This window comes from Tenebrio molitor, chromosome 4 (assembly GCF_963966145.1).
Source record: "Tenebrio molitor chromosome 4, icTenMoli1.1, whole genome shotgun sequence".
Classification (NCBI taxonomy): Eukaryota; Metazoa; Arthropoda; class Insecta; order Coleoptera; family Tenebrionidae; genus Tenebrio; species Tenebrio molitor.
In genome coordinates, this window is record NC_091049.1 from 18041305 (window position 1) to 18094308 (window position 53004).

Here is a 53004-nt window from a genome sequence, read left to right on the forward strand (position 1 = left end):
TTGATAAATTTTGAAGGTATTTGAGCAGTCATCTTTTGAAATAATTGATGGGCAACATTTTGTACACTCCTTAAAATATGTAAAAAGTGGGCGCGCTTTATTAAAAAAGTAAAATTGTATAAATTTATTGAAAATACTTTAAAAATAGAAAATAATAGCAGAAATTTCAATATCGTTGAAAAAGGAAACAAACTTTGCAATAAATAAATAACAATAAAACGTAACAATAAACGTCAAAAAATGTCACTTGCGTTTGTGCGACGAGGGGTGACCAAAATTCGACGATAGTGCGTATTTGTTTCATACGCGTCTACCATTTTGCATTCTGCAGTCACGTTTAACTCAGTTTTTTCTTTTTTTATGCAAACCAGACGATTTTTCAAGGACGAGTTTCTCCTCATAGCACTTTTTATTGACGATCAATTTTTTGATATAAATCTTAAGTGATTTAACATTTTAAAAAGGCATGTAAAAATTACGTTTTTAAGACTTGGGTTATCGCATTAATGGGATTTTACTCTTCGCCGTCTAAAATATCTGCATTTTAAATTTCATAAAAGTCCGTTGGCAAATAACCAAGATATTAGGCTCGAAAGTCGACACTTGTACCGGGATATCAAAAATTATCTTGGTCAGATGTGGTCATGGATTTTCAAATAATTGTCGAAGCATTTGTGTCAATCATTTTTTGAATGTCAAGATCTGTCATAGTTTTATTTTTTCCCATACTTTGCAGTAATGTCGAAGGATTTTTACAAATTGTGTTGGTGTGTTTCGCGAAACTGACTGTGACTCATAAAAAAGGAAGAAATCGTCACACTAAATAAATTGAGACGGACGTTTTCCAATCCATGACCACCTTTGACCAAGATAATTTTTAATATCCCGGTATAATGCTGATTCAAAAAGGGTAAATATCTTAATACACTAAAACTATAAAATTATAATAAATTATGAGCGCAAAACATTATGAATTAAGTATACAATTCGAAAATAAAAATAAATTGTTAACACAGAAGACATCATTAACAAAACAAAAAAAAAAGTTTTATATGTAGATCGTCAGCAGCAAACAACTAAGTTATACAGTTTTACAGTGTGCATTACCCTTGTAAAAATACGATCTGCCGTTCTACAAAAAAAAAGTAGGCTGTACCCCAACCTCAAAATATACCTACATCAAAATTCCAAATTTCTGAATTGCACACAACACAGAGCCATTTGTTTTGTTGCCGTTTCATTAACATTTTGGACAACTTGCCAGGCAGCATCAGAGAAAAGGTTACTGAAATATTAAGTAATAATTGTTATCATTAAATTGTCTTAGAAATTAATTAGGTATTTATTGTTACCGAACCGCATGAGGAATGATTTCCGATCTAGTTTCGACAATTACGTGAAAAAAAGCACTGCGTCTCCAGCCGAAATACCGGTCGTCGATGACGTCACTTGCATAAAACCGGGATTCGTATGAATACCGGAGCCGGGAGGCTAGTCATAGCCAAAAAAAATACACTATCTGGTGAACGGGAATCGATAGGATAATTTTGACGGGTATTGAATTTCTGCGCCATCTATTTTCACCTCCAATCATTAACGAAAAATGTTGGTATGAGCATAATAAAACCAAATAAAACGGACCAAATAGGCGAAAGTGCTATTTACGGACACCGATAATTACGAATAATGTTTGTGTCTGAGTCATAAAATTCAGAATAACAAGTAACCGCAAAAAAGAATCAAATGTCTAAGGTTCACCAACTTTAGGGCGGTGAGTAATATGGGATGATCTAGGACTGTTTGAGTTGGTAATACCTACTGAATTTGATTTTTAAATTGTACAACTGGAGTAACTTCTGGTTGTTGACGGCTTGGCAGCGACGGCGGCATCATTGATAATGATAACTAACACTTGACCTTTCAAATTAAAGCGATGGATATTTCAAACTAATTTATTAAAAATTAAAAAAAATTAAAAGGAAGCGTTAGTTTATGTTTAAATCAAAATGGAGGCACTTCGAGTATTTCCTTTGGTTAATTTTTAGATAATGTTTTCTATTTTAAGTTTAATTCATAACTCATAGTAATAACTCATACATTTTCATCGCCTCCATGGATCATTTATATTTACTTAAAAAAAAATTAAACATAATGGGTCGTATGATTTTCCTTTCGTTATGAATTTATGGCATTCATTATCTAAAATTTTGATTAGATTGAGTGAGAAAATACGATAAAAGCATGTATCAGACAAAGAGAAAAAATTTAAATATTAATTAAAGAAAAATCATACGGGCCACTTGGTTTTAGTTTTTTTTTTTTAATTTGACATGAAGTTGACATCTAAATTAACATCAATTTTTTAGGTTATTTTGCGTCGGGATGTTGTTAGGCCCATTAGTACTCGTGAATACCCCTGTATAAATAGGAATTTATAGACCTTTTGTTCCAAGAGTAATATGATAATTGCGTTTATAAGACTTTTTTTCTAATTGTTGCTAATTTTTAATACTTATTTTATTCCACGAATGGGAATTTTGAAATATGACAATATCCAGTAAGCTGCTGTGGTTTGTGGATGATAAGCGATTAAAGTTTCTAATTAATTGTGTGAAGGACATTCGATAATCTTATCGCGATTTGTACTAGGAAATTATGTCATTTACGTTTTTCGGAATTTTAACGGTTACATCTTTACTCGTGCAAGTAATAAAAAATTGCATTATGACATGAAACAAGATGTTATTGTTAAAAGAGTATTGCATTGACATTAAAAATAAAACGGGTTTTTGTCAGTGATGTAACAAGCATGAAATTATTCCCAATATTATATGTAGTCCATCAGGGAGACTAACGTAAGAACTTCTTTGGGGTCAATGTCTTACATATTTCCCCAGAAATTTCAAAATTACAGTACGAAGTAAAAACATATATTTTTTATGTTAACATAATTCTCCACAATAAGTAGAAGTTTATCAAGCGTCACTAGATGATATTGTGTTATTAATAGTGGAGTAACGTTAGGTTTTTATTTCGGAACCGGTAGCAAGAGTTCGGATTTGAACGAATTTTTTTTTAATGTATTATAAATAAAACATATTAAAACCTTTATAGGTTAAAAAAATTGCCGCTCATTATTTGTTTTATTAATTTATTGGTTATTTATAAGAACTGAAATTTTCCAGTTAGAAATCGTTATTTTCGCAAGAAAAATACTAGAGAACAATATAGAATGACTTTGGGAAGAGTATATTGTTATATTGAAACTTGTTTGGAATTGTATGTGGAAAAAGAAGAATAATAGGCAGATGTTTGGTAGCCCGGTGTTGACCGGACTCAGATAGAAACACGTTCAGTTTGTCTTCTAGAGTCGCATAGTTAGCATTTTTTGAAGAAAATATATAATTATTTTTAATGCTTTTTGACAAAAAAGTGTTTAGTAATACCATGCGATCGAAAATTAAAAAAATCCAGAGGTCCGTGAGTAATACGCTTCAGTTGGCAACACGTAAAAATGTAATTCAAATGTCACCAGATATCATTACAATGGAGAACTGTCATTATTAATTATTGACTATTAAAATTGCTAGCAATATGTTCACTTCAGAGCAAAAAATTTTCATTGTGCAGTGTTACTTCAGAAACGGCGAATCGTCCTATTCAACACCTCTAGTTTTCGATGAATTTCAACAAAAGTTTCCGGACTTTCAGGCACTTACACACTTACAGTGGAGAGTAAAAAAACAGACATAATTTTTGACATAACAGTCATAAGTGTGAAACCGCCCTTCCTACATTTAAACTTATTTAGACTGATTGTGACAGTTTACATACTCGTAGTTAATAACTGTGCTACAATCGTGTCAAAAATAAATTACTCTCTAGGATTTTGGGATATTCGATACTAGGTTGCCATAAATTTGGTTAGGTTGGGGGCTATGTGGTTTCTGGTGGCAGACAAAAGATATCTCAAAAATGTAAGGCTGTGGCTAATTCCTTGTCACAGTTGCAAATTAATGGCTAATGCCTCGCTAAGTGATAGATGATTTTTCGTTTCACAATCAATTTTGGTTTCTGTCGGCATATTTAATTGAACTTAATCCCTCAATTCGTAGTAACCAACCTTAGGCATTCAAAATTACATACTTCTGAAAATTCTAGTTAAGTACACAACATGAAAAACGTTATTTCTCTAAAAGTTCGAAATATAGGGAGTAATTTATTTTTGACAAGGTAGTAGGTACTGTCGCGAGCAATAAATTTTGGTCGTCAATGTCATCTCAAAATTTGATTAAATTGTCACAGATTTAAAAAATTTCCCTGCTTAATTATGCCCACGTCAACAAAGTGTCAAACAAAATGAGGAAAAAATGACAATCAGTGTCACACAACATGATGATAGGTTATGATATTTACGACTGTTTTACAATGGAGCATTTTCGATTGCGTCAAAGAATGACCTTGACGACCAAAATTTATTGCTCGCGACTGTACGTCTGATCAATTCTTCAAATGTTCCAGTTGTCATAAACTGTCACATTCACAATAAAGAATGGGTTATACTGAATTTTTGAAATTGTCACAATTTTGATGTCCGTTTTTTTTTACTCCCAACTGTACCAACAACTTGCCTTGATTATTTTGATTTTCCATTCCTGAAAAACAACGTGTTCAAAAATAGGCCACTGTAATTGCCCACCATCAACAATTTTAGATGAAAATGACATAGAAGAGGATGAAACCGGGGAAAATATTTAATTTTTATAATACACTCTTAATAAATTTTTACTTTCAGCATCTCTTGTATATTTTTTACCAATACCCGTCACAATGATCGTTTGAAGAGTTCTAGTCACTTTGAATTTTAAGTAGGTACTTCATTGTCTTCATTTTTTTTGGTATCATGTTGTATTGGTAGGTGCTATTTAAGTTATTCTTTGCCAAAGAATATCCGACAAACAAAACATTAAACACAGGAAATAAGATTTTAATGAAAAATGAGAAGTCATTTTTTAGAAAAAAATTTTATGTTATAAAAAATTGTCAAATTTTGAACAGTATTTTGAATTAGTATCTCGTATTGTCAAATTAAAAATTTTAACACGTAAAACAACCGACAAAAACACAACATGGAAGTAGTGCAAACTTTTTTCAATAATTTATTTAAACAAAACAATTCGGTTGCCATGGTGACCATAGCACTCACGATCTTTGAAAATATCCCAATTTAACTATTATAAAAAAAATAAGCACAAATATAATTTCAAGATTATTTATTAAAGAAATCATAATGAGTCGCTTTTTGTGCCGGTGAGTGTATTTCCCACTATGAGCGTCAATTTTTAACCTATAAAGGTTTTAGTATTTTGTATTCATGACATAAAAAAAATAAATTATTACAATCGGAACTCTTGCTACCGGTTCCGAAATAACGCCGTATTTTTGTCTATCGTTACTCCACTATAAGTTTTATTTGAATAATCACTCGGCTACGCCAGCGTGCCTGAAATTAGTAGTTGTCGTGCCGGAAAATTCACCTCCCGTACTCTAATGTAAATAACTATTATATACAACGTGTCTCAGAAATAAGTACCTACATTAATTTTTACTGGTAATAGAACTCGTTAATAGCAACGATATTATTTAACTATATTTTGTTCTTAAACCTTGAAGTTATCCAATTAAAATTATTGAAAAATATGGCACAAATTTCGTTACCCGCCTATGGGGATTACTTGCTTCGCCGATGCCGATAAGCGAAGAACAAAAAAAAAATTGCGAACTTAAGTACAGCGGCTAATTGAAAGTGACCGCCGTTTTTGTCAATATAATAATGAAGGCGCCGACGAAATGATTCTTCCACTCTTTCAAGCATTCCTCTGTTATTGCGAATTGTAATGGCAGCATTTTCCACCCGTTTTCTTAAAACTTCAATTGTGTCAATTGGGATCGAATATACCAAGTCCCACAAGAAGTAGCACGGAAATTCTTTAGACTCGAAGAGCACTCCCGACACTTCACCATACACCAACACAACAACTATTTATTCACTACTCGAAAATAAACTCTCCATTTTCACAAAATCACAGAATCAACACGTAAACACCTGCCTTGTGGAGTCGGACAAAACTAACTAAAAACTACACCTCGGCTGCAGAGCGGAAAAACTGTATTCTAAAAACACAATGTTTTGCGTTACTCTATTCCACTAACCAATAGGAAGGTCTCATTTCGTTGCAGGATTTCATAAATGGCGCGCGCAACCGCCTACCAGGAAAAAATATACTTTAGTCTTTTACTAAATTTGATACTGTATCCTCATGATATAACAGTACGTTTTCATTAATACCAATCATCTTGTTAATCTAAAAAGAAGTAGCTTTGTGAATTAATAAAGAGTTTTTGTCATTTATAAATAATTTAAATCCCGGTAACACTACCTTTCTACAATTATCAAAAATAAGTTAACCAGTGAAAATGTTTTAGTAGCGATTTTCAAATTTCTAATACTAATTAATAATTACATATAGGGTTGCGATTTATGTATGGAACCGGGCTAGAACCATAAAATCTTAAATGCACTTAAGACTCATTTAAAGCTACTTATAATCAATTACATATTTTAGAATTTTTTTATCCATACATTTTCAAAATACAAAGCCAACTTGTTTTTTTTTAATGGGAACATAGGTTAAATGGGGCATCAATAAAACAGATAATTAAAATAAAACGAAAACACAGCATTTGCAAATCCGTCAAAAATTAAAAGAAAACCAAACCTATTGCAGTAGAGAATGTCGCATGTCCAAGGACATGCACCAACGAAAAAAATTCTTTCAATACCTTATTAGATATCGTGAAGAACCCAAAACGTCTGTGCCACAAGTGGCCTTGAATCCTGAATGTTTAGAAAATCCGTTCAAAATATTTTAAAACCACCAAAATACCACCCATACAAAATTCATCTAGGTAGTACACGAATTCAATGAAGATGATGTTGACAGAAGATTGAGACTGAAATAAGAAATATTCCTCAATATTAGTTGAGCAATACAATTGAAGGTTTTATTCACAGACTTCATTATTGTCAGGAAGTTTGAACATATTTTATAATCTACGAGCAGATTAAACTTAGGTTATGTACCCGGGAACAAAAACAAATAAACAATGTGTTTTAAATTACTCTCGAGCAAATATTGAAAATGATTGCCTTGAGCGCCGATGCACATTGTAATACGCCTCTTCCTGTTCTCAAAAACACGCACCAATGTCTCAGTCAGCCAGAGATCAACCTATCGTCAAAAAATTGCCACAAATAACGAAGAGTCTCCCGTGCCCGTGCTGTAGCCCCGTCTTTCAATCTCTCATGGGTTGAGTCATATCTGCGCAAACGACGAACATCGGTTTCAAGTACGCGCTACAAACCGACTGGAAAACATCGTCATTCGTAGAACCTTTATTATATCTGAAGTGGCAAATCTGCAGCATTTTCATTTTTCACAGCTAGCTTGATCATTAACGAACCATTGTCTTGTGTCATTAGGAAATTGTAATTTTGAAATTTAAGGCGTGGCTAAAATAGTCGACGTTTTCAGTTTTCATTTACCAATTCTTCACTGGTTTATCGCTCCTCCTACGCGCAAATATTTCCAAGGTCAAAACCCATGAGAGATTGAAAGACCTCTAGAGGTAATTTAAATAGAGAAGAACCTGTCACGTGACCTTTGCTGCGCGTTGAAGTGGAAGGGACACTGAGTGCAGTGGCGTAGCAAATTGTTTCTTCCCAGCTGTTTGACGTTCGACATAGTTTGATTTATATGATAATATTAATATTTATTGATACTAAAAATTGTTGAATACATTTTAATAGTTTGCACTTTAACAGACATTATTAGACATAACAATACCTATTTCAGAACCTGTTAGCTGAAATTAAATGACGCCATACCTGCGCAAGTGCGCTCCTCACTCGCCACCTCCCCCTTCAGAAAGAAATGAACTAGTCCGCCCGAATCCAACCAAATTTCGTCTCTTACGCATATCATGTGACAGGTTCTTCTCTATTCAAATTACCTCTACCTAGTAATTTATTTATTGATTATGAAGGTATTAAATTCACCTTAATGCAGCCGGCGCGCTGATATAGGTCTGTTTTAATTTCCTGTAATTTAATAGATATTTGTGTATAAAGGCCAAAAAGTTCATCTTTTTCTAAAATTAATTTATGAAAATTACGTTTCAGGAAAATATAAAAGAAAAAAAAATAAGTAATTAAATTTAATAAATGTCAGCAAACAAGAGCGATGTTGATTTTAAAATTTTAATGTTTAAGTGTTGCCAACACAAAAAAGTCCCTAATGCCAAATTTAAAACTACTGTTTTAACTTTTATTTAACAAAAATCCACAGAAGTCGGCACAAAAATGTTTGTGTATCTCACGTCTAGAAACGGTTTTGTGAGTACTCGCATTTGCAAGCCTCGCCTATCGCCTCGACTATCACGTCGACCCCCAAACATATCATTTATAAAAATAACTATTAAGGCTGGAAATTATTTGAAATAAAATTAACATCCCCAAACCTTCTCTGCTCTGCCGTAAAAATTTTAGGCGCCAGTTACGACCACCTGTATGTTGATAACCTCAATTCTAATAAGATTTTGTACTAACCAAAATTTATCTTTTTAGTGATAAACCAAAGGAACATAAGGTGGATCCAGTTTCTTACCTGTGCTTTGGTTAAATTACTGAATTTGGTTCAATCGTTACGATTAAGCTAATTATTTCTCGTTGAATAGTCTTATGATTTTGTTTGCTTGTGTTAAGTATGAAAAATATTTTACATTAATTAATATTATTTTTTGTTTCAGTAATGGCTCTAAATTGTCATCTCACTGTTTATTAGACTGCTGCCCATCATTTTTTTAATTGATTTTTCAATCATGGCTAGTAAGGTAAAAAAGATCACCTTATTAATTTTATTTTAATTTAGATATTTAGATATCTAGTGTGTATTGCTGCTTGATTCTGTTTGTGATTTCTACAATTTTGTGAACATGCGAATCATGGCAAATACTGGTTTCACAGAGGATTGTAATTATATTTTAAATCACTGAAAATTCTTACATTTTCATTTATAAGTGCTTAGAATATAATTATCATCAAAAACATCAATGAATAAAATCTCCTTAATTTTCATCACAACTATAATACAAGAGGCAATTAAAATTAATAAAATCGAGGCATGGCTCTAACTATTATTGCATTAAACTGTTTAATACCTTACCTCATTTTCTGAAAAAAGAGACATCCTTACAATTATTAGGTAAAATAAAAAAATATCGCATATTTAAATCGATCTACTGGATTGGAGAATTTCTAAATAATGATTTTTATTATTTTGAAACAGTTTGTATTGAAAGTTAGTTTTGTTTGTTTTTTCTTTTTCTCTTTTTTGGATATAAAATTTTAAATTTGAAATTAAATCGTAAATGCTGGTGCTCCTAAATTTAAGGAATATTTAGTATATTGATTTAAAAAAATCTTGCTTGTAGAACACGCCTGGTCTTGGGGGTGAATACGAAATTCTCGTTCCTGCATATCTCGCATTAAAGCTCAACAATGAAGATATTCAAGACTATACAATTCAAAGCAACGTAAAGAATTTTGGGAAAATGGATGACGTCGTAATCGATATATCGATGAAAGACGAAAGAAAATTTGGCTATGCCATGCAACTGAAGCAGAAGGACAATGACAGCAAAAAATTATCACCTGAAAGTTTCGAGACCGCAAATGGCCCTTTTAGTCTGAAGAGATATTGTCAAGCTTTTAAAAATTTAAATCAACGAAACAGACAGTATCAATTTATTCTGTATACAAATGCTGAATTTGATCCACAAAAAGCAACGAAAGTAACCAATTTTAACATGATCAAAGACGACCGTTGCAATGGAGATATGTTTTTTAATACTAGTTCTGAAAAAGAAAATGTATACAGATTTGAGGTCAACGATAAAACGCCAAGTGATAAAGAAATAACGAAATCGGACTACAAAGAGTTTTTCTCACGATTTACGATTTTCGTTTGTCAAAAGAATTTTAAAGATCTCGAACGAGCAGTAATTAAGATTTTGGAAAACGAAACCGCAGCCATGAATTACACGAACCTTTTCAGAAAATGGCATCAGGGCAGATTCACAAATAAAACTATTAATAAAGCAACTGTGAATGTTCATCTTATTGATATTTTTCTGTCCCCATTCGTTAATTCTAATAGTTATCTTCTCACCGCAGAGTACGAGAAGTGGAACTTATTTCAAAGAGTTGTTGAAGAATTTGATGTAGTTCTGATAAATGATTCATTCGAAAATGTTGCTATGACTATGACAGAAATTTCTGAAGAAGAAGTTACGGAGAAGTATAAAACTTACAGAAAAATGTTCAAAATGCATGCCAACGTTGCAACCGACGAAAGCATCATGCGTATAGCTAAAGAAAATAAAATAATTGAAAAAAGCGTTACAAGTTTGGAACTTGAAGTGAAATTGAAAGTATTGCAGTATTTTTACGCAAAACAACTCGTTATCAATTTCAACACCATTTCAGAAAAAATTATTTATAAAATAATGGAACTCCATCAACTAAGAAGTAAAATAAAATTTATTTTGATCGGTCACGGAATTCAGCCTGGAAAATTGTCTAGATTTAAAATTTTTGAAAATTTGAAGAACTTATCAATTAATGAAACATTGTACAGAGATGTTATCCAAGAATGTCTTTTATCTCTACAGGGCAGAAAAGAAATAACGCTAAAAAAATTGATCGATTCGATTGAAAATATTTGTGAATTTGTTGGAGCAAAAGAACTACTTCAAATGTTGAAGGGCAATTTTTTAGTTGGGCAAGAGACTGAATTTCTTCCATCACATTACATAGACAGAAAAGTTTCATTTGAAGTTTTAGAAACAGACCAAATTTTTGATCACAGATTTTTAAAGGAAAATCTAGTTGTTATTAATTTCGACGGAAAATTGGAACTGGTTCAAAATAAGCTATGTAAACGTAATATCAACGTCATGAGTATCGAACATTACTTAAAATTGCCAAAGGTTACCAAGGAATCAGTAATTATATCAACAAATGAACAATGTTTCGTTAAACTACTTGGAGATATTTCCAAGAAAAACCGCAACAGTCCAATATTGTGTTTAAGATTGTTCGACGAGGACAGTTTGTCAGTGGTGATGAGTACACGTAGCTTACCTGAAAATCTTTCTTGGAGGAGAATATCTATTAAAGAAAACCAAATCTATGACCATTTAACTAGACCCATCAATATTTTATGCGCCGATCCTGGAATGGGCAAGTCGACGATGTTGAAGAAATTAAGAAAGGACTGTGATTCAAAATTTTGGATAATCGCAATAGATCTCAAAACACATAACAAATTCTTGAAAACAAAACATGACATTAACGACCTTTTAAACTATTTATTAGAAGGAAACCAAGATAACTTTTCGGATCAGATCAGAAATATTTTTAGGTCCAAGAAAAAGATGGTTTTCTTCTTTGACGGCCTCGATGAAATTGAAACCCAATATACTGACAATGTTTTAAATTACGTTAAAGAATTATCCTCGAAAGGGTATCACATTTGGCTTTCTTCCAGAAGAAATTTAAAAGATAAACTAAAGGCATCTTTCGGTGAATTTATCATGGACATGGAGGAAGTTAAGGAAGGACAACAAAAATCCTACATAGGGAATCGTTTGGAGAAAACATATGAATATGGAGAAATAAAAAATTTGATCAACAAAATTTTCAATAGCACTGATATCATCAACAATTGCCAAGTTTTGGGCATACCTCTACAGCTCTACATTATAACACAAACATTCCTTGACGACAGAGAACTGTACGATAATATCACAGAAAATATTTTCGTTTTAACAAAGATGTACAATTTATTTTTCCGGGGAAAATTCAAACACCATCGTGATAAGCAACAGTCGAACAATCCACATTTAGACTTAACAGACATGGAAGACTGTCTAGAAAAATATGAACTCCTTGCTGTCCATTCTATGTTCGACGACAATGTCTTTCAAAAGCTGAATTTGGACATGAGACGCACACGTCGCTTTTTACACGAATTCAAAACAAATAAGGATCTTTTGGGAATTGTCACGAAAGTAAACACTGAAGGAAAAGCCGAGTTTGAACACTACACATACGGGGAGTACTTTGCTGCGAACTTTTTCGCAAATAACTTTGATAAAGCTCGAATTATCCAAAAGGAACTGTTTTCCAGTAGATACAAAAATTTGATGATGATTTTTAATATTATTCTTGCTGAAGAAAGTCCTTTACACTTGGCCTTGATCTACGAAAATATGGATCAATTTGCAAAACATGTTAAAAACAAAACTACTGGTATGTACGACAAAGGAGGGCGGAATCCTCTACATATTGTGGCATGTAGTGGGCCACGGTTCGATGGATTCTCTCTTCTGTATATAGTTCGAAATAGCTATTTGAAATATATCAATATTTTAGAAAAATTATCCGATTCCAGCAATAATGAATCTGACACATTATTCCAATGGACCCCTCTAGAGTATGCTCTCGAAAATAATTATCTTGGTGCTGCAGAGGTGATCTTAAATATATGCGGATGTTCAAAGGAGTTATTTAAATATACTAAGAATTATCAGAATAATTTAGATTTTATCCATTTCTGCTTGACGCATGGCTGTCAAATTTTATTGTCTTCAGTTATCAACGATAGCTTAAAAACCAGGAAAATTATTGAAGAACACTATCGACATTTTATTGAACACACCATCCAACACTGTTATTTTGAAGAAAGTGAACTTTTACGTTATTTGATAGACACTTTTGGTGCTTCACACTGGTTTATCAAAGGTACCAGAAAAGGTTTGACCTCTTTGCATTTGGCTGTACTTTGCAAAAAGACGAATGCCGTGAAATTATTGATCGAGAAAGGCGCCTCTGTTAATGCCGTTACAGTCGGTAATCATACTCCGTTACATGTAGCTGTTAGAAATAGAAACATGGAGATAACTGAATTGCTGATTCAGAATGGAGCATCTATTAACGCTACATCTATTGACATTTTTACAGAAACTCCATTACGTTTGGCTATAGAAAATAACGATGCGATAACAGCAAAATTATTAATCGAGAGAGGTGCATTTATTAATGCCGTTGCAAATGGTAATGTAACTCCGCTACATTTAGCTGTTGCAAATGGGAATGTACAAATAGCAGAATTATTGATCAATAAAGGGGCTTCAGTTAATGCAGTTACAACATATAATAGAACTCCATTACATTGGGCTGCTTTCAATAAAAAAATAGAAACAGCAGAGTTTTTAATAAAAAAAGGGGCATCTGTTAATGCCACTACTAAGGATAATGAAACTCCGTTACATTTTGCTGTCATGGATAACAGTGTGCTTGTAGACTCCGACGGAAGTTTTTTTGAGTACGTTCCAAATAAGAATAAAAGTCCGTTACATTTTGCTGCCGTGGTTGAGAATGTGGATATGGTCAAAAAAGGATATTTTTCTACGATTGTTACAAATGACGATGACAGTCCGTCTCATTTGGCTGTCAGCAATAGAAATACGGAAATAGTACAATTATTAATTGGAAAGGGAGCTTGTATTAATGCGGTTACACATAGGACTGAAACTGCATTACATTTTGCTGCTTTCAATGGAAATGTGGATGTGGTAGAATTATTAATCGAGAATGGAGCATGGGTTGATGCTAGTACGAAGAATAAAGAGACTCCGTTACATTTGGCAGCTTTCAAAGGAAATATGGAAACGGCTAAATTATTAATCAAAAAAGGAGCTTCTGTTAATGCTGTTACAAGTGATAATAAAACTCCCTTACATTTCGCTATTGACAATAGAAAGGTGGAAGCAGCCACACTATTGATTGAGAGAGGAGCATCTGTTGATGCAGAGACGGATGTCGCTCTTACAAAAATCAAAATAAATTGTGAAGATGTGTGGTCACGGTGAGCACATAACAGGTAAGCCAACAACTACGTCATGAAAAATGACAGTATGATTAGGGAAACTTGTTTGAAGAATTTTCGAATAATTTTGGTTGAAATGTTCAATAGAAAAACTGATGATTCTCTTTTAGTTTTTCAGAACATTATTACACGAACACCTACAGTGAATAAAAATGAAAATTTAGATACTCCTGTGCAGAAGGAAAAATGTACTGTTACCTATGTTTACATCGTTACATTCAATCTTGGGTGTCTATTGTTTCATCAGTTTGCTTTACAAATCAGTGTTGCACAATGTAACGGGCAAAATGTTATGGACTGGGACTTGGATATGCAAACATCAATATATTGCCAAGGTGGGTAACTTTTATTTGTACTTCCTGATGTAGGTAACGTTTTTATTTGAGACCAGTCTTGTTATCTAGGCACATTTATGATTTTTTTTCATTTCATATTCTTATTTCAACTTAATATTCTTTTTATTTAATTCCGTGGGATAATAACTATTAACAAACCTACACAAACATTTTTATTTCAAGATTTCAAATTTGGCTCTCTCACTTCGCACATTAAATTTACTTATTTACTCTCGTAGGACAACCCTGGTCAACGAGATCGTCATTCCTGCAAATCTGCCATTAAAGCAAAGCAACCCAACAAGTTTGTTGGTGATGGAAATGTCAACGGGAATTATCAATTTTCATCCCATAACAAAAGGACAAATTAAGAGACTCTTATTAAAAACATGGAGATATGACGACTTTTCTGTTAAAGAATTCCACAAGATTTTTAAACTGTTTAAGTGAAAAAAACTAAGAATATCAGTCAATTTCCTAGAAGAACTTAATGTAAATAATAAAAATTATTCATCGCTTTACGGTTAGCTCTCTAAGCTCGTATATTTTACTTATCGATTACCTATATTATTTTCTGTTATTTGTTATGTCTTTGTTTTACTTTTTCTCGTTTCTCTTTTATAAAACTTTTGTTCGTTTTATATCCACTACACTTTCTCTTTTGTTAAAAATTACAGAATTACTGCAAGATACCTATGTATTTCTATCTTGAGAATGCAAGAAAATTAAAAAAATCAAAAAAACTTTAGTTTATAATTTATTGCGATTCCATTCATTGTTTGAAGTAAAAATTCTGAAAGAAATAATTTTTCACACAGAAAGGTTAATTAAATTAAATTTAAGAAAAAAGTTAATTTTAACTGGACAACTGAAGGGCACCATTTTATTGTAAAATGCTTACTTTATACAGGGTGTTAGGGAATGGTCTCAGGGTGAGTTCTGAGGGAAAATATGGTCGAAAACCTTAATACCATTTTTTCCCAACATAAATGGTTTTCTCAAAGATAAAAATTTAAAATGGTGCCCTACTGTTTGGGAGCTTTTGTACCATTTTATTGTTGTAATAATTAAATAAATAATTAAAGTTCTGAAATGAAAGTTAATTGCTTAGCAACTTAAAGACAACAATGCCTTTGTCAGATTTTATCGAGTACCTATTGTCACAATGACGTTTCGGTTTTGAATACTTCCCTTGGATAATATCTCATCAAAAACTACCAGGATTGCATTTTTTTACGGTCAAAATCAATAATTCATTCGAAATATTTATCTAGATTCACCGCAACCTTGAAATAAGTCATTTTTTATTGCTGCAATAAACTGAAATTATTTCTGCAGCTTTATTTGTGATACCACATCTCGATCAACCTCTAAAGGGATTTGAAATCGAGCACTAACCACCTGACACTACTAAAAAGATTCGTTAATTTTGGTGTAACAGCAGCAGTAGCCTTTCCGCTATATTCCCATACACAAAATACATATCTGCATACTCCTCGATAGAAATTCGGGCATTGTAAACGATTGTAGTCTTCGCAGGCGACGGATAAAAGATAGATCAAATTAAAATATAAACTTTAACAGTAGTAAATTTGGAATCGTTACCAAGCAATCATTTTTAAGTCGAAACATATAAGATTTTATATACACCACGGTAGAGAAGACAATTTTACGCCTCGCTTCTTTATTCCCCGAAAAGCGGCTTAAAAAAATGTCTTCTCTACCTTGGTGTATAATTACTATTTGCGTGCAATATTTCAGCAGTCCCAAAACAGCAGGGAACAATTTTATTTTCAGAAAACGGTTTAATTGATCCAAAAACCGTATGTATACAGGGTCGCTAAAAAGTATGGATACAGCTAAACATCTTCAAAACGGTTTAGCAGAGCTCGTTGAAATTTGGTGCACAGTTAGAACTGTTTAAATTCTATAATCTGAGATTCTTTTCAATTTTCTAACATCATTTGTTTTGAAGATACAAGGCAACCAGATTTTTTTTTAAATGGCATGGGGGTCAAATTTAATATTTTTGAAGAGTATTTTTTTGTTAATTCAGTGATGTAACACGTACATATCTTATTTTAATCGAAATTTTATAAAAAATTGTCAAATTAATAAAATTTGAAAAATATTAAATTTTGTTAGCCTTGGAAATGTTGTTTTTATCTATCGTTAGTTTTTTGCCGCCTCTATTTTGACCAAAAAATAAATAAAAGTTAATAATAAGTGTAAAAATTAAACATTTAACTGAAACAGAATACATTTCATTAAAAAATAAATAAAAAAGTTTAAATGCAAAATACATAATTTTTACGCTATAAAAGCTGTTCAAATTGATTTCCATTTATTCCTGGCAATAATGAATATATTGAACAAGAATTAATCAAAATTACAACTGTTTTTATTTTTTTTTTACAATTGAATAAAAATAAAGATGGGCATGTGTTACAACAAAAAAGTTAAATTTGACCCCCCGTGCCATTTAAAAAAATCAAGTTAGCCTTGTAAAATCAAGAGCACTGAATTTTCCTATTTTTAACGCATGTAAATCAGTCTTGTCTGACTTTTAATGGCATCATTATGTCTGACGTAAGAAGTGAAAAGTTTTGAGTCTAGGACAGCTTTTACAAATCTATGAGAGGCATGATGACCAACTCAATAGACCGGGACCAATGGCTTAACGTGACTTCCGAATCACGAGATAGAATTCCGAATCACGAGATAGAATATAGCCTTTTTTTTTAATTTTGTCCTAGGTCGGAATCGAACCCGCGACCCTCGCGTCCCTAAGCCGAAACGGCCTCCCTTAGGCTATATTCTGCCTTAAAATATTAAAATTAAATGTATATATTTATCCATACTTTTTAGCGACCCTGTTTGTATTACTGTTCAAGTTGTGGCATATGAAAACATCAGGTAGATTTTATGCCAAACTGTTCAATCTAAAAGGTGATTTCTAATTTAATTTAACTTGTGTTGCATACTCATAATATAATTGACTGAATACAGTCAAATTTAATTAGTTCTTAAAAGAAGTGTTTTCTTAAGTCGATAGCCGATAATAAAAAGGCACCTGTGACAAACATGGTCAGTACCATTGCCATCTCGAACTCCAGGCCTTAAGCCAGACAGCGTGTGACGTCACGAGGAAGGCCAAACGTTAAAATTTGACATTTGTTTACATTTTCAGAAAGTATCAAATACGGTGTTTTAATCATTCTTATGGAAAATTGTGAGATAAGCAAAAGCTTGGTGGCAAGTGTATATAATAGTTTCAGTTGATACCAGGGTATTTACTGTTCATAGGACGTCGCAAGAGACGTTGAAACCTGGGAAGTATTTTTATACCCTATCAATATTTTCGTGATTACAAGTCGTTGTAAGGGCAATTTAGTTGAAACTATATTTGCTACACATATAATTAAGACGTAAGAAGCATTTGTTGTGATTTGGTGTTATTTAAATGATTCACAAAGTAAAAATTACGCAAAAACAATAAATACACAAACTTAACCTCACTTGTAAATGACAATTTTCACGTTATTAATGGCATTTCACTCCACGACGCAGTACTTGTAAAGCCTAAACACATCGTTCTACTAAAAAAAAAGAGTGCTAACCAAAAATTTTACTGTTTTTATTAAATTCTGGAGGTTTAATGCGTTTTTCGATGAAGCCTTTACTGTGACGTCACGATCAAAAACAATTGCTGCCTTAAGGCTTTGTGTTCTAGATGGCAATGTCAGTACATTCATTGAAAATTCGTTACGTAAGAAATGAAAAAAAAAATAGAGTTGGCTGTGACCAAAAATTTCAGTTAGCAATTCGTTAAGATTTCAATTATCAGATGTCAGTCTTAAAAGTTAGGTTAGTGATTTTGAGAACGTTGAAATATTCATTTTCATAAAGGTTTGACCTGTCGGTTGTAAAGAATTTCCTCAGCCAGTGAAATGAAACAATGAGATTTAAAACTCCCGCGCCTTTATTCAACGGTAATAACGCCGCTTGTTTATAAATCGATGATCCAACGACCAATATTCAGAGAGGTTATGTTGTGGGGGCTCTTATTGTCAAGAAAGAGGTAATTTCAAGCACAAGAGACACACGATAAGGAAAAAGGTGCAAATCTTTTCTAAGGATAAGCTGAATTGGACCATTCGCCGTTCTCAAGTCTTTCTCGATTTCTGAAGTAACATTGCACAATGAACATTTTTGCTCTAAAGTGAATATATTGTAATAGCAAATTTTAATAGTCAATAATTATTAATGATGACAATTACCATTGTAATGACATTTGAATTAAACTTTTACGTGTTGCCAACTGAAGCGTATTAATCACGGCCTTCTCGATTTTTTTTTATTTTCGATCTCACGGTACTTACAGTTGGTGCCGTTTGCAAATGTCCTGTAGGGAACGCGTTATATTGGCTAACCTGAATAATTTTTGTTGTGACTAGTTGGTGCAACTGCTTGTCATTTAATTAGTATCAAATTTGACCGTTTCAACAAAAAATTTGTTTTCTTGTTTTGAATATGAACAGAACAAAGTCAAGTTTGAGCAAAGAAATGAAAAACCCCTTGTAAAGGTTTTCGATTAACTGAATCGCATATCCAGACGTCTCCAATATCCAATTTAGAAAATAAAATTAAAAAATTTTTTCGGCAAATTTGATTCATTATTATTGGCCAGGGACTGCATTATAAAACTAGGTGTAGTGAAAAAATTGGCTGTTTAATGAATGAGATAACCTACTCTATAGTTGACTTAAGTTGAAAAAAACCACTTATCATTTGCATCAGCATTTTTTCAATATTTTTGAACTAAATAAATGTACAAAGGGACCAGAAAATCATAGTTTGGATTGAATATTTTCCATATAAGTACAGTTTTAAAGTAAGTTCAAATGACTAATGCCGTAAAAGTGCTGTTGCAAAGGCAAACTGGTTGTTTGCAACTTGAGTCAACTATAATGCAATTTATAAAAAATTGAATGTAATAAATGTACTGTGAGGTTATTAATTACTCTCCCGAACTGGGCAACCCTGTTACCGGTAACAAATCCGGAATGTTCAGGGGTATAACGAACAGGTCGTGGGCTTCGAGTCGGTTAACAATACGAACCACGAGTATCGTCGACTGATCCTGAAAAAATGGTGAGAACTGCCCGGAGTATGGGAAATGATACACAACAAATTCGTGGAGAATGTTTTTTTTATTCACAGACTGCCACGTGAAATGGTTGGTACAAGACAAGATGATAATAAATGAAACCTGGAAGTTCACAATTCTAATCTAATATAACTTAACAAAATGATACAATATGCGAAGCTCCACGAAATGATAAACCTAAACAATTCAGTAAAATATCTGCTATTTTGACCCAGACAAGACGCAACTATACAGTGAGTTTTTTTTAAGACTGGCCATAGGGTTTTACATGCTAATTTTCAACCCCCTGGTAACTTTTGTTCTGATGAAAATATTTAAACCATTTTTGGAACATAGTTGGGAGATTTTTCAAACTATCGGATAGATTACAATTCAATATCCCAAACTGTCGAAAAAGTTGTGAAAAAAATATTTTTTAGCGCGCCGAAAGCGTCCAAAATTGGAGATCGTCAGGTGCTGGTTGCGCCGACAATGGCGCTACTCTGGCGGCCGCTCGACGTACTATTATTTCGGCGCCCTAAATAATTTTTTTCACAACTTTTTTGACAGTTTGGGATATTGAATTGTAATCTATCCGATAGTTTAAAAAATCTTTAAATTTTATTCCAAAAATGGTTTGAATATTTTCATCGGTACAAAAGTTAACAGGGTGTTGAAGAATTAGCATGTAAATGGCCTGTCTTAAAAAAAACTCACTGTAAGTATAACCCACGAGCTTTCCTGTATTAACGCGAACCCAACGAGCAAATATTTTGACAGCGGTTGACAACAAGTCGCGAAAATATAAGAGGGTGAAAGGCCGACCTCTTTTCGGAGATAAACGATTACACCGCCCTCCAGTGAGGGTTAGGACGTCGAGTTCTTCCTCCCTTCCTTCAGCGAGTTCCGGATTTACTGCTGGTCGACACTGGAGTCGTTGATCCTTATCACCGCAGAATTGTTTACCCGGTAAAGAACCGTCGCAAGAAACTGTGGTGCTCGCCGATAACTCGATGGCTGACGAAGTCACTCTCAGCTGACACGGTGAAGCCGTGAATAAAAGGTTATGCCCTCGACCTAATTTAAAAATTGATTCCCAAAACTGGATTAAGTACAAACTGCCAATTTAGACAGTGACGAAATGATTATAAACTATTTCAATGAGTCTGTCATTGAATAAAAGTGAAATGAAATAAAAAATGAGATGAGATAGATAACGTGGAAATTGAATTTATATGTAAAGTATGAATAAGGTGTGGAAGCCACGGCCTAGAGGAAAAAAAGTGTCACCAATGCTCCGTACTTGGCTGGTGGGTAAATCCGGGACCTTCCGGTGAGTCCGGGGACGACCTGGCGGGACTTGACGAGATCTTGATCCGCAAAAGCGTTCGGTCTGGAACCTGTCGTAGTGAAGTCCTTGATACGCTTGGCGATTTGGGGCGGTGGTACTATCGCTGCTATCCAAAAGTGAACGTTTCTTTTTATAATTTGATTTTTACTTTAAATCATAGGCGTCCTAAAATGTCAGTTTGACACTAGCGTTAAAAATGCCATATCTCACTCCGATCCAGACAGCTGGGGCTATTGCAAAGCTGGAAGAAAATTGGTCGTTGGCTGCTGTGGCGAGAGAATTACATTGCAGTAAGACTTGCATCTTCAATATAAAGAGGCGTTGGCAAGAAAACAGGCTTGAGAGGCCAATACGAATAGGTTGTTGGAAAGGTTTCTTTACTAAAGTTTACTTTCACATAAACTGGCACTTTATTTTTTAAGAAAAGCATGCATGCTACCTACAACAATGTTGTTTTTTACTGAATTCAGTAATTCACCTCCTCTTATTGTCCTTTATCATCCCTAATTTATTTTTCAATTCCATTTTCCTTTCATTTTCCGTAGTGCTCAGTTGACTAAATAAAACGAATTAAACCTACCTTCATGAAACTCAATCACTTGTTGACTTCTAGGTAATTGTTACTTAGTTTTTGTCATTATAAACTGATGTCTTTGCATTATCAACTTCGGTTTCTCATCAGTTTGATAGGTTAAAATGCCAAGTCTTCTTAACCTCACTTTAAAAATTCACTAAAAATTTTACTAAATCAAAATTCCACCGGAGAGCACGAGGTTGCAAAGCCACGTTACAATGACAAATTACTTCAAGGTCACTGCCCAACTGGACATTGCAACTGGCACCAACTTTATACAGGGTTATTCTAAATGATTGTAGTCGAAGTCACTGTCATTTTTTAGGTGAAAAGTGCGGTGATGAGAAATTTATTTATTTTTGTTAAATTAACGATTGAATCCAGAAATATTGAGTTGTTTTGCAATCAATTTAACTCCCGTATGTGAACTTATTCGCATCATTTTGATGTTTTTTTATGTGGAGCGGCAACCATAAATTTTACATTCAGTTTTCACGCCTACTTCGACTACAATCATTTAGAATAAGCCTGTATTAGAAAAGTTACCCATAATCGTGTCAAAAATAAATTACTCCCTAGGATTTAGGGATATTCGTTACTAGGTTGGAAATAAATTTGGTTAGGTTGGAGGTTTCAGGTGACAAATAAAAGATATCGTAACCGTAAGGCAGCGAATTCCTTGTAACAGTTGCATATGGCTGATAGATGTTTTTTCGTTACTAAATCAATTCTGGTTTCTGGCGGCATATATAAAGGACTCAAGTTGCAAAAAACCACTTGTCATTTGCAACAGCACTTTTATGGCATTAGTCATTTGAAATTACTTTAAAACTGTGCTTATATGGAAAATATTCAATCCAAACTATGAATTTGTGGCCCCTTTGTGCCTTCATTTGGTTCAATAATATTGAAAAAATGCTGTTGCAAATGACAAGTGTTTTTTTGCAACTTGAGTCAGCTATAGTTGGACTTAGGCTCTCAATTCATAGTAACCAACCGTAGGCATTCAAAATTACTCTTGAAAATTCTAGTTACACACAACATGAAAAACGTTATTTCCCTAAAAGTTTGAATTCTAGGGAGTAACTTATAATTGTTCTCTATTTTAAGTTTAATTCATTACTCTTTTTAATTCTCATAAGCATAACTCATAAGTCATCATAACTCATAACCTACCATTTTGACGCTGTTAATGTTACGTCAGATATCTGTCAAATAAACCAACAAAATCTTAATCGTACTTATTGCCAACTCCAATAGTCCTTCTTGTATTTACGCCTCTACGGCGTCATGTATATTCACCTCCTCGATTAAACTATTTTCCCAAGGTCATGTACCCTTGTATATTTCGGTTTGCGAAAGTCTTGTGATTATGGCGTTTTTAAGCTTTGTGTATGGAGTTTCATCGCTTGGTTTCGTATCAATGATTACGTCCGAAACCTCGTTTGCCGCTTCTGGGGACAGTATCGTCAATACAAGTGGCAGACGGTGTTCACTCACCACCAGAGATCACACCGTGGCAGGTGGTTTGCCGAGATCGTGAGTGGACACCCCGCCCAGACCTCCTCGTTTTGCCACCGGGTCTAGGGTTTGTCGTAGGAAACTTTATGGGCAAATCGGGCGGTTCAGAAGGAGGTTTATCTGCTGCGCTCATCTGATGTGAACAGGGGTGGGTGGCCCTCGGGTCACCCGCTTTTGAACTAGAGGAGCAGACAGCTCCCCGAAGGTGCGAACAGGCAATGGAAGTGGTGCATGAGTTGTTTGAGAGAGGCAAATGATGGTCCCCTTCGGGGACCGAGAGTGGGGCATTCGGGCCGACGTGAGGCGTCCCCGTAAGGTGGACGGGGAGCCGGTCTTCGGGCCATAGAGACCGAAGTTAACGATTTGGCAAACGAGTAGGTTTATGAGATCGAAAGAGTGGACGACGTGAGGATCCCCTTCGAGGGACCGATGCGCGGGAAATACCATAAGGGTCCCCCTCGGGGGACCGATCCGCGGTATAAGATCGTCCTGCCGGCAGGCAGGAGGACAAGGGGGGGACTGCGCTCTGCGTCCCATAAGAGGTCCAGGGTAAATAGCAGACCACAATCTGTTTACCCATAAAGCGTTCCGGCAGACCACCCAATCACACCGTCCTGTGTGTAACGGGCGTTCGCGGTTCGCAGTTTATGTGTGGGACTAAGAGGGGAGGGAAGCCCATCGGCCTAGCCGGTGCCCTCCCACGGGAACGGACTCTTAATGGCAACGTGTATACGCTAACGGGTAGGTAGCAATCTTCAAGGATCTTTAAACTTCAGGGTAGGCAGGTCGGGCCCAGGCCCAAGATAATCATTCAGTACCGTCAATACAGGCAGGACCTGGGACACCGATCCGAGGACTTTGAGGGAGATCTACAACGGGGCCATTAGACCCGTCCTGCTCTACGGCGCGGGTGTCTGGGGCGAGAGGTCTTCGGACCCTTGAATCCAGAGATACCTGCGGACGGCCCAGAGGTCATTTTTCCTGGGGATCAAAAGAGCGTACACGACGACGTCGAACTTTGCGCTGGAGGTGCTGGCGGGTTGCGTCCCGTTGCACATCGAGGCAGCATCCATCCACTCACGGTGGGAGGCCGGCAAGTCCAACGACTTCGAAAGGAAAGTGTTGTTCGCGGAGAGACCGCACCCGGCGGAACCTGAGAGGAAGTGGGAAGAACTCGCCGAGGACGACACACCAAGGACATGGTTCTGGACCGACGCATCGCGGAAAGAAGAGAACACCACCGTGGGAATCGTCAGGATGGAGGCAGGTGAGATCGTCGAACGAAGGAGGGCTTCGGCTCCAGGATGGTTACCTGCCACATATGGCGGAGCTGTATGCGCTGGGGTGCGCGATTAAATCTGTTCCAGGCCAACGAGGGATGGACATCAACTTCGTAACGGACTCCAGAGTGATATTGGACATGTTGACGAAGAGAAGAAGAGGAACCGAGCACGCCATCCACAAGGAGCTGAAGAGGATCGAGGATGAAGGCTCGACGGTGAAGCTGTGGTGGTCTTCCGACCAACACAGAGGAATCGCCGAGGCGGACAAGATCGCGAAGAAGACCAGAGAAAAGCCAGAGGAGTTTCTGGAAAAGCGGTCTCCCATCACGGGGAGGATGCTCAAGAAGGAAGCGACAAAGGCATCCACGGCGAGGTGACAAATCGAATGGGACCAAGGCGAGACAGGAAGGATAACCCACGGCATTATGATGGTGGACATGAGGCCGAAGCCAACCTCGAAAGGTTGGAACCACAAAGCGGTGTGTCTCCTGGCGGGTCACAGCCCGTTCAGGGGGTACCTCCGGCGGTTCCACCTGTCTGAAACCACAGGTGAGTGCATCTGCTCAACAGGTACACGGGACACGGTCCAGCATATCATCGAGGAGTGCGAAGACGACGAGAGGAAGGAAGCCAGGGAGGGATTGAGAAGACGGCAGGAGGCCATGGAGGGGGGGGGGCGTTCCCCTTCCCAGTGAACAGACAGATCAAAGCCGAGGAGGTAAGGTACTGCAACAAGTTCGCGGAGGAGACCAAGATGGAAGAGAAACATGGGCCCGAGAAGAGGACGACGAGGAAGACGATGAAGACAGGTGAGATAAGGAAAAACTTTATTTATTACTTGTATGAGTGGAGAAGGATGAATGGGAGACGCTAATTACCCTCGAGAAGATAATGAGATTTTATCGTCGTGTACAATACAAAATTTTATTCCATCCTCCATTATTTCGATTGAATTACTGAATAATTGTGATTGACAATTATTATAAACGTCAAAAAAAATCAACAATCAAAAAAACCTCAAAAACAGAAAAACAACAATGGATGTTAAACATTAGAAACTCAAAGCGGGGGCTGTTGGCATGGGAGTCGGTTACCGAGATAATTTGTTTATTAACATAAGTTAAAAGCAGTTTTGTGAAAGCGTCGTGAATTTTGAGGAAATAATGGCCCAATCTTTCCTTAATGAAGATGAATTGTATGTTCTTGAAGATATTATTACAGAAGCCAGGTCAGAAGCGGAAACATAAAAGGTGTATCAGAAGTCCTGCTATCGTACAAGCAGACAAAGAATTGTCAAGGATTTTCAAACGAATTATCTGATTGCAGTGGCGCTAACCTCATCAAAAGTGAGGATGTCGCTAACTTCATCAAAAGCAAAGATGTCGCTAACGAGAATACTGTCAAATGTGGTGGAAAAGTGTTTAAAAAGTGCACATTTAATTTTTATTAACAATGTTATTTCCGATTATTTTTCAAGACGATAAAATTTCATTTTACCATGAAGAAAACAGTAGATAAAGTACCATTTTATAGTTTAGGATGGAATAATAGTTATTTGGATCACAAGTCAGGAAAATGACATTTTGCGAGTGTGAGTGATATTGCGTAGCCGAGCCGGTTTAGCTGAGGCGAAGCTACACGAGCACTCGCAAAACATTTTCTGGACGTGTAATCCACAAAATTTTTCATGCCGACAAATTTAAATCATTTTTAAAAACTAAAAAATTTGTTTCACAAGCGGAATCGAACCCGCGACCCTCGCGTCCCTGAGCCGAAACGGAGTCCGTTGGCTATATTCAACGCTGCCTGCCCATGCGCTAGCGAGAAGGTCACTTTTATAAGTACTAGGCCGGGAATTTTACGTTCCCGGTGGATTTTGAATCATGCAAAACCGTCGATAACGGCCGGCGGCATGAAATAGTATATTTCAAACCAAGGTAAGAAAGTGGTTTCTTGCAGACCGCAGGCAAAGATTATAAACCGAGTCGTAGACGAGGTTTGTAAGTGCCTAAGGTCCGCAAGGACACTTTCTTAACAAGGTTTGAATACAATTTTTTTCCCTACCGGCACAACTTTGTTGAAAAAAGTAAAAAAAGATGGTTATATTCGTGATTAAAACGAAAATTTTGAGAATTGAATAGTAGGCTGTGTTATTTGTTTAATTAACTTGTCATCGCATTTGAAGATTTGAGGTTTGTTCGAAAATTTGATATAAACAGGGTAAAGTAATCTACCTACCTAGCTTATCTGTTTATTTTCCAGATTATATGATTGACCTACCAACTTACTTCATTGAATTGGCTTTCATTTATCAATAACTTATTTCACTTTTGACACTTTTGACATTTGTATTTTGGTACAGTTTTACCATAAACATTTCATGATTAACTTTCTTACCTTAGCGAGAAAGTTGAATTTTCTCACCTCAAATGAGGTATCCACAGCCTACATTTCTAACCGGTAGGGAGAAAAATAATTTAAAGTACACATAATGCATTTATTTTGAATTAAAATATAGTTCCTGATAGCGTCTTACCGCAGCTCCACTGTTTTGTCCAACTTCACCATATAGGTACCAAATGCATGTTTGCATATTCTTCATTTGTGAAGAATTGGGGCATTTGCAGGCACAATATTTGAAATACCGACACCACTGAAGTAATAAAACTAGAAATGTCAATCTTGACAGTTATGTTTTTTTTGTTTTCTAATAAAAATGTATAGGTTATTATGTTAAAATTGTTGAAGATAAAGCATGTTGAAGAGTGTACTACCATCTTTTAACAACCGCAGATAAATGAAAATATTTTACGTTGCGGGGGTGATTCGAAGGATTGTTGTCAAAATGAAACTAAAGCGACTTTTATAATACCAATATTTTCTCTATAATGCATTCATTTTTGTAATGACGAACTAACTGGAACTTTTTTTTTGTTAGATTTTTTTACAAAATAAATGAAAATTAGACAGTTGGCAATGATTTAAATTGTCAGGTATCCCACCTCCACCCGGCGGCACGGCAATTTTGCCGGAGTACATACACTATTACGGATAATACTATCAAGTAATAATGCAGTGCTTATCAACATAATTACCGGCGTCTTGCCTCCACATTTTGACTTTTTTGTGTTTTATGTTCTGTGTCAATGTTGAGGAATTTCCTCACGATATGACATGAGTATTATAAATAATATACCTTTTTGAATTTCAACCACCAATGTGTTCTCTAAGTCCAAAATTTTCAAATTTTTAAAAAGCGATTGCGGTACTATTCCCGTTGCTGAAATTATAAGTGGTAAAATAGAATTTTTTTCTAAACTCCAAAGATTTCTCATAGCAACGGAGAGTTCTAAATATTTATTAATTTTTGTGTTATATGTCTGTGTTATATTGTGTGAATTTGGAACAGCTATATCTAAAAGATATGCTTGCTTTTGTTGTTTATTTAAAATAATAATGTCTGGTCTGTTATGCTGAATATGAATGTCAATTAAAACTGTACGATCAAAATATAATTTGTAATTGTCATTTTCTAAACAACTTTCTGGTTTATAAATATAATGTGGTTGTGTATCCTTTAATAAGTTGAATTTAACTGCTAAATTCATGTGTATAATTTTTGCGAATATATCATGACGTTTTTTATATTCGCTTTGAGCCAAAACGGTGCAAGAAGAAATGATGTGTTCAATGGTTTCCCCTTCAGTTCCGCAAATCCTACATTTATCAATGATCAATTGTAAACCGCATATGTGTTTTTTATAATTTCTTGTACATATTTATAACACGATCTTGTATTGCAAATATAAAACCCTTAGTCACTGCCAAAATGAATGAATTTCCAAAACGGAGTAAAGCATCAATAAGCAAGCAGACGAACCAGCACATTTTAAAGGCTTTCAACAAAATAAAAGAAATTACTCATGGAGATAATGAAAATGCAAGTATGAAAAGTACAAAATTGTAGAAGCAGTGGCGAATGTTTTTTCGGTAAATTCTAATCTAAAATAAAACTCTCTCTAAGTGCTGTACAGGCTTCAGTCTCAGAGGTATGTACAAAATTTTAGATGAAGGACAAGGACAAGGCTTATGGGAAACTTTAGCATCCATGACATATCCCTAATTATTGTTAATTTGGTTGAAGATTCCGATTTGGACTTAGAAAACAGCGACGCTGACGAGGATGAGTAGCAAAATGCAAAATTATTTCATTGTTACGTACGTTCAACTGCCTTTTCATATTTGTTCAGTGCAACTTTACTTTTTTTTCAAAATAATTAAACAAATTTAATTTAACTATACTTTGATTGGGATCAGTTTTGACAAGACAAATGACGTGACCCATAACCTAACTTTTTAAAAGCCCAAATTCGCGGTAAAAAGATGTGTTCACAAGACAAAGGTTACTAAATCTAGTAACTTTAGTTCGTCATTACAAAAATTAATCCACTATATAGCAACAATTGTTTGCTTCTATTATGACATTTATTATACCTATTGGACGTAAAGTGGAATAGATAATTAATAAATTAGCGAAGATTGGCACTACTAATAGTGAAAAGACCGATATGAGATCGGAATCTGCCACTGGTTAAAATATGTATGAAACTATATGAATATGTAGATTGATAGATCATTTTAATGAATTTTAAATAATTTCAAATACTATCGGAAAACATCACCATGTGGCACGTAATAGTGGAGAAAATTTCTGACAATTGTTACAATTCCAAAAGATGATCATGTATATGAAATAAAATTTTCACATTTTCTATGAGTTTATGATAACATAAGATAAGGAAAAACTGAACAGTTTCAAATAGATAAACTGATAAATTACATATTTTCGATAACCGAGATAAGAATTATATCATTATTTTCAATATTTATTGTTCCAGGGATACAATAAACTACATAGAAGTTATTGGCTAGTGAAGTTGGAGCTGTCACTATTTGCTGATAACCTCCCTGGATTGCGTACTTTCAATTTTCTTCAATCCTCAGGACTGAGGTAATATATTTTATTTCACTTACATACACTGTGACATAAAGTTTGGAACAAAATTCACAATTGCTCGGACAGGTCTATCTTCTTTCGAAAAATGCCATCCTGTGACGTGCAATTTGTTTAAATAAGATCATTGCTTTGCGCATTGACGTCATCATCAATTTGTTTTTTAGTGACAACCGCCCCTCTTTTTTAATTTATAGACCTTCCTACTACCTAACTTAAAGGATGAATGCAAAAATTGGTACCTTACATAACAATTTTTGAGAAAATAGCAAATTTTAATTCAAAAATATAATTTAATTTTTGATGTAAATGTTTTTTTTCATGGGGTTATTTAAAATCGAGGGTTTATTTTAATAGACCAAACAATTTCGAACGTTTACTTCATTTAGGGTCAACGGTTAATAAGAAAATGAGGCGTGATTTTGATCTCAGTTGCTTATCTAATGCAGTACTCAGAAAAGCAGCATAATAGAAACTTTCTTGTTACAAAATGGTCTAGAAATTTTATATAAACAGCTTATCAATAAAGTAGGTATTTATTTTTAGAAGATATCGATAAATGGATCGCGTCATTGACAAATGATTCTGATTGTGACTTTTTTGTATGCGATATGTCTCTCTTCGTCTTTTTCTTTTAACCATTCGTTATTCGTTTAACACTTAAGCGTATAGAATGTGACTAAGTAAAAACAAAAGACCACCCATCTCTTCTTTTCTTAACATTCTATCGATTTAATCAATTACATTAACGAGATGTGTACATAATATATAGAAAAACGGTGCAATATCTCTAGAAAATTTTTTAAAACAAATAATTGATCTTATTTTTCACAATTGTGATAAAATAGTTATAATCTGTTTTTTTTTTTATCAAAGAACCACAACATCGCAATTTACATCTAAAATAGAGCTGGCAACATTGTACACTTTTGACCTTGGGTGAAAAATCTCATCATTAAAAATTGAGGTTACGTAGAAATATTAGTAGCGCAGCATGTTAACAAACTTAATAATAACTGATAACAACTAATTTGATGCATTTTTAGTAACACGTTCAAATTTTAAATGCGACTGTGCGTACTTACAAGGACATTAAAAATGACAGGCGTTGGCTGGTATAGCCAATAGATATCATTAAATTCCCTAAGTTTAGTAAAATTTTATTATTGCAAACCTGAATCCACAAGTCGTGGTTCTTTGATTAAAAAACAGACTATAGTTATGCAACACATATACAGGGTTATTATAAATTATTGTAGTTCAAGTAGGCATAAAAACTGAATAAGTGAATAAGTGAGCACTCACCGTTCACACACAGGAGTTGAATTGGGTGCAAAACAACTCAATATTTTTAGAATTGGTTGCAAAACAACTCAATTCTAATTCATCTGATCTTTCTCATTCACCTAAAAAAATAACAGTGACAGCGACAACAATTGACAGTTCACATGAAAGCGGCAAAAATTTCATAACATGGGCACGGCCTGCTTCGACTACAGTCATTTATATTAACCCTGTACATTGTGGAAGCTTTAACTGGAATAAAATTCGTAACTTGGACATACCTAGACAGTTTTTGCAATTTGCCAAGAACGAAACGGTGTCCATTTTAAACATTTGTTGCATTAAAATTTGTTTCACAGTCTAGGACTGCGTTGCATTAAATACTATTCAACTTATAAAACTGGTTTTTATTTTTTTAGCACGGAGGCTTTGAAAATATACAGGAAACAAATACTGAGTTGTATTCCTTGCGAAGTGGCCTTTGAAACGAGGTGTTACTTGACATTTGAAAAAAAAAGTTAGGGGCGGTTGCGCACTTCCGGGAGCAGATATACAAAAACCATATGAGCCAAAATGTGGGCAACGAAAAACAATAATTGACCTGTGTCGGAATTTTTTACAGAAGTCCAAAGTTTCCACTGTATATTATTTTTCATGAAAGCAACAGTGACATATTAAGTATTTTGTGCAAATTTTTATTTTCCTTTCAGTGAACCGCAAGACCAGAAATTAATCTGAATTCGTTTTTTATGGTCGATCCCGATGTTGCTTTCTTTGGACCAACTGTTCTAATTTTATTCAATAATGGGACCTAAGGTAAGAATCTTTCATTGAATTTACCTTGTTTTCATCTACAAATTTGGAGTTCAAACATAAATAAAAATTCATGTTTTGATTAATTTTCGTGTTTTTGTTTTTAATTTTACGTCTTCTCTCTCCGTAAGGTTTTCATATATGTACATGAGTATTTGTAAAATTATCGAAAATGAGACACACTTTTGACGGAAACGAGATCGTGTTGCCTAGTAACACCTGCCTGTTGCCTGGCAACACGATCTAGTTTCCGTCAAAGTGTCGAATTGCAGATAATTTTACAAAAATACGAATAAACTCTGAAACATTATTGATATTAAATTCTTAGTATTCTTTGCCATATTATCGTCTAAAGCTTCATCGATATTAAGATAACGAACTAAAACTAAAGTGTGACATTTTTGACACTGTCAAAATTTTTTATAATGCGTTGTCATGATACGAGAAGAGGTATACTTACAGGGGTAAGTAGATACCTCTCTTCCGGTTTTGTTATCAACTAATGTTGATTTCATTGAAGAAGGTGATCAAAATGAAGTGACTCCATTGGTCTATTTGAAATGAGGGTAATCACTTACATGTTACATGTTCTTAACTTTAGCGTTTTCAATCAATAGCGTATAAGAAATAGGAGAAAAATGTGCAACAGTTTAATAATACAGGGTTATTATAAATGATTGTAGTCGAAGCAGGCCATGCCCATGTTATGAAATTTTTGCCGCTTTCATGTGAACTGTCAATTTTTGTCGCTGTCACTGTCATTTTTTAGGTGAACATTGCGGTGATGAGGATTTCATTTATTTATTTTTTAAATTAAAGATTGAATCCAAAAATATTGAGTTGTTCCAATTTAACGTCTGTGTGTGAACGGTGTGTACTCACTTATTCACATAATTTTAATGTTTTTTATATGGAGCGGCAACCATAAATTTTACATTCAGTTTTTACGCCTACTTCGACTACAATCATTTATAATAACCATGTATTTTTACTGAACGAAAGCGTTCCAACAATAAATTGTCAGTGGATATTGTTCGTCTAGAATTTAATTTCAAAATCTAGCAATGAAGTGTATTAGTAACTTGGATACGAATGATTCATAAATTAAATTTTTTGTCGAAAGTCGAAACTTATTTCGAGATCATCAAACACGTGCTGCATCTGTCATAAAGTTGAATACAAAATACATTAAAGAAATCTTGGAAATTAAATTTATCTTGTCAAGTTTATGTATTTGGATGACAATTAGATACATATTATGAGCCTACATCACATCACAAATATTTTTCCTTGATTTCAGTTCAATTTAGATTATATTGTTTACAGTTACAGTTACAGTTTTATTTATACTCTTGTTTTTTTTTTAATTTTAACGAAAAATATCATGTAACGCACGAAGTGGTCTTTCCACTTAGACACTTTGGGGTTAATCGTAATTGCAAATTCATTTTTAAACTTCGATTACTGCTTTCTTAAATATCCAGAATATTTACCCATGGGACGTTAAAAAATTCTCTCTTGTAGAACACACCTGGTTTCGGAATCGAATACGAAATTCTAATTCCGGCATACTTCGCACTAAAACTCAACAAAGAAAACATTGAAGATTTCCAGATTCAAAGTAACGTCGAACATTTCGGAAATATGGACGATGTCGTAATTGACGTTACAAAAAACGAGACACAAGTTTCTTTTGCGATACAACTGAAACATAAGGAAGGCAAAAACAAACGTTTGTTACCGGCAACTTTCGAAGTAGAAAAGGGTGATTTCAGTTTGAAGAAATATTGTGAAGCATTTAAAAATCTGAACGAAATGGACAAACGAAGTCAGTTTATTCTCTACACGAACGCGAAGTTCGATCCTAAACGAACATCAGAAGTGACTAATTTCACGATGGTCCAAGACGACTGTTGTGACGGAAATATGTTTTTTAATACGAGTTCCGGTGGAGGGAACGTATACAGATTCGAAGTAAACGATAAAACTCCTCAAGATGGAAAAATAACAAAATCAGACTACGAAATATTTTTTTCACGATTTAGACTTTTCGTTTGTCAGAAAAATTTTGATGATCTTAAACAAGACATGGTCAAGATTTTGCAAAACGATACCATATACGTAGTTCCGACATATCTCGAATTATTCAGAATGTGGCATCAAGGAAAATTCACAAATAAGAAAATTGACAAAGCGACGGTGAATGTTCATCTTATAGACATTTTTCTGTCGCCATTCATAATATCAGATCGTTATTTCTTCGTTGGTCAGAATGAAAACTTGAAAGTGTTTGAAAAAGTAGTTAAAGAATTTGACGTGACTTTGGTAAATGATTCTTTCAAACACTTTACGGAAAATTTAACAGACGAATTTAATCCGGAAGAAGAAATTGATGAAAAGTTGGAAAGCTATAAAGAACAGCACAAAATTGAGTCCAATGCATCAGTTGATGAATGCATAATGCGTCTAGCGAAAGAAATTAAAATAATTGACAGATCCGTAACAGTATTAGAAAATGAAGTCAAACTAAAGGTATTGCAGTATGCTTTCGAAAAACCAATAATCGTCAATTTCAATGAAACTTCAGAAAAGTTGATATACAAAATAATGGAACTACATCAACTAGGGAGCAAAATAAAATTTATCTTGGTGGGTCAAGGAATTCAATCGGCTAAACTATCAAGATTTCGTATCTTCAAAAATGTGGACGACTTACGGAACAATGATGAATTGTATAGCGAGGTCACTCGGACATGTCGCCTATCTCTGCAAGGTAGGAAAGAGACGACACTAGAAGAACTGATCGATTCCTGTGAAGAAATTTGTGAACACGTCGGAGCAAAAGAAGTAATCCAAATGTTAAAGGGAAAGCTTTTAATCGGACAACAAACAGAAAGTCCTTCGTTATGTTATATAAACAGAAAAGTTTCTTTCAAAGTTGAAAAAATTGATGCATTTTTGGATGCTACATTTTTTACGAAGCACTTAGCCGTTGTTCAATTCGACAGAAAAGTGAAAAAGATACAAAATGGGATTTGTAAGTGCAACATAAATGTCGTCGATGTTCACGATTATTTGAAGTTGACACAAATTACAGATGAACCAACAGTTATATCGACGAATGAAAAATGTTCGAAGCAATTACTTGAAGATGTTTTAGAAAAAAGCAACAATAAATCTGTGGTCTATTTAAGAATTTCCGAAAGTAACGGGTTTCTAATAATATCTATAGAAGAAAACCAAATTCATTGTTTAACCAGACCAATCAATATTTTATGCGCCGATCCCGGTACGGGCAAGACGACCATGTTGAAGAAATTGAGAAATGAATGCGATTCCGGGTTTTGGACGATCTATGTCGACCTCAAAACCCATAACGAATTTTTTAAAACAAAACACGACGCCAACGAACTTTTAAACCATTTGAGCGAAGGAAACGAAAATAGTTTTTCGAAGCATACTAGAGATGTTTTTCGGTTGAAGAAAAAAATGTATTTCTTTTTTGACGGTCTTGACGAAGTTGAAAAGAGTTGCTTCGACAACATTCTGGATTCCGTCAACGAACTGGTGTCTGAAGGATTTCACGTTTGGATATCTTCTCGAAAAAATGTAAAAACGAAATTAGAAGATCGTTTCGACAAAGTTGCGATGGACATGGAGGAAGTCGAAGAAGAGCAACAGAAATTGTACATAAAGAATCGCTTGAAGGAAGAATATAGTAACGAACAAATAGAAAACCTAATCAGTAAAATTTTTAACAACTCTGACATCGACAACAATTGTCAAATTTTGGGTAAAGTTCTTCAGCTTTACATCATAACGCAAAACTTCCTCGACGACAAAGAACTACATCAAAACATGACCGAACATACATTTGTTTTCACAAGAATGTATGATTTGTTCTTCTGTGGAAGAGTCAAACATAATCTAAACAAAGAAGAGTCAAAAAATCCACACTTATCCTTGGCAAAAGTGGAAGATGTTTTAGAAATATATGAACACTTAGCTGTGCATTCTGTGTTCGGTGAAGGAGTAATTGAAAAACTAAACCTGGACCTGAGAAAAGCTCGACGTTCTTTAAATGATATTAAAACGAACAAAGACATTTTAGGTATCGTAACGAAGGTGAACGACGAAGGAAAAGCAGTCTTCGAACATTTTACCTACGGGGAATATTTTGCTGCCCTCTTTTTCGCAAACAACTTTGATAAAGCTCGTCTCATCAGAAAAGAACTCTTTTCCGACGGACACAAGAACTTGATGATGATTTTAAATGTCATACTTGCCGAAGATAATCCTCTACATTTGGCCGTGATCTATCGAAATGTGGATCAAATTGCAAAATATATTGAGGTGAAAAAAGTTCACGATAAAGCTGGCCGCAATCCGCTGCATCTAGCGACGTACATTGAACCAAGATGTGTCGATGGGAAGTTATGTTCCGTTGAAGTCTCTATAGAAGCCATTGAGTATTTGACAAACATTGGGATTTTAAAAAATTTGGTAAAATTTAACTACACCGATTGCGACAAATTGTTCCAATTGAATGCCTTGGAATATGCTTTCGAAAATAAAAGTTTTGTTTTTGTAGAAATGATCCTAGAAAGATTCAAAGATTCAAAAGAGGAATTATCTCAGTATACCAAAAAATATATCAACAATGACAACTTAGTCTCTTTCTGCTTGACGCATGGATGTAGAAATTTGTTGTCTTCAATACTCGAAAACAGCGAAAAATGCAAAAATTATTTTAAAGAAAATGCCTCGATTATCATTGAGCACACAATAAAAAACTGTTATTTCCAAGAAGACGAAACATTACGCTTTGTAATCGATACTCTTCAACAGAAATACGATTTTGATGTGGATTCCACAAATGAACGAGGAGAAACTGCTCTACACATAGCAGCAATGTACGGAAAAACGTATGCGGTCCAAATGTTACTTGAAAAAAGAGCATTTGTTTATGCTCTTACAAAAGATTATAAAACTCCAATAAATTTGGCTCTTGACAATGGACATGGAAAAATTGCCAATTTATTAACTGAGAAAACTCGCACACATCCTTTCTCAATTGGGAGAAAAAATGTTAAAACAGCCGGATTTTCGACCGACGATAAAACATCTCTTGATAACTTTGAGACTAATAACGGCTTTCCGTTACACTTGGCTGTTTACCAAGGGAATTTGAAAAGAATCAAATTATTAATCGACAAGGGAGAAATGGTCGATGCCATCACAAATATTCGTGAAACTCCGTTACACATCGCTGCTTTTAAGGGGAATGTGGATACAGCCGAATTATTAATCGAAAAAGGAGCATCTGTTAACGCCCTTGCAATTCGTTATGAAACTCCGCTACATCGCGCTGCACTAAGTGGGAATTCGGAAATAGTCGCATTACTAATTGAGAAAGGAGCATCTGTTAACGCCCTTGCAATTGGTAATGAAACCCCGCTCCATTGCGCTGCACTAAGTGGAAATTCGGAAACAGCCGAATTACTTATCGAGAATGGAGCATCTGTTAACGACCTTGCAACTGGTAATGAAACTCCGCTGCTCTGGGCTGCTCAAAGTGGCAATTCAAAAACAGCCGAAGTACTAATCGAGAAAGGCGCATCTGTTAATGCCCTTGCAATTGATAATGAAACTCCGCTGCACTGGGCTGCTCAACGTGGAAATTCAGAAACAGCCGAATTACTAATCGAGAAGGGAGCATCTGTTAACGCCCTTGCAATTGATAATGAAACTCCGCTACACTGGGCTACACAACGTGGAAATTCAAAAACAGCCGAATTACTAATCGAGAAAGGCGCATCTGTTAATGCCCTTGCAATCGATAATGAAACTCCACTGCACTGGGCTGCTCAACGTGGAAATTCAAAAACTACCGAATTACTAATCGAGAAAGGAGCATCTGTTAACGCCCTTTCAGAGGATAAAATAACTCCGTTACATCACGCTGCACTAAGTGGAAATTCAGAAACAGTCACATTATTAATCCAGAAAGAAGCATCCGTTAACGCCGTTGCAATTGGTAATGAAACTCCCCTGCACTGGGCTGCTCAACGTGGAAATTCAGAAATAGCCGAATTACTAATCGAGCACGGAGCATCTGTTAACACCCTTGCAATTGGTAATCTAACTCCTTTACATTACGCTGCTCAACGTGGAAATTCAGAAACAGCGGAATTACTAATCGAGAAAGGAGCATCTGTTAACGACCTTGCAATTGGTGATGAAACCCCGCTACATCGCGCTGCACTAAGTGGAAATTCGGACACAGTCGCATTACTAATAGAGAAAGGAGCATCTGTTAACGCCCTTGCAATTGGTAATCGAACTCCGCTACACTGGACTGCTCAATATGGAAATTCAGAAACAGCCGAATTACTAATTGAGGAAGGAGCATCTGTTAACGCGCTTGCAATTGATAATAAAACTCCGCTACACTGGGCTGCTCAACGTGAAAATTCAAAAATAGCCGAATTATTAATCGAAAAAGGAGCATCTGTTAACGCCCTTGCAATTGGTAATCTAACTCCTTTACACTACGCTGCTCAACGTGGAAATTTTAAAACAGCCGAATTACTAATCGAGAAAGGAGCATCTGTTAACGCCCTTACAAATGGTAATCTAAGTCCGCTACACTGCGCTACTCAAAGTGGAAATTCAGAAACAATTGCATTACTAATCGACAAAGGAGCATCTGTTAACCCCCTTGCAAATGATGATACAACTATATTACATTACATTAGTAGTTGAGAAGGAGCATCTGTTGGGTAACCAAAAGGAGTCGAAGTGGGGCTGCGCCGAAGACATCGCATTCCAGACCAAGGAACCGACCTTAAGAAACTGTCCAGTAACCAGAAGCTGTAAAGGCGCTTCAATTCCACCTTTACGACCAGCCCGGCAGCGATGTACCTGGTGGACCTCTGGAACCGCGTCGTGAAATGCCATTTCGACTGGTTTCTCCCAATTCCTCCGCGCAGCATCTAAATATTAAGTTAATTTAGCTTTAAGTTTCGTTTGTTACTTATTATTTTCCACCCTCTGATTTGTTATTGTGTCAGCAAAAACTGCAAACCGAGCAGGACGCTACGTCTTCCCATACTTGTGTCAAATTAACAATAAAACAATTTGTTCCACCCAAATATGTGTCTCATAATTGTCCTCGACCTGGGGGGGGGGGGATGTTTAGCACAGGCAAGAGAGTGACACTTTCCAGCTGGATGGAGCTGTTGGAAATGCACGTGACGTAAATTGTGGCCCCTGGAATGATACTGTGAATCAGGCTTGCGATATAGCTACATTTACCGGATGCGTAGGTAACTGTGTGATAGCATGTTTGGACAACCTGGGCTATGAAATCAGTGCCAGCGATGTGTAAAACTTCTGGCGGATACCATGATATGTACCTGAGCACCCAACTTGGTTCTGGTGGAACATCTTCGGCTCATGACACGGTGGAAATTTCGGTTGATCGTGCGCGTCACAGGGGATGACCGGTAGTGGCAAAAAAATGCACAGATCATACGTTTCTGGGTCAAGGGGTTATGAAGTTCTCCCGGTTCCCAGGCTCTGAGGGAACAATTGAACTGAAGGTGCATATTATGATTACAGAAGTTTTTATGTCAGGTGTTGTGCTAAATAATTTATCAAAATTCATTGTATGTATATACATATATGTTATGTTTTGTTTTGTTCTGTTTTATGTTGGTTTATTAGTTTATATACTTGTATGTGTTTAGTCTTGACTTGTGTAAAACATAATGTTGTTAACACGAATAAAAATTATTATTATTATTATTATTATTATTATTATTATTATTATTAAAATGGACCCGTCTAGAGTACGCGCTCGAAAATAATTATCTTGTTGCTGCAGAGGTGATCTTAAAAAGATGCGGATTTTCGAAGGATTTATTTAAATAGGTATATCAAGAATTATCGGAATAACTATGCATTTTTCTGTTTCTGCTTGACTCATGACTGTAAAATTTTATTGTCTTCAATTATCAACGATAGCTTAGAAGCCAAGAATTGTATTAAAATAAACTATCCACATTTTATGGAACTCGCCATGCTAAACCGTTATTTTGAAGAAAGTGAACTCTTACGTTATTTGATAGACACTTTTGGTGCTTCACTCTGGTTTACCAAAAGTCCGGCCGCTCTGCACAAAAATACGAATGCCGTGAAATTATTGATCGAGAAAGGCGCCTCTGTTAATTTCTTTACACCCAGGAATGAAACTCCGTTACATTTAGCAATTAACAATAGAGACATGGAAATAACCGAATTGCTGATTCAGAATGGAGCATCTATTCACGCTGCTACAAGTCTAAATCAAACTCCATTATATTTGGCTACTGAGAATGGCGATATGATAACAGCAAAATTATTAATCGAGAGAGGTGCATTTATTAATGCCGTTACAAATGGTAATGTAACTCCGCTACATTTGGTTGTTGCAAAGGGGAATGTGCCAATAGCAGAATTATTGATCAATAAAGGGGCTTCAATTGAAGCAGTTATAGGTAATAATAAAACTCCATTACATTGGGCTGTTCACAAGAAAAATATGGAAATATGTAGCAGAATTTTTAATCAAAAAAGGAGCATCTGTTAATGCCACAACAAAGGATAATGAAACTCCGTTACATTTAGCTGTCATGTATGGGAATGTGGATATCGTTAAATTATTAGTCAAGGAAGGAGCTTTTGTTAATATTGCTATAAATGACAATGAAACACCGTTACATTTGGCTGTTTACAATGAAAATACGGAAATCGTAAAATTATTAATTAGAAAAGGAGCTTGTATTAATGCCATTACACATAGGAGTGAAACTGCATTACATTACGCTGCTTGCAGTGGAAATTTGGATGTAGTAGAGTTATTAATTCAGCATGGAGCATGGGTTGATGCTATTACAAAGAGTAAAATGACTCCGTTACATTTCGCAGCTTACACTGGAAATATCAAAACAGCTGAATTATTAATCGAAAAAGGGGCTTCTATTAATGCCTTTACAAGTGATAATAAAACTCCTTTACATTTCGCTATTGACAATAAAAACGTGGAAACAGCCACACTATTAATTGAGAGAGGAGCATCTGTTGATGCAAAGACAAATGGCGATCTAGCAAAAATCAAAATAAATCCTGAAATAGTATATTGTATATCAAGAGTTGAAAATGAAAGATTTCACACGAGTTTGCAGAATTGAGCCACAAGCCGTAGGCGCTTGGCTTAAGCAAACGAGTGTGAAATCGAATTTTCAACACGTGGTATACACGATATTTTTCCGACGACCACAAAAAAAACGCTAATATTCAGTATTCCTTCAAACTTCAAATATGATTCGACAGAGCTGCGGACAAAACATACATTGGTGGCCATGGTTACTACAACTGTGTGCAATGATTTCATTGCGCACAGGCTAGAAGGTATCTGATTGGCTAACCAGTTTCATTGCACACGGGTTCGCTATTTGCATGCAATAGCCAACTTTCAATAATAGTTATTTGTGCGAATTTACGCATTTTTCATAGTGGTCGTCGGAAAAAAACCATTTACAATATCAAGATATCCTGAAATCTATCTACCTGCGAGAAGATATGTTTTCATGGCGAGCACTTAACATAACTAAGTTATGAAAACTAAGAGTATGATTAGGGAGCCTTGTTTGAAGAATTTTTGTATAATTTTTGTACAGAGCGCCCAGAAATGTGGTAGCAAGTTTTTCGATTGGTCCCGCAAGATGACACTTTTTTACAGAGACCTTTTTTATGCATGGCAACGCCGCTATCTAAATTGAGATAAATAAATGCCAAGAATTGTCAAACATAAAACATTCAAATTTAAATTTTATTGAAAATATTCAAATTGACCACCATTATGCTCAATGAATAACTGAACCCTTCGAGCAACATCTCGACAAATTTTAGTGCACAAAACGGGGGTAAAAATTGTTCGGAAAACCTCCTTTACATATTCTTTTGAAAAAATTCAAAAATTGAATGTTGCAAGATTGAACAAATTTGACTTTTCCGAAGTGCCATCTTGTGACACTTTGTGTAAAAGTTGCTACCACATTCCTGGGCGCACTGTATGATTAGAAAAACTGATGATTCTGTTTCAAGTTTTCAGATCATTATATAATATAATTTAAAATTTAGATATTCCAGTGTAGAAGGAAAAATTTGCTGTTATGTAATACATATTTTAAATCATGGGTGTTTGTTGCGTCATCAGACTGCTTTACAAATCAATGTTACACGATGTAAGGGGCACAATGTCATGGCCTGAGATATATTGCCAATGTGAGTATTATATCTTTTATTTGTAGGTACTTCCTGATGTAATGAAAAGTTTTTACTTGAAGCCACTTTTGTTATAAAGGCACAGCTGTAATTTTTACATTTCATATTCTTATTTGCACATAATTTTCTTTAACAAACCTACACAAACATTTTTATTTCATGATTTCAAGTATGCACATTAAATTTATGTACTTATTTACTTTGGAGGCACTGGAACTGCGCACAGATTAGGAACAGGTAGTCAGGTCATTAGAAGGGTTGCTTAATCCTCAACTGAACTGCGCTCAGCATTTATGCAGGTACTTACTAAATTGATTATACATTTACTTGGTTCCACGTTGCCTCCTGTGGGTTTTGCCACAGGACGGCGACAAATAGACGTCGAATGATGGGATTTAACCAATTGTTTGAGAATTGTACGTACCGAAAGTAGATACTTGTCGGCGGAATTATTAGAAGCAGCATCATAAACCAACATTTTCAATTTCCAAAAAGAATTTAACTATCAACTATCGGGAGGTCAAAAGATTAAATAGTTGTCCATTGAACATTCAGATAGGAGAACCGAGAAGGACGATGAGACGATGACCAATAAAAATTTTCAGAAAACGTTTACTGGGCGCTGGAAGGAGTGGTAAGAAGTTGAGAAAAAATTATAAATAAGGGAATTATAAGTAACTAAGTTATTTGTGAATTTTAGTTTTACTGAAAGGGTAAATATGGAAAACGTGTTTTTATCAATATCATCTCTCGAATCCCTTTGGATACTGAGCGCAGTTCGAGTGTTGGATTAAGGATCTAATGAGTTTTGTGCGCAGTTCAGTTGCACCCATTTACTTTCGTAGGGCAACCCTGGTCAACGAGATCTTCATTCTTGCAGATCTATCATTAAAACAAAGAAATCAAACAAGTTTGCTAGTTGGTTATGGAAATTATTAAGGGTGACCGATACTGGCGAAGTATTTCAGTTTTGCCACCTTTATAACACAGCCAGTAATGCACAATTGAGTATATAGATAAGTATGGAAACCAAACTGAATTTTTACCTGAAATTATAAGCCCTGACCGTTTCCACGCCTTACCGAAAGGAGCTTATGGTCTGGTTTATCAGACAAACCATAAATACATTTCTTATTTTGCCTAAAAATGTAAGACATAATTTTCTTCTCGAAAATGGTCGAATAATAATATTGTTAATATTCCTATACATAATAGATTAAAATGATCCAATAATATGAACTCCCAAAATTCATACCCATTACTTCTATCATTGCATTGAAATTACAACTGTTAAAGTGCGTCTATCGATATTTTGAAACGACTTTATTTAAACACTACTTAGTTAACATTTTGGATCGTTTATGATGGTCTCATTACTAGGGGATTATTTACCTACCCTGTAACAAAAACTCTGGATGGTTCAAGACTTGTACCTGCGGATTATTGTTACTTTTACTTTGTTAGCGGGCAATAAACCACTGAAGGAATTATTTACATGCGAAGTCGGGACTAGTTTATGAATTGTGTTATCAACGATTTGAGCAATGGCTTACGTTTTTAAAAGTCTCTTTTGCGTGACGAACTGATGAGATCAATTCAATACATTCTTTGAAGTGCAGAAGAACTAAAAAAAGCTGAAAGCACGTATCTGGCAAATTTGTCGAAAAATATCAAAGAAATTGAAGAAGACACGAAGCAACAAGCTTTTTCAAACTCATGGCGAAAAGAGCGAAGAAAGAGAATAACTGCTTCAAATTTTGGACGAGTATGTAAGATGAGGAAAAGCACATCAACCAAGAAAATAGTGGAAAATTTACTATACGGTACCTTTGTCGGCAACGAAAGTACAAAATACGGACAAAACAACGAACTAAAAGCCATTAGATCATTTGAGTTGCAAACATCATTAAAAACTAAACCATCTGGTCTAATTATTGATAAAGACAGACCTTTTCTGGCTAGAAGTCCCGATGCAATTTTGGAGGACAATTCAGCTTTGGTTGAAATAAAATGTCCCGATACTGCCAAGAATTTGACCCCCGAAGAAGCTGTCAAACAAAAAAAAATAAAGTTTGCAACTTTAGTTGATGGGAAATTAAAATTAAAAGAGAGACAATTTCATGTATCTATCAAATTCAAGGACAAATGTTTGTTAGCGGTATAAAATACAACCTATTTTGTAGTTTTTACTCAAAAAGGTATGAGGATTGAAAAAATCCAAAAGAATGAAGAATTCTGTTCAGAAATGGTGTCGAAATTGACGAATTTTTATTTTGGGGACTCCTACCGGAACTACTAAACTCGCGAAGGAGTAGACAATTACCAATTCGTGACTTTTTTTTTAAATAAATCTTTAAATTGTTCTGTACTTTTTGTGATCTATACCTACCTACCTACACACTACACAACGCACAAAATTTTTATATGATCATACTTTCATTTATAAATCAATATTTCTGTACTTAATTTGTTATACATATAATGACGTTGACGTAACAATGTGCGGACTAAATTAGACAATTTATTTATTATTTTTATACGTATTTAAAAAAACCCTAATATTTAATTTCAAAAATTAATTTTAATTAAAAAAATCGAAATATTAATTAGCTCTGTATGGTCATAATTTATATTGGAATTTCTGAAGAAATTCGAATAATACCCGGACAGGGTTTATCTGCAAAGTCATAAAATTTGCTGGTTGAAAACTGACGGGCGGCCCAAACTAACCAGCGGATTTGTCCCGTTCCTAAACAGGCAGGTATATAGCTTTGAAATCGGAGAACAGATGTGCCTCTGGTGGCAAAAGCGATGAACTAAAAGGGTTTTTATTCGCAAATTTATAAATGAACAACTTCCACAACTTCCGTTTTTTAAAATTATTATTGAATGTAGTAGGTAAAGGTAAATATATTGTATAGAATTTCAAAGTATTCTCTAAAAAATGTTCGCCTGGAAGACGAAAAATTTAACTTTTACGTTAAGCTCAATATTAAAAAAAACAAATATTTCATCCACAATTTCACAACGCAGCGATCTCAGTAAACTTATTTAGATTCATTCTACAAAATCTGGAAACATAATATTTAAGTTTAGGTAATAAAAAACCGTATTAAAGCGGCGCACTTTAGGTTTTTTGTACATCATCAGACAATCTTTTTCTCTTATAAAAAAAGGATAATGCAGCGGCGTGGAGAATTAAAAAACCTTTAATTTGATGTATAATACTTGACGAATGATTGCGTATTAACTGAGTTCTTTGCAATTAAATAAATACACTCAAGTGAAGGCTGGTATCGGTCACCCTTAATGTTTCATCTCATAACAAAAGGATAAATCAAAAGACTCTTATTAAAATACGATGACTTTTCTCTTAAAGAATACCACAATGTAATGCGCCAAAATAATAATACGCCGAGCGGTCACGAGAATAGCGCCCTTGTCGCCTCAACCTTGACCATCTCCAGTGCCTCCCTTCCAACCGCCAACCACCATTCATTTTCAATAAATTTATATTTTTCTAATAAAGCTGTTGAGATATTTGTACGATGAGAGTTCTAATATGAAACTTACCGCTGATGCATACGAAAATAGTATACAGGCTGTTTGATGAAAAACGCCTCAACCCATAACTTTTTTATTTATGACCCGATTTCGATGAACAAAAAAATCAAAGATATGGTTTTCCAAGCGCTACAAAACAGCCATAAAATATTTTTTTTTTTGCGTTATCTTCAATAGCTAACGATAGTCAACTTTTTTTTTAAATGGACATATGTAGTTTGTTAGGCTTGGTCTGGTAAGGTTTTTTTTTCTGAATCTAATGATGTATTGAAAGTTATCATTTGGTTCATAGCTAACTGAAAAAAAAACAACAATTTTTTGTGGTTCAGCTTATAATAAAATTCTTAAGAGTGCCGTGAAAAACAATCGGAATATTAGCGATGAATGTCATCTAAACGTCAGCTTAGAAATTTTCATCTGCTTTTTTAAACTTTTTTTATTTAAGTATAAAATAACAACATTGTCAGTCATGCAGGATAGCAGTCATTTGACTATTATTTTATGTTCGAGTGTAATAAAAATCGTAATTAGTCAAAAACAAAAATGCAATAGAAAAAATAATAATAATTATTATTATTATTCATGTTTTCCAAGAAAATAATATTAAAACTCTTCAAGATTGCACCTGAAAATTTTCAAACGCACACATGACATTTGTTGCTATTTGTATTCCAATTGTTTTTCACGGCACACTCGAAAATTTCATAATAAGTTGAACCACAATTAAAAATTGTTTTTTTTTTTCAGTCAGCTATGGACCAAACGATAACTTTTAATACACCATTAGATTCAGAAAAAAATACTTTACCAGACTAAGCCTAAAAAACTACATGTGTCTATTTAAAAAAAAAAAGTTGACTATCGGTAGCTGCTGAAAATAACGCCAAAAAAAAAATTATGGCTGCTTCGTAGCGCATGAAAAACCATATCTTCGGTTTTTTTGTTCTTTGAAATCGGATAATAAATAAAAAAGTTGTGGGTTCTCTGGTTCTCTGGCTCCCCAGAGAAAAAAGGGAGCCTTAGGGCGAATATATTAACGTGTATTTTGAAGAAAAAAAGTCCTATCTCAAATGATAACCGAGAAAAGACATTCTGAAGTTGACCAATTAGAGTTGAGCACCATTAAGGTAGAATAATCGCAATTTTGCGTTGCCTAGGTTTCCTTTTTACCCGTAAACCTCTATAATTCTGTCCATTAGATTTGGTCCACTACATTTATTAGAATGATTGTTTACGTCAGTTTGACATTTGTTATACGCTGCGACATTTAATTCAAGTGTATCATTTAACATGTATTCTTCCTCTGAGTACGTAGATATGATTCTTACTTTTGCACGATGTGGGAATAATGCACGTGAAGCAGCAAGGTTGTACCGTGAACAATTTCCGCAAAGACAAAATCATCCGGATCATAAAACAATCCTGAAATTAATCGCTCGGAGTCGAGAAACAGGTCAGATGCAGCCAGTTCGAAGAGAAGTTGCTCCAAGAAATGTAAGGACTGTCGAACACGAGGAAGCCGCATTGAATGTCTTTGAGGAAGGAGACACCCGGAGTTTCTCGTGAAATGGGTTTATCCAAGAGTTCGGTGCAGAGAGTTCTAGCTGATAATAGGAGGCATCCGTACCACTATATACGAGTACAACATCTTCTGCCAGAGGATTATCCAATTAGGCGAGAATTTTGTCTATGGTTAATAAACCAAAACGATGCTGATCCACACTTCTTGTCACGGATACTGTTTTCTGATGAGTCGCTATTTTGCCGGGAAGGTTGTTCCAATTATCACAACCTTTATATCTGGACAGAGGAAAATCCAAGAGAATTATTTCCCAAAGGTTTTCAACATAGGTTTTCTGTTCATATGTGGACTGGGCTATTGGGCGATCGTTTGGCAAGTATAAGTGTGGTGGATCATTCTATTTGTTAAAATTCCGAATCTCCCACTCTAGATTGGACCGTTTGAATTCCCCGCAAGATTAACGGGGGCAAGATGTGCTCCAGGGGGGTGAAACTGGCATTGGCAAAATGGCAGCGGAAAAAGTGTGGGTGCCACCGGCGGGGCGTGAAGCAAAGGGGGGAATTTTGAATAGACCGCGCAGACAAATGTCATTCTTGTCATTTAGTGACTCTTGTGAGCTTGCGCCTTTGCGGGTTTGCGAACTAGCATCCATCTTGTGTGTTTCGTTTTGGGTTATGCCAAGGATGCTTGGCAAATTTCCCGAAAGTTTTCGTTTAGGTTAGTGCGGATTAGTGCCATACTTGATATGTAAACTGTGTAAACTAAAGTTTTTCAGTCGTGGGAGTTGTTAGCCGAAAGAAGTATTCTTGTAAATATCCAGAATCCAACAACTGGTGCATGGAAAATTTGTGAGCATCATTTTGAGGCAATAGTTTTGTGAATGAAAGAAAGGATCGTTTAAACACCGGTTCTGTACCAAAACCTTACGACCATTCTGCAAATGAAGATTTTGTAGTTGTTGATGTCATCAGTCTACAACATTGACCGCGGTTTGCAAAGGTTTGGATCAAAAACCTTCCTCACATTCTCAAGATGGTGAAATAATGGACAGCATTTCCAGTTTTCATCTTCAAGACCATAATTATTGTGGAACAGGTGAAAGTGAAGTTTTGACAAACAAGCGTAAATTCGCCAGTAGAAGTACCTATTCCGCACTATCCGACGGATATCAAGACTGAAATGTAAATAGTACTGTGATTTGTTTTTTACTTTTTTCAAGTGAATGTTAATTTGTTGTTTATCTGTTTTCTTGAATTTTTAGAGTTTTATCTTGTTACATTTTTTTCTTATTTGTGTCGGTTTTTCGTTCAATATATAACTAATAAATACAGCGTGATCAACAAGGACTGAAGCTGTTGGCAGCAAATGACAGCAAAATATTCCCAAAGTATGAAATTTTTTTGTGCGTCAGTGTTGGCACCCGCTGCAAGTTGTGAATGTCAAAAAATTTAGGTTATGTTACGAGTTGGTAGTTTTAAAACACGATACGTACAAAACGACCAAAAACAGTATAAAATGTAATTAGCGGTACTTAATAATGGCCCACTGTTTCGTTATTCATAAAAGCGACATGCTGTGCCCGCATGCGCCTCCTGAGAAACAGAAACATGTTTTATGCGTTATTATTTTCGAGCTGAAAGTCTGCGGGATGCAGGGATTAGATCCGGGAAAATTTGTAAGGATGGAACTTTAATTTCTTCTTTAAAATGGTTAGGCAACTTCCATATGACAAGCCTGTAAAGTAAGGAAAAGGAATGACGGGATTTTTAATGGTAAGGATTATTAGGCCCTGCATTAAACGTGCCCAACAAAGAACTTTGGATGCGTGTTTTTTACATAAGAATCACGCCTGTTTGGAGTGAAAGCTTTCGCACTGACTTTCGAGGGTTTTGTTCCATTCTACCTCGAACATTCTCAACTACATCTTCTGTAAGTGTAGATGTTCTACCAGTAGGTTTTGCCTTTTTTACATCACCTGTTTGTAGGTAACGTTGCACCAATCTCGTGCAATGCTGCCTAAACGCGACTAAGGTACCGCGCCGCGCCCAAAGTACCAACTGGCTCAGGGAACATTTGTTGAAATTGGTGCAATATATCGTCCGTGCTCCGTGGAATACTGCCAACCCTTAGCAGCATCAAAATTTCCAGTCCGAAAGTACGCCATACCAATAAAAATGTCTTGCTCTAGTGTAAAAACCATTTTCATTAATAAATTGATACAAAAATGACACTTGATTTTGAAGTTTAAATTTGCTCGTCAAAATTGACAACTGTAATGTAATGCTACCAACTTCACTGAAATTTTCATCATGTTGTCATTGTTGCCAACAGCTTCAGTCCTTGTTGATCACTCTGTATATTTGTGTTTAATTTTATTTTCCTACTATTAAAATTGTTAATATTTTAAAGTGAAAAAGTATATTTGGTTATTTTAAAACCAAATTTACTTTTTTCACTTTAATATCTTGACAACTAAAAAAAACTTATATCTGAAAAAGGGAGCACTATAAAGACGGTTGCGTTCAAATTTTTCCCGCGGTCATTTAGTTTGCCACTGGACTACCAGGAGCGCTGTATTTTCCGTTGCCAACCTTTAACATAGGGAAATCAGTTCTTATCTTAGGTGTTCTGTGATGTGCTCAGATCATTGGCAGGGAGCTACCTGATCTACTTGACATTGTACCTCTTGCTTATCGCATAATGTTATACATATACTTATTTAGAATGATGGCCTTTGTATTTTAAGTATTTATTTAACTAAACATAACAGATTGACAAATGCAGGTCTCGTGTACCTCAAAACTCATGAGAGCGCTGACGCCATCTCCCATCTCCTGGTGACAACCTTATAACACTAAAGTAACTAAACTAACCTAATATATGACATCTCCCTTTTTTTAACATGTTTACAATAAACCTCTTTCAAACAAATAGTCAATACAATTTTACATTACATAGTCCTTAAATCTACTACGTAACATTCTAGTTCCTTGTGGACGGACTACTTTCGGTGTAGAGATATTTGTTGGAATTGGAGTGTCTGGAATTTCTGGAACAACCTCGTTAGAACTAGATGTGGAAGGAATATCAAAGGGATCTGGATTATATGGAACAGGAGGAATGAGTGTTGATCGAAGGTCCTTCCTGTTTCTTCTTAGAACATTTGATTCTGTTTCTACTATATACGACCTCGGTTTGAGATGTGCATGTAATACTTTCCCTTTTATCCATTCTCTGTCTTGTCTCACTAAAACGGGTTGATCTCTTGTTAGTTCTGGTAATGTCTTAGCTGATCGATCAAAATAGTATTTCATGTTTTTGTGTTGTTGTTCTTTCGATTCTTTGATTTTATCTTGTATCTTTGGTAACAACTCTTTTGTCATGATTGGTAGTTTCTCTCTCAACGTCCTATTTAACATAGCTTGTGCTGGTGAGAATTTCATACTTTTAATTTTGGTGTTTCTGTACGCTAACAAGTGTGGATAGATACTGGACTTTTCTTCATATGCTTTGCGTAAGATATTTTTCGAAATTTGAACAGCTCTTTCTGCCATTCCATTTGATTGTGGATACCTTGGACTCGATGTTGAAAGAGTTATATCCCAGTTTTTACTGAATTTTCGGAACTCGTAACTGTTGAACGGCATATTGTCGGAAATGAATTCTTCTGGAGTTCCATGTCTTGAAAAAATTTCCTCTAATTTGATTATTATGTCCTGTGCGGTCTTGCCTTCTAATTTTACAAGTTCTAACCAATTCGAAAAATAATCTATAACAACCAAATAATCTATTGTCTTAAATGTCATTATATCAGCACAAATCTTTTTCCAAGCTCTGTCTGGTATTTCATGTAGTATTAGACTTTCCTTTATATTGCGTCGTTGAAATTTCTGACAAGGATAACATCTTGCTACTTTTTCTTTGTCTTTGTCGATTTTAGGCCAATATACTGTAAATCTAGCTCTCATTTTACACTTTTCTATACCTTGATGTCCTTTGTGTAATTGTTCTAAAATCTCTTCTCTGTGTTCTGGAGGAATAATTAGTCGGTGGTTCATAAAGACTAAATTTTCGTCGACTAAAATGTCGACGTAATTTCCAGTATGGTAAAGCATAGTCAGGGACCTTGCTCTTGTCCTCTGGCCATCCTTCTTGGTATGCCTTTATGATATAGCTTAATGCCATGTCCTTTTCTGACGCTTTTCCTACTGCTTCTTTTCTAACATCGCTCATAACTAGATTCTTTCTTATTGAATGTACGGCATAGTCAATTTCTGAGTCACTGTCTTCTTTGGACTTGATGTAACCTCGCGAAAGTGTGTCTGCTATGTGCATGTGCTTTCCTGCTACAAACGTTAAAGAGAAATTGTATTTCAATAGTCTTAACAGTAATCTTTGTAATCTCGCTGTTGTTTTTGTAATGTCTTTGTTGACAATAACCAGTAGTGGCTTATGATCAGTCTGTATCTCTAATGTTGACCATATGTATAATAGTGAAATTTTTCTAGACTGTACACAATTGCTAGCAGTTCTTTCCCTATTTGTGCATAATTTTGCTGACATTCTGATAATGATCTCGATGAGTATACTATTGGATGATTGTCTTGTAATAGACAACAACCTAATCCACTTTTCGATGCGTCTGTTTGTATCACAATCTTTTTACTTGGATCAAAATATTGCATCACTGGTGCTTTAATCAAAAGTTGCTTTAATTGGTCAAAAGCTTCTCGTTATGGTCTGTCCCAATGCCATAGAACATCAATTTTTACTAGTTCTCTTAGTGGTGCGTTTATTTGAGATACGTTAGGAATAAAAATTGATAGATGATTTATCATACCTAAGAATCGTTTTACTTCTTCTTTACATTGTGGCTGTGGCATTTGCGTTATAGCTATTACTTTTTTTGGATCTGGCAAAAGACCTTTGTCACTTATTACATGTCCCATGTATTTTACCGAATTTATTTTTATTGAGGTTTTTCTCTTAATGAAAACAATATTTCGTGTTCTTTATGAATCACTTTAATATCTTTTTTAAGGAAACCGATTACATTTATTGTGATTTTCTGACAAGCTCAAAAACAAACTTATTTTTTTGTAGAGACGCAGCTCTCAGCTATCTTTATATTTTCTAAAGCACATACTAGTATTTCATGACCAACTTCATTAAACTATATTATTTTAACAATTTTGAATTGTTTTTTGTTTTTATTAAACGTGACATAATTTTTATTTGCTGTTTCCAAAACCTCTCTTAGAATTTCGTCATGTTCTTTTTCATTTTCAGCTGCTATTATTAAGTCATCAAAAATACAATAGACTCCCTTTATGTGTCCAAAAATTTTCACCACACATTTTTGAAATATTTCTAGTGCCGATTTTATTCCAAATGGTAACCTCGTAAACTGATATCGTCCAAAACAAGTGTTAAATGTACATAAGTCTGCACTTTCTTTGTCTAATGGTACTTGCCAAAAACCGTTACTCATGTCAATAACAGAAAAAATTCTTTTACCTGACAATCTTGACACAATATCCTGAGCTGTCGGTATCATGAAATGTTCTCGCTTAACGGCTTTGTTCAAGTGCTTCGGGTCTAGGCAAAGTCTTAAATCTCCATTCTTCTTCTCCACTATCACAAGACTATTCACCCAATCTGTCGGATGGTCCACTTTTGCAATTATGTTCTGTTTTTCCAATGCATCTAGAGTTTTCTTCAACCTAGGATGGAGCGAATGGGGAACTCGTCTGGGAGGATGGACAACAGGTGCGACTGTCTCATCCAACTCAATGTGATGTTCATACTGAACTTTACCTGTACCTATGAAAACATTTTTATATTTTCCAAACACTTCAGATAAGTCAATGAATACTTGCTCACAACTATCTATCTTATGTACTAAATTTAACTCTGTACAAGCTGTCAAACCTAATATTGGAGGCGATTTAAAGTCTACAACAATAACTTACAATTGAGGTTAACTTTTCCTATCGGTTTTGTTTTGAAATTACCGAATGACAGCAGTGTCGTTTTTGTTTTCACTATCTCATGTCTAACCATCCCTACTTTGTTTAGATAGTTAATTGGAATTATGTTAACTTCAGCTCCTGTATCTAATTTAAAATTAATATCAACATTATTAATTATAACCTTAGAAATCCAACATTTGCTCTTATTTGACAGTACCTCG

General features: G+C 35.0%; 3 protein-coding genes and 1 long non-coding RNA gene across 7 annotated transcripts in view; all 4 read left to right on the plus strand.

The window, feature by feature from the left end:
- LOC138129126 (uncharacterized) overlaps positions 1–15495 on the plus strand; it is a 16696-nt gene extending 1201 nt beyond the window's left edge. The window contains exons 1-5 of one of the 3 annotated variants that reach the window (XM_069045393.1): positions 8124–8146; positions 8869–8952; positions 9553–14066; positions 14183–14407; positions 14647–15495. In XM_069045393.1, the coding sequence (XP_068901494.1) occupies positions 8941–8952; positions 9553–14055 (4515 nt within the window). In that variant the 5' untranslated portion in view covers positions 8124–8146; positions 8869–8940 and the 3' untranslated portion in view covers positions 14056–14066; positions 14183–14407; positions 14647–15495. Of the gene's footprint in view, positions 1–8123; positions 8147–8868; positions 8953–9552; positions 14408–14646 lie in introns of those variants that run through there. The other 2 variants (XM_069045391.1, XM_069045392.1) reach the window with 2 other exon arrangements.
- Positions 15496–21793: 6298 nt separating this feature from the next.
- Positions 21794–38550, plus strand: LOC138129125 (uncharacterized). Its single transcript, XM_069045390.1, has 4 exons — positions 21794–25094; positions 29184–29296; positions 31294–31399; positions 32921–38550. Exons 3-4 carry the CDS (start codon positions 31388–31390, stop codon positions 38159–38161), a joined length of 5253 nt encoding a protein of 1750 aa, XP_068901491.1. The 5' UTR covers positions 21794–25094; positions 29184–29296; positions 31294–31387; the 3' UTR covers positions 38162–38550.
- Positions 38551–39683: 1133 nt separating this feature from the next.
- LOC138129383 (putative ankyrin repeat protein RF_0381) lies at positions 39684–45431 on the plus strand. The gene is made up of 2 exons (XM_069045672.1): positions 39684–39863; positions 39937–45431. The coding sequence occupies exons 1-2, from the start codon at positions 39684–39686 to the stop codon at positions 40627–40629; spliced, it is 873 nt and encodes a 290-aa protein (XP_068901773.1). The 3' UTR covers positions 40630–45431.
- A 773-nt stretch (positions 45432–46204) lies between these two features.
- Positions 46205–49046, plus strand: LOC138129130 (uncharacterized). Of its 2 annotated transcripts, XR_011159104.1 has the most exons (3): positions 46276–48583; positions 48653–48740; positions 48797–49046. It is a non-coding gene; the product is annotated as an uncharacterized lncRNA (long non-coding RNA). The 2 variants fall into 2 exon arrangements; XR_011159103.1 differs by having other exon boundaries at positions 46205–48740.
- Positions 49047–53004: the final 3958 nt, after the last annotated feature.

Coding starts and splice junctions, on each gene's coding strand:
- LOC138129383 (XM_069045672.1), top strand. CDS start 39,684: ATGGAAATAACCGAATTGCTGATTCAGAATGGAGCATCTATTCACGCT. Junction 39,864..39,936: donor ATGTAACTCCGCTACATTTG/GTTGTTGCAAAG, acceptor AAGCAGTTATAG/GTAATAATAAAACTCCATTA.